Here is a 72,089-nt window from a genome sequence, read left to right as displayed (position 1 = left end):
AAGAGAGTGGCACTTGAGCAAGCCCAGAAGCGCCTCAACCTTCCAGTCCATGGACTCATCATTGAGTGTCAAACTAGATGGGGATCTAGGGTGCTCATGATTAACAGGATCCTGGAGCAGCAGAAAGCACTCCATGAGGTCCTCTCGGAGGACAGAAACACCCGGCACCTAATTCTTGGATATCAAGATCTGGATGTGCTGGAGTCAGTCAGCAAGGCACTGGGACCACTGCTGGAATTCACGGATGCTCTGTCAGGGGAGGATTACGTTAGTGTTTCACACATCAAACCAGTACTCAGCCTGTTTAACACAACCATCTTGGCACCAGAGGAGGGTGATACGGACATGACCAAGTCCTTAAAAAAGAAAATTTTGGAGTACTTGAACAGCAAGTATGAAGAGAGAGCTACACAAGAGCTCCTGGATGTGGCATCCTTCTTAGATCCAAGATACAAGACACAATACATCAGTGTCAACGACGTCCCCATCATCAAAGCCAGACTGGTGTCAGAGATGAAGATGATGGAACACAAGGTAAAAATAATGGTTAGAATGGAGTAAATGAGGAGTTCCTTCCATTTAAATGCATTATCTTACATTTTAGTAAATATTTAAGTTTAAATTTAGCTGAATTGTGTTGTTCATACAGTAATGATCATTCATATATAAAACCAATTAAATTCTCTTTTTTGTTTTTAATATTTTCTAGCATTCTGTTGCGTGCAGAGAGACCAGAGTGGAAGAAGTTTCACCCCCACCCACCAAAAAGGCTAAAAAGTCGTTGGGAAGTTTCTTCAAAAGATCCACCGCAGGTGCAACAGTACCAATCGATCCCACTGCTGCCATAGAAGCTGAGCTGAGTGCCTACATGCAGTCCCCCACAATTGACAACGACGAGGACCCCCTTCTGTGGTGGAGATTAACTCACAAAGTCAACTTTCCCCGGCTCAGCAACATGGCAAGAAAATACTTGTGCATGCAGGCCACCAGCTCTCCCTCAGAGAGAATTTTTAGTGCATCAGGCAACATTGTGAGTTGTCAGAGGTCCTGTCTGAAGCCAGACATGGTTAACAAGCTAGTGTTCCTGGCAAAAAATCTGTAGAAGTTGTGCTACCTGTAACTACCTCTGTTCTGTTAGTAGCAAATGCATTTTCTGCATACAGTTATGTGATCTTTTGAAGAATATAAATGTTGTTGCACTTCAATGCACTTTCAATGTTCCACCAGCTGCTGCATTTTTTATTTATTGTTAAAGCAGAGCTGCAGTAAAAGATTTGATTTGTAATTTATTTTTTGGTAATTTATGTTAATGTTGATGACTTGTTCTTAAAAATAAAACTATACTTTCCACAATTTTGCTGTTTGGAAATTACATTTTATGTGATTAAAGTTGACTTTGGCATGCTTAAATTACTTGATTTTGAGTCATTTTACTTGATTTAGAAGATTTAAAACCCTTTCAAACTTTCAAATGCAGAGTGACCACCCAATTCAAGACTACATTGCATATCAGCTGGTATGTGCAGGTGGGCAAGTGGTGGACAATATGGCATCAGGCTAATATGAGAAATTTAATATGATACGAGTTAAACAAAGAAGCAAATCAAATTACAAAAACAATAGTAGCCTAAATTAAAAAAAAAATCAGATACAGTAGGTTTATTTAATATGTATACATGTATTTAACACCTGTAGTTGTTTGATTAACATTAATGACAGACAGGTATTTAATTGGGCTGCTGAATAAATCGACGTAATATTCTGACACATATCCAGTTATTACCCACCTGTTTACGTACACTTAAGCCATAACCGACTGTGTTCGTGTGAGATACTCCACACGATGGATATTTTGACATCTGTGTGCACGTGTATTTGACTATTCAGGCGCAAGAGAACTGATCGCGCCTGCAACAGTGAGAGAGAGAGAGCGCACGCGAGAGCGCGCTTCTGTTGTGTGTCATTCAGCGCGATTCCGCCTATCCCGCCTTCACTAACTGCAAGTTAATCGATAAAGAATTGTAATTGAATTGTAATTTTGTGATACGACGTTATATACATATAATTATAAATTATTGTGATGCATGGCTACTGCAGAACACTGCTGAATGATGCGCATCAGAGGAGATTTAAAAGTGGGTGTACGCAATGCCGACTGATAAAGAAGTGGGTATACGCCGTATACCTGCGTATAGCCTGCACTACACCAGTGGTTATATCGTATTGTATCGATATCGAGATATCTGGCATGAAAATCGAGATATGAAATTTTGTCCATATCGTTCAGCCCTAAGCGCTATATAAATAAAGTTGACTTGACTTGACTTGACTATGATCACGACCGTCTGTGATCACGACCATCTGTGATCACGACCGTCTGTGATCACGACCGTCTGTGATCACGACCGTCTGTGATCACGACCGTCTGTGATCACGACCGTCTGTGATCACGACCGTCTGTGATCACGACCGTCTGTGATCACGACTGTCTGTGATCACGACGCAGCAGATGTCGGCGGGACGGGAGGACTGGGCGGGGGATTGTCGGTTCTGCAGCGGATTATCAGTGAATCCCAGTTGTCTCCTGTGAAAGTTTGTAAAACGATCCGGTGTATTGTCACTGCAGACTCAGAGGCAGGCGTCGGTGGTGATCCTCAGCTCTCCATCAAGATGGCTGTTCACAAAATTAATCCACCTCTTCTTGATCATCGTGTTTGTTTTGTAAGCTGTTTTGTAAATTGTAGACTATAGTAACCAACAGTACTGATAGCAGAGGTGGAAAGTAACGAATTACATTTACTCGCGTTACTGTAATTGAGTAGTTTTTCTGCGTACTTCTACTTTTTTAAGTAGTTTTAAAAATCTGTAATTTTACTTTTACTTAAGTAAGTTTTGTTTGAAGTATTGTACTTCGCTACGTTTTAAACCTCATCCGTTACTGAGTAAAAATAAATAATACAAGGGGGGGGGGCGCGACCCGGAAACGACTGCATTGAAATGAAGGCGGAAGAACGAACGCAAAAATCACAAAAAGATGGAGACAGACAGACTGACATACATCAGACCCAGCAGCTGAAAGCGAAACGCTGTCGTGAACCCCTGGATAGTGTGGAAAAACTTTGGATATAGACAAAAAATAGCCCGTGTTGTCCTGGAGGATATCAAATTAGCAAAAAAATGTTGATGCAAAGGAGGAAACACATAGAACATGTTCGGGAACACCATCCCTCTGTGCGGATAAAGGTACGTTTATAACTTCAGGCCGAATGATTTCTGTGATGAAGAGGGAATCCCGGAATTACAGTATAATGCAGATGTCACGTAAAACACGCAAACTGATGCATGAATGAATACATCGACAGTAGAGCTGTACAATAAATAAAATCGCGACATGGTCTGTGAATATTAAAGCTCAAAACACTGCTATATGAATAAATGATCTGCTTGTTCGGTCTCTGTGTGAATGAGCAGCGCCGTTTCGTCTACTAGCCTACATACATACTTAAGTAGCCTACGCGATGCTCGTGGTGTTTAACGTCTTAAAAAAACATATTTGGGCATGAACATACAGTATGAACATTTCCAGAGCTGAGGTGAACGTTAAGAAGTCCAAGATGGCTGCCATGCCTTTTCTCTGAGTTTTTGGCTGCTTACAATCTATTAAAAATCTACCTAATCGCATTAAGGACCATTACATCAAGTTTGAGATTTGCTTAATATATGCACTTTGATCATATACAGTGGATTTTGAGAACATCGAGTTGTAAAGAACTTTGTAATTTGCAACAGTTTGTACCACGCTTTGGAGGCTTGTTAGGCCTGAATAGCTATCCTCACATTAACATCTAACTTGGTACATTGTGGTAAGAGTGAGTAATCATGCCTCCTAAATCTAAAGCAATGCCTGATGATGATGCTGTTGTGACCATGAGTACACTGACCCAGTTACTGGACCAGCAGAAAGAATTCTACAAGGACATGCTACAACAGCAACAAGAAAACTTTAAGTGTTTTATTCAAATAATCATGGTTGGAAACACAAAAAGGTTGGATGGTGTTATCAGAGATGTCCAGGAGTTAAAAACAAGCCTACAATTCACTCAAGGCATCATGGAAGATATGAAAAAAGGATATATAGACATTGATGTAAAAATCAAATCATTTGAAAGCAGTATTGCAAAGTCAAAGCAGGAAATGGATGAGTTATTCAATAAGTTGGACTACATTGATAATCAGTCCAGGAGATCCAATCTTCTAATTGATGGGATTGCAGAGGAAAAAGGAGAAACTGCAAGTGGTCTAGAAATCAAGATTCAACAAGTGCTATCTGAGAATTTGGGTCTCGATAGTAACAAAAATTGAGATTGAGCGAGCACATCGGATGGGCCAGTTCCAGGAAGGAAGAAAGCAGAGGAAAATTGTTGTTAAGTTTCTGAGATTTAAAGATCGCCAGCGTATCCTATTTTCTGCGAAGAAATTAAGGGGCACAAATATTTACATCAACGAAGACTTTTCAGATGTGGTGCAGCAAAGGAGAAGGGAATTGCTGCCAAAACTGAAAGCAGCCAGAGAAAAAGGTGAAAGAGCCAGTCTAAGGTATGACAAACTTATTATTTGGCCTGCCATTGGACAAAGAGAATAACTGACTATGTTAACTATCCAACTAAAATTGTGTTTCATTGATGTTTTAATCTTTTGTAAATATGTCATCTTTATTTGTAAACTTGTCAAAGAAAGGATTACTTTTAGCTCATTTAAACATATGCAGTCTTCGAAATAAGATTCATGAAATCACAAGAATCTGTTCAACAGAAAATATTCATGTTTTAGCTTTATCTGAAACACATCTAGACGACAGTTTTGAGAACTCACAGCTTACTGTTGATAAGTACAAATTACATAGAAGAGACAGAAATCAAAATGGTGGGGGAGTTGCGTTTTATATAAAGGAGAATATTGTTGCGACAATTAAATCAGATTTAATGTGCAGCGATATTGAAATAATATGGTTACAGATTAATCTTCCATTCAATAAGCCATTTCTGGTTGGTTGCTGTTATAGACCTCCAAACTCAAATGTAGAGTATGTACAAAGAATATGTGAAAATATGGACATGGTTTCAGATCAAAATAAGGATATCTTTCTGCTTGGGGATTTTAATATTGATTGGTTTTCAAAAAATTGCTCATTGCATAAAAAGTTGATTACAATGGCTACTGTATGTAATCTCAAACAAGTGGTGACACAACCCACAAGAATTGCTATGGATAATACGTCTAAATCAACATGCATAGATCATATTTTCACTAATGTTCCTGATTTATGTTCACAAGCTGTTTCTGTGGGAGTAGGATGCAGTGATCATAGCCTGATAGCAATTTCAATAATGATGAAAATTCCTAAATCTGGTGGAAGGATCACGTATCGTAGATCGTATAAAAACTTTAATCCCAGATTGTTTGTTGATGAGGTCAATAACTCAAATTGGTCTGCAGTTTTTTAGGAGGAGGATGTAAATGCTTCTATTAACATTTTTATGGAGACTTTTAGTAAAATACTTCAACTTCTACTTCAACTTTATTTATTTATAAAGCACTTTCAACACCACAAGTGGAACCAAAGTGCTGTACAGGAGGTATAAAAGAAAAAGTAAAAAACACAAAAAACAATACAAACATATAACACACAATTTATGAAGCATTATCAAATGCTAAGGAAAACAAATAAGTTTTAAGCGCACTCTGAAAAACACCCAAAGAAGGACTGGTTTTTACAGACAGAGGAAGGTTTTTCCAAAGCCTAGGAGCTGCAACAGAGAAAGCCCGGTCACCTTTACATTTTAAACGTGTTCGTGGAACTGCAAGAAGCAACTGATCATTTGAGCGCATAGACCTGCTGGATTGACAGCGGCTGAGTAAATCAGTAACATACTCAGGGGCTAGATCATGCAGAGACTTAAAAACATACAACAGCGCTTTGTACTGAATTCTATATCGTATGGGTAACCAATGCAGTTTCATTAAAACTGGAGTAATATGTTCTCTCTTCTTACACTGCATGAAAACACTGAAATCCGGCACTATCCGGGCATGGTATACTCCTGTGTAATTTGATGTTTACCGGATGTATGTGGGAAAAAGCGGATCAGAGTAACACGGAACAGTATATTTCCAGAAAAACCCGGAAACCTCACGTATGCGGACGTATACAGGAATCTGTGAAATTTCACGGACATATACAGCTGAAACACTGCTGGGTGTGCTAGGACTGAAGACTGTTAGGTGTGAAGAAGACCTTTCATATGTTAATGACTGACACTTGTGCTGGCTGTTCTCAGAGGGAGGGGGGGCAGGGGAGGAATTCAGGATTGAGAATTATCTCTGGTCTACTGCAGGCTACAGCAAACAAGCTTTTTGCACAGAAAAAAGAATTCTTAAGGCCCTGAAACACTAAACTGAACTAGCAATGACTAAAGCCGACTGTGGGGTTGGTTCACGTTGCCTGGATCTGGGCCAAACCATCAGAATGGTGTGTCAGGGCCTTAAAACCACTGCATGAAAAGAGTCTCTTAATCAAATATTTTTTATAAAAACAGTACAAAATAAAAACCCTGTCTGAACATATACGTTCACAAAAAAATCTGAATATGTAATGAAATAAACAAAGAAATGTAATGGAATTAACAAAGGATAATTAACCAAACATTTTAGACTATCCCCAAACAATTTTTGCAAAGTTTTACAAATTGTAGGCAATAATAGAATTAAATAAAGAGGAGATGAAATGTGGAAAATGAAAAAGTTTGTTTTAAAAACACCAAAAACTGATATGCTCAAAATAAAAATATGGAATAAAAAAGAGCAGGGATTCACTTGCTCAAGAAACACAGAAACACAAGCAGATCTTTCAGCTCTGCAACTATTAACAAAAAGTGTCACTCCAAGATTCTTAACTTTAACACGCTGCAAAAGAGGGGCATTTTGAGGTTTGAAATCCACCACTCACAATAGATGTAGGTGCAACCTATAAGGTTACCAATAAAAATAAGGCAACCAATAAAAATAATCCTAATTTTACAGAAAAAAACTTCAGTTTATTTACAGTATTTTCTTGTCATTTTGAATTATGTTTAAAACGATGTAAAATTACAAACAATATCTAAATAAACAACTTGACTGTTATTTTAAGGATTATATCATTAATGACAAACTACAGTAATTCTCATTTTTTTATACAGGAACATAACTGTATTATTTTTCTGTTTTCATAAATAACAAATTCATGCAAAATTACAAACAATATCTGTAAATTAACAACTGTAATACAATATTTAGCTCATTATATTAAAGATTTATGTTTATGTCCATACTAACAATTTAACATTATTCTTTGTCATTTTGAAGTAAATCTTATTAGTTTTATATTTACACTGTAAAAATAAAAACCTAAAAAAACAGCAGCTACAGCTGCAAAACAAAAACCGTAAAATTAAAGTCAAATATCTTAAGTCAAATAAAGTTAAAAAACTTCACAGAAATTTACATTAAACGTTTTAGAGAAAACACTATTAGTTTACAGATTTTTCCTTATTTAAATTAAGATATTTTAATTTAATTTTCTGTTTTACAGGGAAGGTGTATTTTTACATTCAATTCTGGATACAAATATAACAAAATATATAGCAAACTAAATATCAAACAATAATTGTTTTTAAAGAGTACAAATCTGCACTGCTCTCCAGGTTGAAACTTCTGCCCACACCACAAAACACCATTTGACCAATTAATTAAATATAACAGCAAATAAAAATAAATATACACATTTTCTAACTGTTGTTTAAAACAAGTTTTTTCTATATTTGCAAGGCTATTTGCTGTCTTTCCGTGTTCTTTTGAGCGTGATTGGTCAATCTGAACGTCATCCAGAAATCTGGCCAATGACAGTGCGCGCCTTCAGTTTGAATTATACACCCGTTGTCGTTGGAGTTGCTCGTGGCTCGCGGGGACGCGACGCGATCGCGGCTTCTAATCTTCACGTCGGTCTATTAATGGCATTGCATGGACCATTTAAACCTGTTAAAATCTTATTTTGGACGAATTTTGATGGTGGGATGTCGACTGAGAACGAAAAAACATGAATACGAACAGACTAAGTTTCCAATGGCGGACAGCAGACGGCAGAAGGTAACGTAAATCCCTTTATATTGTTTCTACTGCTCATCAAGATATAACGTTAGTGCATTAAAGTCATATGCTAATCGTGATTAACTTACATATTCTGTTTCTGTGTTTTGTTGTGTTGTAATATTGTTAAGATAGGGCTGGGTGTTATGGCGATCTGATGATACTGACTATTGTTAGCGATTTTGCTGTAAACGTTAACATTACCTTTTTATATTGCGGAATGGGAATATAGCGTATATAACGCAGCACTGACTGTACTAAAACTTTTTGACATTTTGACAAGGAAACATGCATGAATGTAGAATAATGAACGGGACATGCATGTGTTAAAATAAGCCTCTCTCAGACAGCATGCGATCCCGAAATCAATTATCTTTCTGTAAAATGCACACAATTATCTCAGAAACCTTGTCATGTGAGGTATTCACTTGATTTAAACAGTCAGTTATGTCTTAAGTAAAGTCAAACAGTTCAAGTTAACGTGGGGAAACCCGGATGCGTGTCATTCTGTGCATCCGTTCTTAAAGGGGCTGCAGCTTTGTCATCATTTTAATAAAACAAAAGAATAGAGAAGACCTTCTGCTTCTTTAAGAATCAAGTGATATTAATTAATTGAATATCATACAGTGAAGACTTTTAAAGCAGTATTATTCTGTAGCATTTTAATAAAATATCCATCAAAATAAATATATTGTGATATCGTTATTGTAAAATAAAATTTCTCATGTATGTATAATTATATGGTTATAATGCTCATCCCTACTGTCAGCAAGTTTTAAGATCAAGCTTGTCATAAAATGTAACAGAGTTTTGGAATGATTAATCTGAGAACACTGTCATGTACACTTGTTCAACAGAGAGGACAGGAATCCACCATCCTTGGACTCTGAAAAATTATAGGCAAACCAGGATTTTGGATCTACTGTGAAGTTTTTGTATGGGCCTGGTGAGTATGTTTTGCAAGTCCTTGTCCGTAAGTTGATAATTAATATTAATGTTTTATCAAACAAATTAATATTCATTTGTGTGTGTGTGCATGTTTCTTCCCCCCTCATGATCCAGAAGTTTTGGATCCATGATCCTGAAGAACTTTTACAGATGTTGACCCTGAATGTGTAAAAGGTAATCTTAAAAATTATTTTAATGTTCTCTGTTTTTTTCTGTAATGTAGACGCATGCATTTTCTGTGAAGTTGCTTTGAAACAATATCAGGGTTTTTCCTACATTGAAATTTTTTTGCCGGCCGCCAAAACAAATTTTTGTCCCGCCAAAGCCTTATTTGATCAGTTATTGTGATTTATGATTGATGTAGTAGATGACTGCTGCACTTGAGTTAACTGAGTGACAGAGAGAACGACCAGTGAGCTCATCCCTCGCTCGCACGCTCTCTGTCTTCAAAATAAGCATTCTTAGCTTTCTAATGTTTCACATATTACGTTAATCAAAATCAAAAGGTCGGAAGACCGAATCCATGTTGCACGTGGCGCTATCAGACGATGTCTTCCTTTAATTACCGCTGGGTGTGAAATGCGCTCAAAAAACATTGACTGATGCTCTGACCAGCTGACACAAAGCATACTTTAAATAAACAGGAAACAAATCCTATCCGGTTATGTAGTGTTTTCTGCGTGTTGACAAATCTTTCGCGATGTTCTAAAGACGGGATTCACACACAACGCGTCTGCTAATGTCCGATTCGCCACATAATGACTCCTTTGAACTGAATCATTTTAACAACTGGTTAGAACAACTGATCTGTCCAACACTGAACTCACGAATTAGTTTAATCATTTACTCAGAACAACACCTGAAATGAGAACACAAGTGTGCTTACCCACTTTAGCAAGAGTGGATAGTAAGAATTAGTTTTAATTATCAACAGTCTTTCAGCTTATTTATGTTCATAATGTGTAGTAAAATAAATCGCCTAAAATCATTTAGTTTAGACTGGAGTGAGGTGAACCCAGAACAAAGTTGTTGTTAGCTAGCTGATTGTATATGGCAGAAAATTAGGCTATTTGTTCATTTTTTAAATATTGATATGATTACCAAAACAAACAATTATCAGTAAATAGTGTAAAAATGAGGAAAAAAAACAAACATCAAGGTATCAAAATAAGATAAGCAAAAGTTACAAACTTTCTTAGAATTTATTTCAAATTTATTGTCAGTTTTGTGCTTGCAGATCAAGTGGGTAGGGTATTTTGTGTGTGTGTGTGTGTGTGTGTGTGTGTGTGTGTGTGTGTGTGTGTGTGTGTGTGTGTGTGTGTGTGTGTGTGTGTGTGTGGATGACCATGTTTGTCAGCCACCACCGAAGACCATTTTTGACCCAGGAAAAACCCTGAATATGTATTGTGAAAAGCGCTATACAAATACATTTTGATTGAATTGTTTTACTTACTTTTATTGGCATTAACTATATATTATTAATGTATTATTTGGCAGTATTATAAATTATTATTTTATTTTGTGAGACTTTGCTGAGGAAGTATTCTTTGGCTCAGTCTGAAAAGGCCCAGAAAAGAAACACTATGAAGAACATCACACAGAACCGTCAGAGAAAGAGACGGGTAAGTTACGAAACCGGTTAAGCTTTTTCCCTCCAGAATGTTACTATACTCCTCTCTGAGTTTTAGTGGTTAATTCACTGTCATGTTTTGCAGTTGCTGGAGACCAGGTCCAGGGTTGCACAAACCAACACAGAACCTGTGGAAGACTGCAACTATAGACCTGATGAAGATGAAGATGATGATGCTGTTGTTGATGGAAGGCCAGTGTGGATGGTTTGGCTAGCTCAAACAACATTGTGTTAGAGTTGGTCACAATTATTTTATAATTATAATTTTAATATTCAATTGTTCCATTTTATATTTTCTTTATTCCTATGTTTATATACTTATACTTTTATTGGTTCTCATATATAGAACATTTACATATATTTTATATACACTTTTTAATTTATAGATTTCTTTGTCTCATTTTATAATGTATACTTTGTATGTTTGTTCCTTTTTAGATGTCCATGTTGCTTTTGATCTCCACGTTTTGTATTGTTGTTCCTCTTACGTCGCCTTCCTTTAGAAACATTTTGTTCACTTATCTTTTCCCCCATTCATTTGAATGTATGTTTATAATGCTCTTTGTTCTTTTTATTTGGTTATATTGTTTACTTGGAATATTTATGTGTATTTTATATACACTTTTTTTTGTCTTATAAATTTATTGTTCTCATTTTATATTGTTTAATTTGTATATTTATTCTTTTCCTTTTTATGTTCACTGTGTATTTTATTCCTTTACATCTGTCTTTTAAATGCATTTTGTAAATTTTTTTTCCCTTTTTGTTTCTTTACCAATTCAATTTAACGTATATTTATGTTCTTTGGACTGTTTATATTTTTACATTTGTTCCTTTACATTTTCATCCCTTTTAAATACATTTAGTTCACTTGTTTTTGTTTCACCATTGTTTTAATGTTCGTTTATAATGCTGTTAAGAATGTTTTTTTTTTATATACCTTTTTAATAAATATTTCAGACTTTCTCAAATAGTTTTGTGTGTATTTTTCTTTTGGGAGGGAGAGGGGATTATTTTTATATATATATATTATATATTAATTAGCAAAATCTGCATAGCTGGCCTATAACCAATCAAGTCCCTATGCTACAAAACCTAGCCCACCCTTAGCCTTAGAAGTAACCAATAAAGTCACTTGACTGGGTTTTCAATGCGCCCTGTCCTCCAATAGCAGTCTGGGTTTTGGGAGTGGTTTTAAAAAAAACAACCAATCCAGTTTGAGATGAAGGACCAATAGGGGATGGAAGGCAAAGCTGTTTAGAGGTGTGAAAATGTCTCCTGGGAAAAACTTGATGGGATTATTTGCCATGGCAACAAATGGCTGTAGCATGGGAGTATACGGCCACAACATACATCCGATTTGGTACCATTTCGGATGAATACGGACATATACGGATCCATGGAATTTGACCTATCCGGCCAGTATACTTCTGGATTCTTCCGAATTTCAGCAGTGTATACAGGAGTATCCTGGTCCGGATACACCTTTTTTCATGCAGTGTTAGTGCCAGTTAAAAGTCTGGCAGCTGAATTCTGAACAAGCTGCAAACGGGAGAGGGAAGCCTGACTCACACCCAGATACAACACATTACAATAATCCAAACGCGATGACACAAAGGCATGAACAACCTTCTCCATATCATTAACAGTAAGGATAGATTTCAATTTAGATATTAATCTAAGATAAAAGAAGCTATTCTTAACGACAGCGTTGGTTTGCTGCTCAAATTTCAGCTCAGAGTCAAAAATGACACCAAGGTTTCTTACGCTAGACAGTTTTTTCCCAGGAAACAACCCCAGGCAATCATCATCCACACACCCCTTATTTCCAAATAAAATAATCTCAGTCTTATCCTCATTTAATTGGAGAAAGTTTTTCGCAAGCCAGGACTTAACTTCTGCCAAACATGCATGAAGAGACTGAATGGCACATTCATGCCCATGTTTCAATGGTAGATAAATTTGAGAATCATCCGCATAAAGATGATATTGAATCCCAAATTTCTCAAAGATAGAACCTAGAGGGAGCATATAAAGGGAAAATAAAATTGGTCCCAGTATTGAGCCCTGTGGAACCCCACACACAAGGGGGGCAACGGAAGAAAAATAATCCCCTACGCAAACTGAAAAAGTCCTATCTTTCAAATAGGAAGAGAACCATTTCAGGGCTAAGCCCTGAATACCAATCTGATCCCTAAGACGATCAATGAGAATACTATGATCAACTGTATCAAATGCAGCTGCAAGATCTAACATCAGCAAGACAACACGGTTCCCAGAGTCAACAGCTCGAAGGATATCATTAGACACTCTCAAAAGAGCAGATTCTGTACTATGACCAACTCTAAAACCTGATTGGAATCTATCATAAATATTATTCCTAATTAAAAAGTCATTAAGCTGTACGTTCACAATTTTTTCTAGTATCTTAGAAATAAATGGCAATTTTGAGATCGGACGAAAACTACTCATGTCAAATGGGTCTAAGGTGCGTTTTTTTTAAAAGGGGCTGAATAACCGCGTACTTAAAACTAGCTGGAACAACACCAGATGACAAACTAATATTCATAATTGACAGAATACTTGGGCCAATTGAATCAAGTACCTGCTTAAACAGGGAAGATGGGAGCACATCACCAGGAGACCTAGTGGGCTTCATATGAGCAGTTATGTCCTTAAGCTGCTGCAAAGAAACGGGCATGAAACTGGTCAATTGGTTCTGAGGGGCAACAGAAACAATAAAATCATTGCCAACAGATGAAATTTGGGATCTAATTCCATCAACCTTACCAATAAATTTTTTTAAAAACTCTTCACACATGTCAGCAGAAGGACTGAGTGCAGGAGTAGCAGTAGGATGAAGAACAGCATTTACGGTAGAAAAAAGTACTCTAGAATTATTACAATTTCTGGAGACGATGTCAGAGAAATAATTTGATCTAGCCAATTTAACAGCTCTTTGATACTCGTTCAAACGGGTCTTCAAGATGTCATAAGAGACTTGTAATTTATCTTTAACCCATTTGCGTTCAGCCTTCCTACACTCCTGCCTAAGAGCACGGGTAGAACTGTTCAACCAGGGCTGCGATTTGACTTTTCTCCCCCTGACTTTGACAGGAGCCACAGCATCTAAAATCTCTAGGCAAGAAGAGTTAAACTGATCAACCAACTCTTCTAAACCCATACAAGGAGAGTATGACTCGGTCAATGAAAATAGAGGAGAAACATTAAAAACAGCTGAAAAACTACTAGCTGTTGATGGATTGAGTATGCGAGCCGAAGTTGGGGCTGAAACAGTATTACCCAATGTAACACAAGGAAAGTTAGTATTTAAAATAACAGTCTTATGGTCAGAGAAAACAGTATCAACAGTCTTCACGCTATCAATAGAGAATCCCAAAGATAATACAAGGTCAAGTGTATGACCACGTTCATGAGTTGGACCCGAAACGCATTGCAAAAAATCAAACGACTCTAATAAATTAAAGAATTATTTAACCAGGGGCTTTGAAGGGCAGCACACATGTATATTAAAATCCCCCAAAATTAAAATATTGTCAAAGGAAGAGACAATACCAGATAAAAATTCAGAAAACTCCTGTATAAAATCCCCATGAGAGTTTGGGGGTCTATAAATCAAAACACATAGCACAGATTTAAAAGAATTCAGCGTAATTAACTGAGATTCAAAAGTGCTAAAAGGCGCAGAAGGTGAAAATCTACACTTAAACTTGTCCTTAAAAACAACTGCAAGGCCCCCGCCACGGCCAACAGACCTAGGGGTACTAAAAAAACTGCAGCCAGGAGGAGAAAGTTCCGAAAGAGAGGTCATTTCACCAGCATTTAGCCAAGTCTCAGTTACAAATAAAAAATCTATTTCATGAGACAGAAAAAGATCGTTCAAGATAAAGGTCTTATTTGCCAGAGATCTCGCGTTTATCAACGCCATTGTCACTGGAGTGAGAGTAGTATTTGAAGAGGAGGATCGCAGAGAGGAATCATAAAAAGTTACCGGACTCCCGTCACGTAAATAGCGAAGATTCCGATGATTAACTCCTCGATCTGCAGACAGTCGCCTCACGTACGCCCTCCGCGAAGACTGAAACATCAGCGCCGAAGACGGACAGACAGGCACAATGTATGAACGTCTCAAGTTCACAACCACGGCCTCCGCCATCGAAGAAGCTGGTCCGGTGACTGGAAACTTCCCGGTCCTCTTCGATCTCACAAGGACTCCAGCACGCTTCCCACGCTTCCTTCGCCGTTTGCTCCACAAGCACAGACATCCCGGCAGGTAACACATTTTCCTCAATGCGACTGGCACAAAATGCGGGTGCAGATGCCAATCATCTCTGGGATCGCTAAATAAACAATCAGGCATAGCTGATCGAATATTTAGTAGCGTCATGCGATCAAATACCAGAGGGGAGCAAACAGAGCGCGTGATAAAACAAACAAGAAACATTACAAATAAAAGAGACAGGGACAGGCTGTGGCAAGCCGGCAAACATCCTGGCGCCATCATTCCTTCCTCCCGTCAGGAGGGAGTTAAAATAGTTGATAAACATGCACCTCTCCGGAAAAGATCTATTAAAATCAACAGTGCTCCATGGTTAGATGAAGAGCTAATGTCCCTCATGAGGCAAAGGGACAATGTCAAAGATATGGCCTTCAAATCAAAATGTGATGTAGACAGAGCACATTATCGCAAGTTGAGAAACAAAGCTACAAAATTAAATAACATAAAAAAGAAAGCATATTATGGACAAAAAAATCTCCAATTCTAGGAATGATAGCAAACAATTGTGGAAAGTATTACAGGAATTGATGTGTAAAAAGTCAAATAATTTGAATATGTACATGGAGAGTAGTGATGGTAACATTATTAGTACACCATGTGATATTGCCAATCATTTGAATGATTTTTTTATATGCAAAGTAGAACAATTAAGATCTTGTATGACAATGCAAGATATTGAATCTCCTTGTGACAATGTTAGATTTATTATGAGAGGGAAAACTTGCTCCCTGTCATTTAATACTTTTAGTGAGGACAACGTTAAGAAGTTGCTTCTCTCCTTATCTGAGGAGAAAACGCCTGGTACTGATCATCTTGATGGCAAAATGTTTTAATATTGTTGCAAATATTTTGTGCAAACCAATATGTCACATCTTTAATAGTTCAGTTCTCAGCGGAGCGTTTCCTAAGCTATGGAAACAGTCTAAATTGTGCCTTTACTTAAAGATGATAAGGCAGGGTTTACTCCTTCTAATTGCAGACCAATTCATATTCTTCCTGTATTTAGCATTTGATTAAAAAGTAACCTTTCAAATATTTTGCTTGAGTACTTTACATTAAATGAATTGCTAACTAGTTCACAGCATGCCTATAGACCAAGCCATTCAATTAACACTGCATTAGTGCATATGGTTGATCAGTGGCTTACACATATGGAGGATAAAAGACTTGTTGGTGCAGTACTTTTAGATTTTACAGCTGCATTTGATGTAATTGACCATGATATTCTGTTGTCAAAGCTCAAGTATTATGGATTCTCACAATTGTCTGTTTCACTGATAAGGAGTTATCTCTATGGCAGAACTCAGCAAGTATTTTTTAATGGTAGTTTTTCTGATAGTAAATGTATATCATGCGGTATTCCACAGGGCAGCTGTCTGGGTCCACTCTTATTTTCAATTTTTGTGAATGATTTAACCCATGTTGTTAGAAATGCAGAAGTTGTACTGTATGCAGATGATGCAAGTTTATTTTGTGCATCTCATTCAATAACCAATCTAAGTATGAACCTTCAAAACCAATTAAATTTTATTATCAACTGGGTTAATTTGAACAAATTAGTTCTAAATATTTCCAAAACCAAATGTATTGTTTTTGGTACTAAACATTTGTTAAAGAAACCTTGTAACCTAAATTTGACTATTGATACAACTTTGGTTGAGCAGGTTACTAAAACTAAACTCTTGGGTGTCAAGCTGGATAATCAGCTCTCATGGACCGATCAGATAAATCATATTGTTTCTAGGATGGGCAGAGGCATTGCTTTAGCTAGGAAGTGTGTGCCGTTTTGTCCACCCTCAGTCATGAGAACAGTAGTCCAGTCTTTGGTCTTGTCACACCTGGAGTAATGCCCAGTTATTTGGTCCAGTGCTACAGGAGCACTTGAGAAAACTTCAACTTGCACAGAATAGAGCTGCCAGAGTTGCTCTTGGCTGTTCGTACAGGACCAGTGTGAATGAGATGCACACTATATTAGTATGGTTGAAGGTACAGGATAAATTAAATATAGTAAAAATAATAAAGTCTTCTGTGTTACATGCATAATGCCATCTATAAAAACAACCCCAGATTTTTTGTGGATAAATTGGTGTACAGTGGGTATTGTCACTGTAGCGTCTTAGGGTTACATATATATTTAAATTAAAAATTAGCTCAATAGGGAATTATGGGTATTAATATTTAGGGATTTATGATTAATCATAATGGGTTATAATCTAATCACAAATCTCCAAAATCACCCAAAAGGGGAATACCTAACCTCGGTATTTTATGCAATATATAATATATATATGGTTAATAACAATTTATTGCAATTAACTACAGATATATCTATATTAAATAATCACAGAATAACCTAGGGAGCTGATTCAAAATTCCTCTCCGTTCCGTTTAAAGAACGAGCTGTAATTCTTTATCCACTCACCAGGTCTATTCTTTCTACCCAATTTTCGGGAAGTTTATCCCTCTGGCCACAAAGGACAAACTTTCCGAGTTATGGTATTAATTAAAGCATTCAACGATGCTTATAAGAGCTCGTAGCTTAGATCTGACATTAAAGGGACTCGTGTTCCGTGAGCAAAACAATGACAATCAAAAAGTGAATATCATGGTTTTAATAAAGATTAATACTACGATTACAGATGACTACATAAAGAATACATGTATTTACAGAATAGTGGAAAGTAAAGAGGAGGATGAGGGGAAGGGAAAGGAAGAAGGGTAAGATCGTGTCCGATCCGACACCTTCCCGAACATAACCACTAGAGCCAGCAAGAACCATATCACCTTAAACAGGGGTACAATCTTAAAACGCATCTAAATTTCGGTAGAATTGATACTTGCATGGTTTCTTGGTGTTGTGTAAAGCAAGATGCGTGCGTTGGCGTTTCTCAGAGTGTTTGTGCGCTGAAGCGCTCTCTCTCCATTTGGTTCTTCCGGAGCTTCGTTGGTCCGCGGGACTTTTAAAGGTGTTTGGGAAGGGAGCGTCTTGGAAGGGAAAGTTCATCTCGTCCAGCTAAGTTCCTCGGTCTGATGGAGCGCGCCGCTGACTGCGTCGCGGAGCGCGTCGATCTTCAAAGGAAACATCAGCTTGGCTGGACCGCGCCGGCTCGCAGGTCGAAGCCCGCGAGCCGCGCTGATGAGATGGGAGGAAAAGGAAATTTGTCTCGTCGGGGTCCTTGCAAGTTGACTGAGCAACAAATGTGTTAGTGTTACTGTCTTTTGAAGTCCATTAAACTACGCCCACTTTCCCTGCGGCGACCAATCGTTGGTGTGAATTTCAGGCGGGAGAGAGTTTCTTTGTTCGGACTTTATTACTCAATGGAATGTTGTTGCTGGAAGCCAGAACTAGTAAAGTTTCACTCCAAAAGGACTAAACATACTAGCGGTACATCTCATAATCATATACTTTGTACCATTGACTAAGACACAGGAAAAGGAACTTTTACACATCAAACATGCCTTTGTTTACAGACCTGAAGGCAGAGCAATTTTGAGCGATTAAGATAGTTCTTACATCACGCAAGCATAAGAAATATAGGGAGCATGCATACACTTAAGAAATCATCATATATGTAATTTCTGGGATAGTTTAATTAAAGGCTAAATAGAGGGGAATGCTTGTGTGTGTGTGTGTGTGTGTGTGTGTGTGTTAGAGTCACCCCCCCGGCCGTTCCAGACTGAAGGGTGAGGGAACTGTCCTGGCTGATAAGAATCTGATTGAAGCTCAGAAAGGGCCATCGCTAGTACTTCTGATCATTCTCTAGCTGGTCATTAAACAGTCGGAGGCGCAATTTGACCCAGACTCGTTGGAGCCAGTGGGGCAGGAATTTAATTTATATGCAGAGCTGTTTGGAGGAAAGCATCTCTGATCACTTTGATCCCATGAGAGAGAGACACTCCAGACGCTACATCACCAATATATTACTCGGCAGGTCAGCTCTTGTGATTTAGTTGTTCCTTTTGCACAGTCAAATTGTATGAGGAGAACTGTACTATTTAGATCCTCAGTAGCTTGGAATCAACTGTCAATGTGTATAAGACAAATAAGCAACAGATCTTATTTTAAAAAGAGGGTAAAAATGTATAATCTGTAATGAAAATTAAGTGTAATGACTCAAATTGAATTGTATTTATTATTTTGATAACATATTGTAAAAAGTGTAATGTGATTGTGTATAATATGTTTTGATATTGTAAAATGGACCCCAGGAAGATTAGCGACCACTCGTGGAAGCTAATGGGGCTCCAAATAAATAAATAAATAAATAAATAAATCTGAGACCCCCTAATGCACATTTTCATCATTTTATTTGATTAAAAGCCATTATCAAATCCATGGGCGTAGATTACGCATATCCCCCGCACTTTTAATAAACCGTACATTCGTCCCCCGCACTTTTACCGGGTCGCACCGGTCCTAGTCGACCCGCTCCATGCGGGATTGGAACCGGCGTTTAGTCGCACCGCTCTTACTGGCCTACGTCTGTTACACAAGCAAGTTCGTTTACGTAGAAGCTAACGTAAATAAATCTAGATTTAAATTCAAAGACACAAAATAATCTATACATGACCTGTTATTTTATTCGTATCCAAAAATGAGGCGATCTGAACCCTATGGAGTGCTAACACTCTCGTGCAACACTCCAATTCATACTCGAAGCCATAGGGCGCTCTCAAAGAAAAGACAAAACTGATTTGTAGAAGTAAAAGCCTGGCATGTTCCAAAGGCATTCAGCGCTGTAGCAGCAGCTGCATAAAAATAATCGTTATGACTGATGAAACGTGACAACAAACACGATAGCGACATTATATGGTTTGTGTTTTTCCAGCCATCTCAAGGTTATTGACAATAAAGAATATGAATAATGCAGTGCTAACTGACAGCCTGTTTAGTATCTTCTGCTTGCCAAGGCTGCATTTATTTAATGAAAAATACAGCTCAAGGAACTACAACTCAAGGAAGTGTTGTGACGCATGACAAAAAATAAAAGACTGACAGCAGAGGTGTTACACAAAACTGACGGTTCGGTACGTACCTCAGTTTTGAAATCATGGAGTTCGGTACAGCAGTTTTACAAAATTGCTTTTTAGATTTAACAGTCGTTTACTGAAGAAGAAAAAAAGTGTCTGTCCTTGAATTAATTAAATTATATCTAAAAGTGTATTGAAGATATTGCTGTAAACTATATAGGGAGCCCTTACTTGCACATTAATATTAAAGGTTAACAAAATAGAGCCCAAACTATTCAGTTGCTATTTATTTTTAGGTATAATAATCAACACTCAAATAACACATTGTATGCAAACATGTAAACTTCACATAAGGCAGTTTTTGCATTAACTTCTAAATCTAATTATAAAATAGTTTTCTTCTCCAATTTGTTGTTAAAATATAATAATTTATACACAGTGTCTGTCATTTTCATGACAGGTTTATTTAACATGCATGAAATAATCAAGACATCACTAACAGGTTAAGTAAAATGTAATGAATATATAGGCTAATATAGAGCTTGTATTTAGTGAAAGAGTTGATTTCTCTAGTGTATAAAATTCTGTGCACACTGAATGACTGCCTGAGGTAATTATGTGATGCTAACGTTATGGTTTAGTTTACAAGCAGTTATATTGACGTCATTGAAACACTGATTTAGCGATTACACCACATATACATGACAGTAAGTTGTAATGTATCCTCAGCATACCTTCATTCATGTTTATTCTTTAGTAAGAGATGATCGATCGCCTTCACAGATGATCGCGTTCACGCGCGGCCGCTTTAACTGTGATCATGAAGTGACCAGTCACGCCACATAGAGCGTCAAAACGGCATTTATCGTTTGAATCTCGTGATAAAATGGACTGAATACTTAATATGTTCGTGTGGGAACTTGGATTGAAGTGTGTTCCGCGCTTCAAACAAGCCGACTGTGAACTGTTAAAGATTCGGTACCAGACCGTTTGGTAACGTGATACGCGTGCACTGAACCCCCCCCCCCCCCCCCCCCCCCCCCCCCAATACAAAAACTCTCCGGTTCTACGCGATTCACGTAAATGACCCAATTGACCAAGAAAACGGCGATTGTCGCCGAAAAGCGACAAGTTTGCAGGTGTGAGCACTGCTGTAGTAGTGGAGAAAATTAGCCGGAGAAACTGAGCTCCTGTGAGAGCAGAAGGGACAGCACTGCTGTAGTAGTGGAGTAAATTAGCCAGAGAAACTGAGCTCCTGTGAGAGCAGAGGGAACAGCACTGCTGTAGTAGTGGAGAAAATTAGCCGGAGAAACTGAGCTCCTGTGAGAGCAGAGGGAACAGCACTGCTGTAGTAGGTCAGGTCAGGAAGCAGACAAACTGGCTAAACCGACCGTCTGCTAGCTGTCTCACGTTACCGGAGTCAGATAAATCCCAGCACATAGAGACTCTTTCACCTAGATATTATCATATAGAGACTGTGTCTGTTCCCCGAATTAGTAAATACAAAAAAACATCAAAACCATTCAACAGTAAAAATTTAATTGACGTCCAACAAATAAACAAAATATATAATACAGATGAACAATTGATAAAGCTTGGGTTGCTGAATATTAGATCCCTTTCCCCAAAAGCGCTTATTGTTAATGATATTATTACAGATAATAATCTAGATGTGCTCTGTTTGACAGAAACCTGGCTAAAACCTGACGACTACATTACCTTAAATGAGTCCACCCCCCAAGATTATTGTTATAAACACGAGCCGCGTCTGAAAGGTAAAGGGGGAGGGGTTGCTGTAATTTATAATAATATCTTCAGTATTACTCAGAAGTCTAGTTTCAAATATAATTCCTTCGAAGTTTTGGTGCTTTATGTAACGCTATATAGTGTACATGATAAAACCCGTTCAACATTTGTGTTAGCTACTGTATACAGGCCACCTGGGCATAATACAGACTTTATCAAAGGGAATTTGCTGATTTTCTATCAGAGTTAGTACTGGCCGTAGATAAAGTACTAATTGTTGGTGATTTTAATATCCATGTAGACAACGGAAAAGACGTATTGGGATTAGCATTTAAAGACACACTAAACTCTATTGGAGTTAGGCAACACGTGTCAGGAGCCACTCATCGCCATAATCATACTTTAGACCTAATATTGTCACATGGAACAAATGTTGATACCGTTGAAATTCTGCAGCAGAGCGATGACATCTCAGATCATTACTTAGTATCATGTATACTTAATTTAGCTAAGGTTGCAAAGCCGCCCCCTCGCTTTAAAAATGGCAGGACAATCACTGCCGCTACTAAAGATTGCTTTTTAAATAATCTCCCTCATCAGTATCATCTGCTCAGCATCCCAGATAGCTTAGAAGAACTCGATGCTGCAACAGAAACTATTGACTCTCTCTTTTGCAGTACTTTAGACACAGTTGCTCCTCTGCGCTTAAAGAAGATTAAAGAAAATAGTCCAACGCCGTGGTACAACGAGCACACCCGGGCCCTTAAAACAGCAGCCAGAAAAATGGAGCGCAGCTGGAAGAAAACAAAATTAGAGGTATTTCGTAATTCGTGGAAAGAGCACATGATCACATACAGAAAGGCTGTAAAAACTGCTAGATCTGCTTATTTCTCAACTCTCTTGGAAGAAAACAAACACAACCCAAGGTATTTATTCGATACAGTGGCTAAATTAACCACAAATAAAGCTTCAACTTCTGATGATTGTAAACAGCACAGCAGTAATGACTTTATGAACTTCTTCACATGTAAGATTGATAATATTAGGAAATTTTTTTTAACCATGCAGCCGTCTACTACAGTATCACATCAGACAGAGCATTGTAGTGTCACTGAGGAAAAATTACACTCATTCACTGCTATAGGAGAAGAAGAATTGGCTAAACTCGTTAAATCATCAAAATCGACAACATGTATGCTCGACCCTCTACCAACTAGGCTATTAAAAGAGATGCTACCAGAGGTCATAGATCCTCTTCTGAATATCATTAATTCATCTTTGTCATTAGGATATGTACCGAAAACTTTTAAGTTGGCTATCATTAAACCACTTATTAAAAAAACGCAACTTGATCCTACAGATTTAGTCAATTATAGACCAATCTCAAATCTACCCTTTCTGTCAAAAATACTTGAAAAGGCAGTGTCTTCACAATTATGTTCCTTTTTTAGAAAGAAATGGTATCTGTGAGGATTTCCAGTCAGGATTTAGACCGTATCATAGCACTGAGACTGCTCTCGTCAGAGTTACAAATGATTTGCTCTTATCATCCGATCGTGGCTGTATCTCTCTATTAGTGTTACTCGATCTTAGCGCTGCATTTGATACTATCGACCACAACATTCTTTTGAATAGACTCGAAAATTATGTAGGTATTAGTGGAATTGCATTATCATGGTTTAAATCATACCTGTGCGATCGTTATCAGTTTGTAGTAGTAAATGAAGAGATGTCACACCGATCGCAAGTTCAGTATGGAGTACCACAAGGCTCAGTGCTAGGACCGCTACTCTTCACCCTGTACATGCTACCACTGGGAGATATCATTAGGAAGCATGGCGTTAGTTTTCATTGTTATGCTGACGATACTCAGCTCTATATTTCTTCACGCCCTAAAGAAACTTACCAATTCACAAGATTAACGGAATGCATAGCTGATATAAAACATTGGATGACTGGTAATTTCCTGCAACTCAATTCAGAAAAAACTGAATTTTTAATTATTGGACAAAAAAGCTCCACAAGTAGTAACCTAGAATACTGTCTAACACTTGATGGCTGTTCTGTCAAGTCCTCGTCGTCAGTGAGGAACCTGGGTGTGCTCTTTGATACCAATCTTTCGTTTGAAAGCCACGTTTCTAGCATCTGTAAAACTGCTTTCTACCATCTTAAAAATATATCTAAATTACGGCACATGCTCTCAATGCAAAATGCTGAACAGTTAGTTCATGCGTTCATGACCTCAAGGTTAGATTATTGTAATGCTCTACTGGGTGGTTGCCCTGCTCGCTTAATAAATAAACTCCAGCTGGTCCAAAACGCAGCAGCTCCAGTTCTTACTAGAACCAGGAAGTATGACCATATTAGCCCAGTTCTGTCAACACTGCACTGGCTGCCTATTAAACATCGCATACATTTTAAAATCTTACTTATTACTTACAAAGCACTAAATGGTTTAGCTCCCCAATACTTGAGCGAGCTCTTAACATATTATACTCCATCACGTCTACTGCGGTCTCAAAATTCTGGCCAGTTGATCATACCGAGAATATCCAAATCAACTGCAGGCGGTCGATCGTTTTCCTATTTAGCTCCTAAACTCTGGAACAGTCTTCCTAACATTGTTCGGGAAGCAGACACACTCTGTCAGTTTAAATCTAGACTAAAAACACATCTCTTTACTGTGGCATACACATAAAACACTTTTTCAATGAAATGATTGTTAGGCTGCATTAACTAGGTCAGCCGGAACCGGGAACACTTCCCATAACACCTGATGTACTCGTGACATCATCAGAAGAATGGCATCTACGCTAATGATAGTCTCTCTGTTTTATCCCGAGGTTTACTGCAGTCAGCCGGATCCGGGCCGTATCCAGTTCAGATGGTGGACCTGCGCCCAGAGAAGACCAACACATGACCCCGAAGTGTCTGGGAGACCGTGATTAGACTCCCCCTGCAACTGCCTCATCGACACGGCATCTCAATAAACCCGTCTCTGGCGTGTTGCCTCCGATCATTCGAATGTTGCACTTTGATAATTGTTTGGTCAACATCGTCCTCGGTGGACCCGTCTCCGGCGTGTTGCCCCCGGTCCCTCGAGTATTCTGATCTATTATGGCCTCCGAGCTGTAAAGCTGCCAGAATAATAATAATAATACGCTGTTTGTTAATTGGCCAGAGGAGAACTGGCACCCCGACTGAGCCTGGTTTCTCCCAAGGTTTATTTTTCTCCATTAGGTCACCTAATGGGGTTTTGGTTTCCTTGCCACTGTTGCCTCTGGCTTGGCGTGCTCAGTTGGGGACACTAAATTTTTCAACTAAACATCGAAATACATCTAAATAATAAACTAAATTAACCATTTAAACTAAGTTACTGATCAAATTATTGATCTAAAGCCCACACTGTCACTGTATGATACTTGAAATTTTTCCAGAATGGCTATACAGCTGAATAAAATTATGCTGCATTATTTTCCTGTTTAACACTGTAAAGCTGCTTTGAAACAATCTACATTGTTAAAAGCGCTATATAAATAAAGTTGACTTGACTTGACTGTAGTAGTGGAGAAAATTACCCAGAGAAACTGAGCTCCTGTGAGAGCAGAGGGAACAGCACTGCTGTAGTAGGAGAAAATTAGCTAGAGAAACAAGGCTCCTGTGGGAGAAAAAGTTAGACGGACAAATGGAGAAACACATTGTGTAACCGAATGGACTCTTATTTTGAAATGCTTATGTCTTATTATTGCAGGATGCTCATTCAAATTCATATGAAAGAGATAAAACAACAACAACAACCTTTATTTCTATAGCACGTTAAAAAACAACATAAGTTGACCAAAGTGCTTTACTCTCTCAACAGTACTAATAAAACATTGACAAAACACCCCGATATAAACACACAAAACACAAACACACATCTCAAACTCCCAGTCCTTATGGGCAGTTGTAAGCAAGAGAGAAGAGATGTGTTTTCGACACAGATTTAAAACATCCTAAGGATTCACAAGATCTGATATGCAGAGGGAGGCTATTCCGGAGGCGTGGCGCATACACCGTATAAACTGTATACACCGTTTTCTTTACTGTGATTTATATCATAATATGTTGTCATTGTTGATACGAATTCGCTTTGCATAAATGTATGCTATTCATTGATTGTGAAATGCTCTGAACTGAAGCATTGTTCAAGCCAGTAGAATGCACAACGATGCCACATTCAGAAACGTAATCGCTCACATTAATTCAATGAAATCATAGCCTTTGAATTTTTTCTGTTTCATAATATATATATATATATATATAAGATGGTATAACAATCATTGATACGCTTGTTATACAATAGCCTGCCCTACTATAAGGTATTGATGTTACAGAAAGCGTGTGCTCCCAAATACATTGTTCAGTTCGCACACGTCTATTTATAGTCACAAATGCTAGTATGGTCGCACTGTGTTGAGCCCTGTGAGCTTATGTGAGCGTCAAGTTGAGAAGTATTGAATCAAGGCGGTGATTATCAGCTGATTCCAACTGGTAGCTGATTGTTTGGCATAATATGCACTGTTGCATTGACAGCATTTTAGTGATTTAGCCTCACAATACGTTCGCTCGCTTTACCAGCAGCAAGTAAATTGATCGTTCATCACCACGGCGACCGCATGCGCGTACATGATGAACACATTTCTCCTGTGTGAAAAGTATCTGCCTGTACTGTAGTACACAGAGGCGGAAAGATCGCAAGAAAAGAAAAGTAAAAGAGTTGTAAAACATTATCTTAAGACAGGAACTGTTGTAGGTCTCCCTATTGCAAGTCTGTGCTGTGTGCACTCCTTTACACTGTCCGAGCACTGCTCTCGCGGTTGGCTCGTGAATGCTGATGGAAGCGGCCGAAAGGGGTTTTTAGATAGCTTATAAATTTGTAAGGAAAAGATTTTAGTATTGTAGAGTTGCTTCGAGCCGTGCAGACAGCGTGGGCGGGCGGGGTGAACTGCCGGAAATGCCATCCGTGCTGGAAAACTGTCAATGAATGGAGGTAAGACTGCTGCGTGTATATATACCTCTATTGTTGATTAGCTGAGTGCTCTCCACCTGTGTCAATTATCTGAACGTGCTCCTCCCGAACTTTGTTCATAAAACATCATATATTCACACAGCTGCTTTACATTTGGATAATATTTCACTGTATTACTTTTTTACTGTATTTTTTATTAAATAAATGCAGCCTTGGTGAGCAGAAGACTTCTTTCAAAAACATTTAACATTTGTAATGTTTCCAAACTTTTGATAGGTAATGTATATTTTCTGCCTTATTCAGTGATATTTTTTTTTACAAAGCATAAAATCCATGGGGACTTAATGCACAAGTGTTTGTAGTACATAAACCAATCATAAAATTGGCATAACATACAGGGAAAACATTATAGATATTAGTGGTTATTGTTCAGCAGTGTATTTGATATCTTACTGAATTAAAAGAAAGAGATGAGATCAATTAAATCTGTCAATTAGACAAAGGTCAGAAAAAAAACTGGTATTACACCTGACATTTCTGTCCCCCTCACTTCTGAAAAGATGGCTACGCCCCTGACCACACTGATCACAGTTAAATGGCTTTTTCTCTAGAATGAATGAGCAGATGCTTTTTTAAACCTTTTAGACCTCTGAAACTCTTCTCACACTGAGTGCAGTGGTACGGCTTCTCTCCTGTGTGAACTCGCTCATGTGCTTTCAGGGCTCCAGAATGGGTGAAATTCTTGTCACAATATGAGCACTTGAAAGGTTTCTCTCCAGTATGAACTCGCTCATGTGTTTTCAGGGCTCCAGAATGAGTGAAATTCGTGTCACAGTATGAGCACTTGAAAGGTTTCTCTCCAGTGTGAACTCGCTCATGTGCTTTCAGGGTTCCAGAATGAGTGAAATTCTTGTCACAATATGAACACTTGTAAGGTTTCTCTCCAGTGTGAATTCTTTGGTGCCGTTTCAGCTGACTAGATGTAGTAAAGCTCTTCCCACAGTCACAACACACATGATCTCTCACTTCATCATGTGTTTTCTGGTGCAGTTTAAAACTGCTCAGCCATGAAAAACTCTTTCCACAGAGAGAACACACATGATCTCTCACTCCTGTGTGTGTTTTCTGGTGCAGTTTAAAACAGTTCAGTCGTGAAAAACTCTTTCCACAGAGAGAACACACATGAGGTCTCTCACCTGAATGAACCATCAGGTGTTTTTTTAGTTCTGATGATGAAATAAAATCTTTCTCACACTGATCACAGTTAAATGTTTTTTTCCCAGAGTGACGGAGCAGATGAAGACTGAGACTTGATGCTTGGGAAAAACTCTTTCCACACTGAGTGCATGTATACGGCTTCTCTCCAGTGTGAATTCTTTGGTGCTCTTTCAGCTGATTAGATGTAGTAAAGCTCTTCCCACAGTCACAACACACATGATCTCTCACTTCATCATGTGTTTTCTGGTGCAGTTTAAAACTGTCCAGCCATGAAAAACTCTTTCCACAGAGAGAACACACATGAGGTCTCTCATCTGAATGAACTGTCAGGTGTTTTTTTAGATCTGATGATAAAAAAAATCCTTTTCCACACTGATCACACTTGAATGGTTTTTCTCCAGAGTGAATGTGCAAATGTCTACTGAGACCTGATGAATGAGAAAAACTCTTTCCACACTGAGAGCAGGTGTGCCGCTTTTTGGCTTCTGTTTCTTGAGTTTTGAAGTCACAGAGTTTCTTAATGTCATTTAGTTTGTGTTTCTGCTCCGTCACCTCCGTCTGGTCTAAAATAAACATATAAAGTAGTCAGAATCAGTTCAATGAGATTAAATGTGAAAATTAAAAACACTGAGCAGAAAACAAGACACAGTCTGTGTGAGTATAAAGCAGTGGCGTGCACAAGGGGGGGGGGGGCGGGGGGGCTCAAGCCCCTGCCCCTTTTGTCTCAAAATGTAATGTGCCCCTCCCTGGTAATAGTAAATAATATTTATTACTATTATAATAAATATTTTAATAAATAACAATGCGCTTCTATACCATTTTACCACTAACAATATTACAAAAAGTATTTTTTTATTACATTTTTTTGGCGGAGGTGGATCGGTAGGCGGAGTTACCTTTTCAGCTCTATGCGCGCAGCCTGCGCACAGCACAGCAATTAGCCGCGCGAGTTTTCAAACTATCCGATCAGCAGGTAAGCTAATACATACAGAAAATGTATATTTATCCTACCACCACGCTACTGTAAAGTTTGCGGGAGCGTGCAAGTTATGCTTAATTATAATAAAAGCATAACTCGAGTCTTGAGTTCAGCAGCAGCATTCTGAGTCTGACAATGCAATTCAATTTGTTTTTATCCAAGACCATGGCACGTGCTCGTGTTATTAGCTCGGGGAAATAAATCTAATGAAATTAAATGAAAAAGTTCATGTCAAACTCTAAATTTATATATTTGATATCATGGTAACACTTGCATGAAGGTCTCATTTGTAAAGTTAATGTATTAACCAATATTAACTAACCATGAGCAATACATTTGTTATTGCATATTAATATTTTAATCTTAATGTTAATGTTAGATAATAAAAATACAGCTTTTCATTGTTTGTTCATGTTACTTGACACAGTGCATTAACTAATATAGCATACAACTTTTGATTTTAATAATGTATTAGTAAATGTTGAAATTAATATAAACTAAATTAATATAAGATTAATAAATGCTGTAGAAGGGCAGTTTATTATTAGTTCATGTTAACAAATGTAGTTAACTAATGAAATTGTATTGTAAAATGTTACCTATTTCATGATAGCTAATACTTTCATACTTATAATACGGGCTTACAACATCAACAAAACTGAACATGAATTCCTCATAATTACCTGCTTGATTCTCACTGTTTAGTTTAGCAAAGTAAATAATATATAATATATATATATATATATATATAGTAATATTATCATAATTTCCCTGTTTTTGTTAGATGTGTTATGCATTGTATTTGTATCAATGTCTTTTCATAGAATGCCAAGGAAATATGGAATAATTTTAAGAATGGTTTTAACCATATATTGAAAGCCAGTGGGGAACAAAATTTACCCCCCCCCCTTTTTTTTTTGTTAAAATATTTAAAAACACAACAGACAGATGCGTACTGCTTTAAATACAGGTGATTTATTTCATAAATAAATGAATTTAAATTATGTAAAAAATACATTCGATTCTTGTTATTTTTTAGTGCCCTTTTTGGTCCTTCTGCCCCTGCCCCTGAAGAGGTCTGTGCACGCCACTGGTATAAAGTATCGGTAACACAATAAGGTTTCATTAGTTAACATGAACTAATAATGAACTGCACTTCTACAGAATTTATTAATATTAGTTCATGTTAATTTCAACATTTACAAAAGTTGTATTTGTTAACATTTGTTAAGTAACGTGAACCAACAATGAACAGCTGGATTTTTATTAACTAACATTAACAAAGATTAATAAATATTGTAACAAATGTATTGTTGATTGTTAGTTAATACATTAACTAATGTTAACAAATGAGACCTTATTGTAAAGTGTTAAAGTATCTTTAATGTGCAAAGGTCAGTTCTGTCATTCACTACGATTAAAACTGATTGAATATGATCATTTAGATGCATTTCTCTATCATTTATCATCCATATACTGCTTATTATTTCACAGCAACTAAAGCAGTCAATAATGAAGAATCAAGAATGGACACGAACCTATTTGTTCCTCAGTCTCTTCATGTTTTATTCTGGATGGTTCTGGATAACTCATGTCTTCAATCTCCTCTTTAATAAACTCCATCTTTAACAGTCACACAGATTTCAGCTGCTACACCTGGAGTTTGTCCTTCTCTTGTAGGATGATGTGAATATTCCCAGTATTTATTGGTGAATTGTTGTGGGAGGGGCTTCACTGGTGGGAGGGGCTTCACTGCAGGTGTGAACTGTGATCACTGAGATACTGACGCCCACAGGACCAGATCTGGACAAATCAAAGACAAGTTACTGAATTTATTCTGAATTATCAGAGTTGACCAGACCTGGCTAAAATAATATTTTTTTCTCAAGAAAAACAAACATAAATATTAATGAAAGCCAAAATATTAAATGTCATGGATGTATATTTACTGAGTAATCCACAATTCTTTAGAGGGGGTCAATATGACAATTTTCACCTGAGATTCGGAGTCAAATTACAGGAGGGTAAAAACGACTTTAAAAAAGATGGCAGCTTTATTTTACTTTTAAACAGAGATTGGTAGGACTATTAGTAAAATCTGTCGACTTTAGCCATCTTTGTTCACATTTTCAGTGGTCAAAAACCAAACGTGGGTCACTTTACACACAGCTGATACTTTTGTCTTTTACAGAGGAATGTCTGAACAACAAATAATGTTGAAACTAGAAATGGATCTCGTTTTTTTCTATAAACATAATTGCATGGAATATACTGGAGTGCCATAAAATTTCTGTCAGAAATATGGAGTATTTTGGAGTATATACAAGTTAGATATTAATTGCATTAAAACAAGGTTTGTTGAACTCCTGTCCAAAGTCTGAGAGAAACAACAGGACCATCATGTTTATCTGAGCTGCTGAAAAGCCTCTTTGTCTCCTAAAGTTCCCTGTTTTCCCCTCATTCATTATGCTGATGTCTGAGATCTTCTGTAAAGTGGCACATTAACAGGCCCAGATTAACACAATGTAGTGCCCTAGAGTGACCACATTTGAAGTGGACCCTAGGGTGACGCATCTGAAGGCATGCAAATTCATAACCCATTAGAAAACTGCTGTTAAATAAATGAGCAAGAAATAGTAACAATATAGTCAAGCCGTACCTTAAAGCTACACTGTGTAACTTTTTTAGTCTATTCTTAGCTAAAAACACTTAGTTCTTTCAAAAATATATGTGCTCATTAATGTATATTTACTTCTTTCAAGTAATAAAGTATTCTCGTAAGTTTATAATATGCCATTGAAAATACATAAGGTAATGGGATCTAACGGTGGTCGCCATGTTGCCCCTCCATCTTGAAAGTACATTAGCCAAAGAGGGACATACCCGTAAATTCAAGCTTCGCCTTTCGCGTTTTAACCGGTTTTAACACTGTGCGCGTCAACTTGTTCAGACTTGTCTGGTGCATGCGCAGAGAGTTTTCATCTCAGCAGCTCCAGTAACAGAGTTATACAGAGTTTTCCTGGCTTGTTTATTCCTCAAAAGTCTGTTTTTCCTTGTGTGGTATTTCTGTGCGTTAATAACTCCGTAAGTAATAATAGTTATTGTCATTGTGGATGTGTTTCAGAGTGTGTCATCGCGTAATTCAGTTGATGTCACCTCAGAAGTATTTTTGTGTCAACATACATTAGCGTAATGCTCACCTATTTGAATAGTCATTCAGTTATTAACAATGTTTATTCGTTTATAGAAAATATTTGCTTGTAATGTATGTTGATGGAAATATGTATCAGGTCTGATCGGCATATTTGTTATACAGAGCTAAACCTGCGCACGCAGCTCCGCTCCTTTTAATGCAGCTGCATTTAGCGCCTATATATGGTACAATAAGCTCTGGTTTACGGTTACATTATACAAATGTAACTTATAAGTATAGTTATACAGTTCTTAACCTTTGTATATTCTGTCATGTCATTATCATGTATATTTACCATCCTAATTTGTTCTCTCACAGAAACCACATTTATGTACATATCCATGCAAACCTGTTTATGCCTTGCAATTGGATGACTGAATAAACATTACTATCATCAAAGTTCACTCTGGATTAGCTGCAGTTCTTTCTAGCCGAATAATTAGGCCAGTTGAGTTCCAACCATCCCACTGCGCACAGAATATCCCACAGGCACCGTGTCGAATGTGGACGAGGTCGAACTGGAAGCCATATTAATCTTGGACTAAATCGGCCACCGTAGGAGTTAAAACGAAATCGGAATTGAACAGAACAGAAACTAAAATTCACTGGATGGTCATATACAAGTCCACCACTAGATGGGGGAAAATATCACAGTGTAGCTTTAAATAAAGTTTTGTAATTTGAAAAGCAATCAATTAATCCGAAGGGAAGCTGCGGTGTTACACAGCAGCATTACGTTGCGCAAAGGAAAACTGGGAGCGAGGACTCAATTGCAGAGAAAGGTGGATTTATTGACAAAATAATAAACACAAACACAAAACAAAAACACACGAGGGGGAAAATCAAACTTGAAATACCAAACCAACTGGAACAGAACATGAAGCACAACGGGGAAACCAGGAGCCTGTACCATGATGGTAGTTTAACAAACTCAGGGTTACAGGATTAGTTTCAAATTGACAAAACCAAACCAATCTATTCAGGCTTTGTTGGTCCCATGATGCTGATCATCAGCTTTCTCTGTTAACTCAGGCTTTGATCCTGAGTTTAGGAGTTTAGCTGTGACATCAGCAGTGAACAGCCAATCACACGCTGTGGATCAGTGACACTAAGATTCACTTCTCGCGAGAGAAGCAGCGAGATTCATTTCTCTCTTCTGCAGAATATTACATGATTGAAAATATTAAGAATTTAAACAAATTTACACAGCAAGAAGAAAAGATCTGTCTATAAAAGAGGACAACTTAAAGAAAATATTCACTACGTCAATGCAAGTAAGTTATGAAGTTAGTTTAGTTGATATATAGAGAATTGAGTAATGTAGTAATTTTTATAGCTTTATTATTTGTATGACCTTTGTATAGGCTATTTATATTAGTTTCAACTAAGTGCCTATTAATGATTGATTAACTAAAATGATACATGTGTAATTGAATACGGGTATAATAATTACATATTATATTATACAAAATTATAAAATTATTATTATATTAAATAAGCATTGTTAAAAGCCAGACGCTTTAGTCTTTAAAAAACATTTGCTATGTAGTGACCTTTAATTTGGAGTAGAAACAGGGACTTTATTGCATCAGAGGTGTGTCACTTTGCTCACAGCTGATTGGTCCAATTTCAGTTTGATCTCTTATCCAGAACATAACCTCCCATGGAGCATTAGCGTTACTGGAAATGAACACTGCTAAAAGCCAAATCACTTTAATGGTACCTAAAACCCAGGATTAGCACAAACTAAGCTTAAACATATCTGGCTAGCCAGCTAAACCGGCTTCATGGTATAGGCCCCAGGAGACAAACGACCAACGATCTGACACAAGACTGCAAACACGAGGAGACTATAAAGGGCACAAATCAGGAGGGAAACAGGTGGGGCCAATTAAACAATAATCAGTTAATAAGAAGGGTGGGGTCCGGACGGAAGACAAGGACACATGGCAAACATGAGGGCTTAGATACACATGAACTGATGACAAGACAAGGGACACCTGTGAACGATGATCAGACAATGAACCAGTAGGTGTGTTCGACATCGGCTGCGGCTGGATGCAACTGATCGGCGAGAGTAGCCACGTGCAGGCGGGGAGGAGCTGCAAACACAGACGTGAAGTCGGACACTTTCTGCTTCCCGCGGTGACGCTCGCGCTGTGTTTGCACACTTTATCAGCTGAAGTGAAATACATGCAATATTTGGCAATACACAGATGTTTCAGAGACATTATTGTCATGTAATACTTTATGCACAGCCTGTGTTTGTACAAGAATAAAGTTCAACATATAAGCCTACACTATCAATGAAGTGGGGTCTATGTTTTTAATCAGTTCTATTTTGATAAACATGACAATATAACATCGCGACTACATGAAAGGAGGTTTTACTGTTATAAAAAACAGATTTGTGCGCATTAGTGGAGCTGAAGGTTTTAGAATAAACACGAAACACACGTGATCGCTGTCATGCGGTGAATCTGGCCAATCGTGGAACGGCTGTGTCGTCATCAGAGCCCCTGCAGCCTCGAGCAGCTGCTCTGGAGAAACTGCACCGGCTGTATTCGCCGGCTGCTCTCGAATCGCTCTCGCGGCACTTTGTTGACATATGTCACTGTCACGTGGCGTCGGCGCTGCCTCAAGTCGGACAAAATTTCTAACCGGCATGCACTGCTTCAAGTCAGCCGCCGAACGGTCTGCGCATCGCTGGGTGAAGTCGAACAAGCCTAATGACATGACACAAGATCACATGAGGGCATGGGAGTCACATGACAAACCAGGAAGCAAGACAGTGAACATGACAAACTAAAAACATGAACATGAACCAACACCAAAACACCCTGTGACATCAATACACTGTTAATTATAACAACTAGCTGGAAAAAAAATATTGCTAAAAATAGAATAAAGACTTGACTTGAGACTTGATTTGACTTGACTTGGACCTCACAGACTTGAAACTTGACTTGGACCTGAAAAACTTTAGACTTGACTTGACTCGACTTGACTTGTACCTCACAGACTTGAAACTTGACTTGGACTTGGACCTGAAAAACTTGAGACTTGACTTGACTCGACCTCACAGACTTGAAACTTGACTTGGACCTCAGAGACTTGAAACTTGACTTGGACCTGAAAGACTTGAGACTTGACTTGGACCTCAGGGACTTGTGAATATTTCTGCAAGCAACCATATCAACAGCTGAATTCAGCACCACAGAGATGCACAGCAGCAAACACATGCCAAACTTCACAAGCATCTCTAAAAACCTTCAAATTCAACAACAGTCACATATTTGCCCACAAATAATTATAAATGCCTTACCTTTAGCAGAGCATCTTTTTTCTAGACTTTGAGCAAGCAAAATTAAATCCCCAAAGTCCGTTCCCTTGACTAGTTTCAGATTCAACAGCCAGCAGGGAGAGTGTAGACGGCCGCTTCTGTCTCATGGTTGTCCTGAGTTTATTCTTCACTCTTTTAAGTTGAGAGAAGGATCTCGCAGTTGGTAACAGGCAGGGTTAAGAACAGCCTGAGTGTGACGAATACACTTGGGAAGGTAGTCTATACTTAATGTAAATGGCATCTACTCCAGTAAAAATTTTCTGGGAGAGGACCCACTCACATTTATTTATTCTGACGCCCATGTGTGCGACTATAAAGTATCGGTAACACTTTACAATAAGGTTTCATTAGTTAACATGAACTGATAATGAACTGCACTTCTACAGCATTTATTAATCTTAGTAAGGATGCACCGATAAGATTTTTTGGGGCAGATACCGATTTTAACAGACAATTATTGGCCGATACTGATATTTGTCTTTGCCCTCTTATTCAAAATTTTGTCATTAAAATAAAGTGTTTTAAATCAGCAGAGTTAAAAAGAAAAACATACATTAACTTCTAGCCTACTAGCTACTTTATTGCTGCATTATAAAAAATCATTTCTAGTGATCCATTTAACATTCAGCAGGCCAACATAAATACAACAGAACAAAGATACATATGAAATAAACAGTGCTTTTTAGGTAGGTTTAACAGTTTCCAGGTACAGAAATAAAGTAAACAAATGTTAAATAACACTGCATATCCTTCACTGTATAAATTAAATTCATATATTATTATTACATTGAGTCGTAGCTAAATTCTACTGTACAATAGTAATGGGCAATATAAACGATATGCAATATAAACGATACAAAATTGGCCTACAATAGAGATTTTAAGTCTATTGCACTATCGCGATAATGCACATTCATGACAGAATCTACCCGCAAAATTTAGAGCCACGAGCTGCAACTGCAGCAATTCATCATCGTATTGGTCATCTTGAGTAAACATCGCTGAAAGCGAAACGGAGGAGCTGGTAAAAAAGACCGGTGCAACATCCATTGTTTGGACTTGGTTCGGCCGTCCGACGCACAGATGAGCGCGCACACACACACACACACACACACACACACACACACACACACACACACACACACACACACACACACACACACACACACACACACACACACACACACACACACACGCTCACTGTCTTTGTACTCTCTGCAGTGTTTCCCAACCGGGACCATTTTTTTTTTTCTTTCAAATTTTTCAAATAATTCTCTCTTTGTAAACTTTGTTCAATGCATGCGAGTGCTGCCGTATGTTGGAATATGACCAGTCGTTTTCTCCGTCATCACCCGGGTGTAGAGCCAGAAGACGCCAATGAGAAGTCGTGCGCGCTGGGAGAAAATGTGTCTCTGTGCACTCATCCGAGAGCGCGCAAATATTGAGTTCTCTTTCAAATCTCGCTCTTGAACGGACAAACTCACACAAAAAGTATGTCAACATGTCCATCTTGGTGAGTATTCTAGCAGACATAGTCTGAATATGCCTTAAGTGAACTTTATACAGTCGAGAAAGACGACGCATCTCCATGCGTTAGGTCTTAAAGGGGCAGTAGCATTAGGTCTTAAAGGGGCAGGAGCATTAGGTCTTAAAGGGGCAGGAGCATTAGGTCTTAAAAGGGGCAGGAGCATTAGGTATTAAAGGGGCAGGAGCATTAGGTCTTAAAGGGGCAGTAGCATTAGGTATTAAAGGGGCAGGAGCATTAGGTATTAAAGGGGCAGTAGCATTAGGTATTAAAGGGGCAGGAGCATTAGGTATTAAAGGGGCAGGAGCATTAGGTCTTAAAGGGGCAGTAGCATTAGGTATTAAAGGGGCAGGAGCATTAGGTATTAAAGGGGCAGGAGCATTAGGTATTAAAGGGGCAGGAGCATTAGGTCTTAAAGGGGCAGTAGCATTAGGTATTAAAGGGGCAGGAGCATTAGGTATTAAAGGGGCAGGAGCATTAGGTCTTAAAGGGGCAGGAGCATTAGGTCTTAAAGGGGCAGTAGCATTAGGTATTAAAGGGGCAGGAGCATTAGGTATTAAAGGGGCAGTAGCATTAGGTATTAAAGGGGCAGTAGCATTAGGTATTAAAGGGGCAGGAGCATTAGGTATTAAAGGGGCAGGAGCATTAGGTATTAAAGGGGCAGGAGCATTAGGTATTAAAGGGGCAGTAGCATTAGGTCTTAAAGGGGCAGGAGCATTAGGTATTAAAGGGGCAGGAGCATTAGGTATTAAAGGGGCAGGAGCATTAGGTCTTAAAGGGGCAGGAGCATTAGGTCTTAAAAGGGGCAGTAGCATTAGGTATTAAAGGGGCAGGAGCATTAGGTCTTAAAGGGGCAGGAGCATTAGGTATTAAAAGGGGCAGTAGCATTAGGTCTTAAAGGGGCAGTAGCATTAGGTATTAAAGGGGCAGGAGCATTAGGTATTAAAGGGGCAGTAGCATTAGGTATTAAAGGGGCAGGAGCATTAGGTCTTAAAGGGGCAGGAGCATTAGGTATTAAAAGGGGCAGTAGCATTAGGTCTTAAAGGGGCAGTAGCATTAGGTATTAAAGGGGCAGGAGCATTAGGTATTAAAGGGGCAGGAGCATTAGGTCTTAAAGGGACAGTAGCATTAGGTCTCAAAGGGGCAGTAGCCTTTACTGCTGTCTACTCACTGCTCTTGATTTAAATGCTTTTGTAAGTTTAATAGGATTAATCTTTAATTTATACAGTCAAATATGCAATGTTATTTTACATTTGATCATTTTCTGTAGGCCTACTGTACCTGAAAACTAATGTTAGACGTAGGCTACCTGAAAAACCTGAAAAGCATAGTTTATTTTATTAGTATCTTTGCTCAAAAGTATTTATTTGTGCTGCTGCTTGTATTTAAATTATTTGTTCTTATTTTCTTTATTTTTATTTGACAGTAGTCCTTTTTTTCCTGAACATAGAAAATACTATTATTATTTACTTATAACGATTATCATCATAAATAATAAACTTATTGAATTGCATAAAAAATTTTTAAATACTTAAATAAATAAAAATTGTGGTACCGAAATTGGTACAGATCTGGCACGCATCTCCTTGTAGCATTGCGTGATACTTTTGTATAATTTTTGTAAAGTTTTAGCCTGGTTGATATTCACTGCGTTATATGGATAAGCGCGTACAGGACGCTTTTAAAACGTTCTGCTTTTTGTTTTGTTTAAGTCTCTGCAGCTAGTGTACTTGAATTTTATTTATCTGCAACAATATGTTATAATTACAGTTTTGCACAATAAATGTTCTCAAAACTACATACGTTTCTTTCTTTAAAAAAAAAAAAATACATTTAGCAGTGTGGCTTTCCTTAGGGTCTAACCCTTTCTGAAATGGTTCTATTATAATATTTATAATCGCAATATATATCGTTATCGCAAGAGGCTGCAATGTATATCGCAATATGGATTTTAGGCCATATCGCCCATCCCTACTGTACAACATTTATATAATTCAGTCACAATTACTTTGTTAAACTGAACTTTTAATTTGACGGGTTGCCCTGAAGACCTTTGAGTTTGTTTGTGTGCGTGTGTGAAGTAAATTAATTCATGTTATGCGTTATGCAGTAAATTCCATTTTTATGACTAGATTCCGTCTGCCAACCGGAATAGTCCCGTATTCAAGGCATCAATAGCCGCGTTTCCATTACCCTTCAAATTGCGCAAATTGAAATTGCGAATTGAAAATACGCCCAATGGAAACGCGTCAATTTCGCAAAAACTCCCATATATCGCAAAAAAGTTTTTACGCTCGCATGAGGTGGTTTTTCAGGCAATTCGAAAAACCAAATTTTCGCAAAACTGCAATGGAAACAGTTTTTCCGCATTTACAGGTCACCTGGTACGGTCACGCATTGCTCTCACATAGGGCCTACATATAATTTTTTTTCCACTCAAGTATGTACGAGATCTTATGTTGTTAAAACGACATATATTTTCTCCTAATAAGGAAAGTGGCGTAACTTTATAATGACGGACCCCGGTGCAGCCACAAATATCATAACTATCTATAGGCCTACTGTAATTATGACATATATTCAAGAAATGTATTAAAACAGAAAGACGCTATAGTTTCAGCCTTGCTCAAAGACTAGGTCTATCCATTCCCGACGATCTTGGTTTGCTTCTTATTTATTAAATATAGCCTACAGCCAAATAGTTGATTAAACATTGATAAAAATTAAAATACAATTTATACAAAACGAAATTAATTTTAAAGAAAGACTTTGTAGAAAACAATTCAATTGTGCTCAAAATCCATGTCTCCAGACATATGCGCATCTGATTATGTGCTTTACTCATGCTGCTCACTTTTCATAATCAACATATGAAATTAAAAGATTATAATATTTAGACATAGCCTAACTATATGAAACTAAATAGGCTACGTTTTCTTTAACCCTCTTTCCGACGAAGTCGTTGTCGCCTTTTGATGAATTTTTTCCTTAGGCTATTCCAGCGGAAACTTAAAATACTCCGTCATTTTTAGCCATACAGATAAGTGCAAGACATAATTATAAACTAAAAACTGTCTACTTTTATTTACATTTACATTTACATTTAGTCATTTAGCAGACGCTTTTATCCACCCTTTATTACTCACTAACTTATTACTCCCTTTTATTACTCACGATAACAGCAAAGGCCGTGGACTCAGGGAACAGATTATTTTGCACTCCACTCCAAACGCGGTCTTCATTTCAAAAATATATTTTGTTTATTAAACGCAAAGTTTTTCATTTCAAAAGCATTTCTAAATTCAGTTTATATTTCCAAAAAACGAAATTCCGAGCCAAAATAACGAAGTGGTAAAAAAAACGTTGAGTTACCACCATGCAAATTCAAACTTTTCGTTCGTCTCTGTATGTGGCACTGCGTCACAATAACCTGACTTATGTAAAAGTCGATCATTCTTTACAGATGATGGTATGTTTGGACAGAAGACGAGTTCTTTATTAAACTCATAAAAAAACAATAGAATATAAAATGCCACAATTTATCATAACACCTCATATGTGCCGCTCAAGTATAAGGTGCTTTCCTTGCCATCAGTGCTATAACACGCACGTCTCTTTCCATTAAAAATAATGGCGTGCGGTGGCTGGGATATACATAAACCTAACAACATACATAAATCATTCCAAAAATCATGCTATCACGAGAGGAAAAATAATGTTTTAGTCGTATAACATCAGTTAGTGGAAACGCTGTCATTTCGCAATATTTTTTTGTCGACTTTTAGAAAATAATCGCAAAAGTTTTGCGCAAATCTGTAATGGAAACGCGGCTAGTGACGCATTCCATATGAAAGCCATACGAAACGAAGTTTGTCCCGTATATTCAGGCATACGATCTAAACTGAGAAATAATCATTCCTTTGAGAAAAATCACTGTTTGATTTGCGAACATAGCCGTTCGCGGAAGGCTTTAAGACCCAGCAGAATCCTATGCCGGTGCTGGCTGGTTGCTCCCGCTTCACAGCAAGTGGCTCACGCTAACGGCAAATCTCCTTCACTGTTCGCATTTTGATTTCAGCAAATCAGTCTGGCCGGATTTATACAGTGCAAGTCCAACATTCTTGCAATCGTAATGCTATGGACTACTATGGCCTACATTAAACCTTTAAATAAAAGGGTTATTTAGCTGTTTACACTGCCATATAACCTACAGTAAAAGAGCCTGCACAGCGACAGGAAATAGAAAAATTAAAAATGAATGCATAAAACCTGCCTAACTAACCAGAACATGTGAGGGAAGAGGAGCTCCACTCATGAATCGCTCACCGGTAAAACCATGTGCGCTCCGACATTACATTTCTCTGTACTGTAGCCTACTATATTTGTTGTAGCCATTAAACACATATTTCGTTTCATATGTTTAAATATTAAAATGTAATTTTTTTAATTTAATTTACGTTGATTAAGAAAAGTGAACAGGACAAAGATGCGCAATATGTCAGAATATGTCATGGGGGTTAGAAATAATTTTGACTGCTTCATTAAGTTGTTGTGTTGAAAGCCTTTCTTTAAAGTGAATTTCGTTTTATATAAATTGTATCTTATATTTTAATCAATGTTTTATCAACCAATTACCTGGATTTAATAAATAATAAGCAAATATAGCAGACAATGACATGGAGGCGCCAGGGCAGCGTGAACAACGGCTACACTAGAAAAAACACTTTAGTTGGGGCGGCCCTACTTATTTCAGATGGGCCTATATTCGACCCAGCATGTCCCAAAGGGCGTTCTGTTGAGTGAGCGGCGCTCATGAACAGAAACTCGTTAGAAAGGCGCCCTCCACTCCTCTCCTGCCTATTACCGCTCTACTATTCTATATACACAGTACACACACACCACAGCGCTCACAGTATGACCTTGTGTATATTTTAACAACATAATTCAACATATAATACTTTTTATTGGCCACTTAAAGTGTTTATTACAAATAAATTACTAAATGCAAAAAATTAAGAAATGAACAAAAATTTGAATTGCATTTGCAATCCTGTGACACTAGGGGGTTCTTTGGCTTGCTGTCTACTGATGAGGGGCTCGATGAAGCAGTTTCAACTCCAGCTCTGATATTCCCCCATAGTGACTAAATGATTATGTAGGGCAAGGTACCTCAGATAAAGGTGGAGTTTGGGGAGGAGGTGGGATGCTGGAACATCGGAGACTGAGCAGCTGTTTATATACTCTGGCTGTTGGCTGTTGATTGGAAGATTAGATGGGCTCGCTCCTCCCTAAATTACGTTTGGAACTTCACTAATACTGCACTCACTGCAAACTGTGCTGAAGATATATGTCAAAGTCAGGCAACACAGACATGTTTCATGACTAGAAACAATATCATCTATTAGAACATGCAGAAACTAAGACATCCATTTTTTCTATTAAGAAATGTATTTTGTTAACGAAAAATGACTGGAAAAGTGTAAGGAAAAACGTGAAGTGTTTGTCATATTCTGACAATTAAAAGTAGTTTAAAACCACAATTAACAGTCTGGTTTCTACAACTTTCACTTAGGAGCAAAAATCTGTCTTTAAATTTGAAAGAAATAAATATTTGACATTTATCGTGATAATAATCGATATCGACTGATATAAAAAATTTTTTAATCGAGATCACTTTTTGGCCATATCGCCCAGCCCTAATTGGAATGTTATTTTTTATTACTTGGCTCACCTGATCAGTGAGTATAACCGCGAACCGCACGCACACACACACGTGCACATGCGCAAGAAAGGAATGTTATTTCACTATTTAAGATAGCCCGTCTCCAGGCCGGTGATCCGCTTTGGTAGCCCGTCTGAAAAACACATAGCCCTGGGACGTTGGCCTTTGCGAGCCCTGGCCCATAACTTTATAAGTCCGAGTCTGATCACGAATGAACCAATAACACCTCCAATAAAGGATTCTCCAGCCTGTGACTGTGCGCTAAGGTATGTAATCAAAAGATATCAATGGATCGGTAACAATTCAATACTAACACATAAAAAACATGTTTTACTCACATAAGTGTGTTGCACCATTCCTGTCGTATCCAATATAGAAGCACAGCATTGTGTTTTAATCTCAATATGTCTGCAAATCCAGTCTCGACCTGTATCTTGTTTACAAACTATTCCGTGGTGAAATGAAGCCAAACAAACTTAATATCTTACGCACATGAGCTGGAACCGGCATGTTTATTGATCTGTAGCGTGACCCGTTTAGCTCCACGAGTCGGTGGGCGGGGCTTGAGGCGGCGCTTCTGAATTCTATGACTTCAGTGGTCCACATATTCTGAGATCTCTCGTTTTCTGGGCCTGCTGTCAATAAAAGCTTTTCTTTGACTAACAAGGAAGTTTTCAGCCATGAAACTCTGATATTCTTATATCACGATGAACTTTTATATATCAAAGGCTCAAGGGAAAGTTAATTTCTCAATTCATCAACCCTTTAAAAAAAATGTATTGGCTGATATTTCGTGGCTGACGTTTCATTGGCGTTCAGTTATTATGCTTTCAAATTTTATGCCATCTATGTATCTTACTGACGAAAAAAAACTTTTACGTTTATAATTCTGAATAGGGGTTGATGATATTTAATATTCCTTGGTAAATAAATATTCAATAATTTGAGCATGGAGCCATAGTATATCGTCTCCTGTTACGTATATAACCTAGGTTCCCTGAGAACAGGGAACGAGACGCTGCGTCAGCTGACACTACGGGGAACGCCTCCAGCGTGTCCGGTGCCTGAAATCACAATACGTCAATCCTATTGACCGGCGACAGTCTATGATGTCATCAACATCATAGGTGCGACCAGGAAGTATATAAGGGCGCCATGTCAACATGACAGCATCTAATCGTCTGAAGGGACTGTTTGGCAGGCAAGCCCTGAGGCATGGCGATGAGACGCAGCATCTCGTTCCCTGTTCTCAGGGAACAGAGGTTACATACGTAACCGGAGACGTTCCCTTTCGAAAGAGAACTCGCGCTGCGTCAGCTGATGCTACAGGGAACGATATACCAACGCCGCCATACCGAGGGGAGTGCATGCCCACTGGCAGTGACAACTGTTGGGACAAGCAAATTCAACTGAAATGCCTGAACCACCCCCCCTCTGGTCACATTAGGCGGTCAGTGCCAGCGCTCCCTACAGTCAAAGCCCAAGCCATAAACCTGAGAAGGAACCTTCGCACCATATGAAGTCCTACCCTGGCCGCTGGAAGGCCTGGAACCAGCCCATTCAACAGAAGGGGTTCCTTTAAGGGAACGTGGCTAGGGGACCCGAGGGAATCCGTGCCAGTCACTATTCGGGAGGAATTCACTGAATGCCACCAGAGAAGCCTGACCTAGCGACCTCAATGTGGGACACATAGGTTCAGTCAACCCTGTCTGTCAAGTACAGAGCCTCTGGTACTCGACTCCGAAGAGACATCCCGCTTGGGTACTGCAAAAAGGCAGTGTCCTCCACCAGCCGGACCTCAGAGATGGGTTATCCTGGGGAGCAGCACTCAGTGAAGTGCTTTCTAAACCTTGCTAGCGAGGGGAGTTTAGCCGCTCGATCCAAGGATCTACCAAGCACTTATTTTAAATCGTGCTCAGGAGGCCGAACAGGCCTACAGGCTGATCCTTGCTGGGAGGCCTTGAGGGGCCTACAACCGACAGATCAGTGCCAAGCAGCCATAAGCTTACAAAAGACTCTCACTTGAGGGGAGCTCATAAGCCTGCCTGGTAGGTGCGCTAACTATAGCTCTTTACAGTGACTGGACCCGTCCAGTGACTGTGAACAGGAACATGCCCTCAGGGGAGGCCAGGTGAGGCCTACTACCCAATGGTGAATCCCCCAGGGAAGCCCCGTGCAGCTAGCTACCTGTTAGCAACCCCAGCTACCATGAGAACTGGGGACCGGGGAACGATCTCAGGGAGGCCCGGCGCCTACGACCTGATAGCAGAATGTGCTAGCCTCCAGGGAGGCCTAACGAGGCCTACTACCTGCTAGCACTCCACGCTCACTGCCACAGAGACTGGGAACCGGGAACTCGCCCTAGGGAGGCCGGGCGAAGCCTACTACCTTACTAGCAACTCACGCTAGCCATCCTGTGACTGAAGCTCGGCAACGCCTCCTCAGAGGAGGCCGGATGAGCCTGCTACCCCACAGCAGGCCCTCAGGGAGGCCTAGCCTACCACCAACAAGCAGCTTGTCCCAGCCGTCGAGGGACTGACGCCTCAAGGATGCCCCCTCAGGGGAGTTTGGGCGTGGCCTGCTACTCACAGCAGGATCTAATCGTGCGTTCACACCGGGCGCGAGTGATTTACATGTTAAGTCAATGCAGAGACGCGAAATGGCATTCTGTGGCGAGATTTGCGCGATTGAGGCCACGCGAAGGACGCGAATTGAACGTTTTGAACGCGCGAATTGCTCAAGTTTAAAAATCTGAACTTTGGCGGATATTTCGCGCCGCGTTAACCAATCAGGAGCTTGCTCTAGTAGTGACAACAATGAGGAGAAAATCTGTATATTAATATCTGGTTCAGACAATATGATTATCACTGTGATAACATTAAATGACATGAAACACAACACAGTCTCTTTTTGTTAAATGCAAGTTTATGTATGATCAATAATACAAAGGTAAGTAAAAGGTATAATAAGCTATACATGAAATAAAGCAAACAATTCAGTCAAACATTCAAAGGCAGTGCTAGTAGGCTACAGTTACAACTGCAACGTACAGTTATAGCCTAAAAATATAAAGTAATGAAACTTCTCTTTGCCTTCAGTCTAAACGATTTGCCAGGGAACAAATTATAGATCCATGAGACCAAAGATTGGCCGTTACAAGACGAATTATAGCTCGAGACACCACAGAGACATCAGAGCCAGCGGCAGACGGCAGAAAGACTGGCCGAGGAAATGTTGCCCTCACCGGCTTTGACAAGCGCTGAGCGCTGCTGTCCGCTGGAGCTCACAACTCCGAAAACGCCAGATAAAATGTTCAAATAGGCACTCTTTATATAAATAGACCACATATTTGAGCTTTAAACAACTACATTATTGACTAAAAAAGTCTTAAAACTACGTTTTGTCACACATTAACAGTAGATTTTAACAAAAAAAAAAGACAGCCCATGTCAGCCATTTCTCAATGAGACGAGCAGCTGGCAGAAGCCCCGCCCATGACGCGAATTTGCGTCTGTTGTGCAGTGAATTTCAGGCGCGATTGAAGCGAGTAAACTCAAAATGTTAACGCGGCCACCTTCGCGCGATTAGCGCGAATCGCGTCCGGTGTGAACACCACATTAGGGAGGCCTGATGGAGGCTACCAACTGAGCCAAGGTAACCCAGAAAACGGGAGAGCCTACCTACAAATAGGAGGCCTGCAGGTTCTACGGACCCTGCCGACAGGCTGGCTGCTGCATCCCGGGCCGACGGTAGCTGTCTGCTTGCTGACGAAGAACTGGACATCCAGTTATCACCTGGGGACTCATCCCCAAGGAGGCCAAAGAGGGCCTTCTAGTTGACGAGGTTTCTGCTGAAGTCGACGTCGATGGAGAAAATCCTCCGGGGCACACTCACGGGCCGCGACATCGAGACTCTCTTGCAAGTAGGCCTGTTGATGCCTACCACCTGTCCTGGAGTCTGCTGCCCAGACTGCCCAAGCTGGCTACTCATAACCAGCTGGCCTTCATACGCCCCCACCTGGGGCTGGCTCCATCCCAGAAGCTAAAGGGCCTCCGCGACAGCGCAGTCTCACAGGCAGTGCACTCAGCGATCAAATGCTTAGAAACCCCCTAAAGCAAGGGGGGTACAACTTACGTCACCTGCTTCAGGGCAGCCGCCTTACTTTTTCATACAGCGGCCTGCCGTTCATGCGAGGGCGTCAGCCATTGGCAATGCTCGGGCCTCAGGGGACCATCCGACCAAACTGCCATGCAGAAAATTATTGTTAGAATAATTAAACAACTTAATTATTTCCTGGATTTTGTATCACCATAGTTCCTAACTGTAAATGGAGGAAATGGGATTCAAATCGAAAACATTTTTCCCCATTTTGTGCCCCCCCCACTTCTCAAACCAAAGTTACACCCTTGCATACACAACATAAAATTCCCAAAACCATAACTCCCAACCATAACTCCGTCCAGGACAGCCAGGAACCTTGGGGTTGTGATTGATGATCAGCTAAAATTCACTGAACACATCACTGCAACAACCCGGTCCTGCAGATTTGCACTATTCAACATTAGGAAGATTAGACCCTTCCTATCAGAGCAGGCCACACAACTACTGGTCCAAGCTCTTGTTCTCTCCAGACTGGACTACTGTAATGCTCTTCTAGCGGGCCTTCCGGCATGCACTATCAAACCCTTGCAACTGATCCAGAATACAGCGGCGAGGTTGGTCTTTAATGAGCCGAAGAGAGCACACGTCACGCCTCTCTTCATCAGTCTGCACTGGCTGCCAATAGCTGCTCGCATCAAATTCAAGGCACTGGTGCTCGCCTTCAAAGCAACCACTGGCTCTGCACCAATATACCTAAACTCACTTGTTCAGACTTACACACCCTCCAGGACCTTACGTTCTGCCAGTGAACGACGCCTCGTGGTGCCATACCAGAGAGGCATGAAATCGCTGTCACGGACCTTTTCCTGGACTGCCCCCACCTTGTGGAAGGACCTGCCAATCTCAATTCGTGCAGCCGAGTCTGTAGCCATTTTCAAAAACTATCTAAAGACACATCTCTTCCAGCAGCACCTGACCAATCAAGAATAGCACTTATCATTCTATTCATTTTCTGTCTGTCTAATTTATTAAAAAAAAAAAAAAAAATGTCCTGTGTGTTCTGTGCTAGATTAACTGAGACTTGTTACAGCACTTGCATATTGTTGCCCTTGACTGTTCTAGTTGTTTCTATTGCTCTCATTTGTAAGTCGCTTTGGATAAAAGCATCTGCTAAATGACTAAATGTAAAATGTTGAAAAAAGATCGTTCTTAGCTTACTCACAGGGAGCTGCAGGCCCTACAAAGTCCAGCGATGTTCCATAGTCCCCCAAACCCTCTCAGGAGAGCGAAGGAGGGTCCTGAAAAACATAGTAAGAAATGTTTCGCCCTTCTCGAGGGGGACTCACCACTCGCTCCTCGGGCGCTTCAAACTTTGAAAAACCAGCCATCAAGCTAGTAAATGACCACCATCCTGAGGGGGGCGCTTTCACCAAACAAACCAGGCGGGCCGTCAGAATCTTACATTTTCTGCTCATCATAGGCCCACCGGCCTGATGTAAAGTGCCCAGGGGGAGACACGGGAGGAGGGGAAAAAGGCAGCGCTCATCTGTGCACCCTAGGAGGCGGAGTCCCTATGTTGGTTCCGGTTCCCAGCACCGGCTTCCTTCCTCTTCCTGTTGCGGGTGTCCTCTGCGCACCAGTCCTCCACGGAGGGGGCGCTCGAGAGGCGACGCTGGTTCTCTGGTCCCGCCTCCAGTCCTCAGACCGGGACGGGCCAGGGAAACCCGACTGCCTGGGCGCGGTCCCGGACCTCAGCGGAATGCACGTTCTAAACGCCTTCGCCTCTCTGTACTTTCCCACCACTGCCTCCACGGAGGCGGAAGTTCAGAGGGCGAAACCGGGGCATCAAGGAGAAAGGACTTCTCTTTCTCCCCGATGTCCACCAGGTTCAACCACAGATGCCTCTCCTTGGCTACCATCGCCGCCATCGAACGCTGTTTGCTTGGCAGCCCGGAGAGCGAGATCCGTGGTCCGGCACAACTCCGTCACCGCATCAGGGGTTAGTCCCTCCCCCTGATCGAGGTCCCTCAGCAGGTCCGCCTGGTAGGCCTGCAACACCGCCATGGTGTGCAGAAACGCCCCAGCGTGACCCGCTGACATGTACGCCCTGCCCTTCAGACATGAAGTCGTTCTGAGAGGTTTTGTCGGCAGGGTGGAAGCCCTCAGTGTTGACGGCCGCCCAGAAGCGAGATCTCGTCCACGGGCGGCACCAACACATACCCAGCCTTGAGCGAAGTTAGCTTGCTAATAGGGGTGTGCCAAAAAATTGATTCACAGAAGAATCTAGATTCTCATTTGCAACGATTCAGAATCGATCTGAAATGTCCAAGAATCGATTTAATAAATTAATAAAATCAGCTGGCTGTTCGCCTCCATTTTGTAACTAGCCTATACGCGACGTCTGGACGTCACCACGCAGCCAGTTTTTGAACGCGAGCGGCAAATCACTAAAACAGAGAGGAAGCAAATATGGATGAGAGGGAGATCCAACCAGCCCCGTCTTCACTTAAAGCTAAAGTTTGGCGTCATTTCAGTTTTTACCAAATGCCTGGAAGCACTGCGCTGGACATGACACGCAGTGTGCAAGCTTTGCAAAATGAAGACCAAGTACTTCGGCAGCACAACAAATGCGCGGGCTCATATTACTAGGCATCACCCGGAGCTCAGCCGCCAGCTGCAGACCAACGCACACTGCAGTGTTTCACGAAAATCCCAGCACTTTATTTTCATAACTTGTTATTCTTTAAGTTACTTTTTTTTGTCTTCACCGTTTGTTCTACATGATATTTGTGGTAAACTGCAACTTTCCTGGGAAATGCATCTATTTTCAACCATTTTGTATTTGGAAGAAGCACTTTATTTTTGTTCCAACTTATTTTATAGCTAGCAACTAATGAGTAGCAATTGAGAACCAGACAATGTTTTTGATAAAAGGCACTTTCCTGAGAATTGAACTTAATAAATGTGAAAAAGACACTTTAATGTCTTCGTTTGTCATTCTGTATAGCAAAGCAGATGAGAGTAGATCATAATCAGAAACCGGATTAGAAATCGTTATGGATAAAATCGAATCGTTTTGAATCGAAAATCGATTATGAATCGAATCGTGGCCTCAAGAATCGGAATCGAATTGAACCGTGAGATGGTAAAAGATTCCGACCCATACTCGCTAATGTCAATAGATGCGGGCTGAGTAAGGCTTCTTCCATCCCTTCGAGATCTGCTGATGGAGATCCGGAAGAAATGGAAGACTCCTGGGAACTGGGCGGTCATGAGCGGAGAGAAACCAGTCGTCCAAACGATTTGAGAGAGAACTATGGGACTGAACCATATAGGGCCTTTATAATTAAGGTTGAAAAGAAAAGTTTATTAAGAATGAGAATATAGAAGGATATTGTGATATATTTAATACTTTTAGAGTTACAGCCACATAATAGGAAAAAAATATTGATGGCACTCAGACAGGAATGTTCAGCTGTGTTGATAGAAAAAGAGATACATTTCAGTTTCAACATTATCTGTTGTTCAGAAAATGTGCAACCATTGAAAATGTGTACCAATGTCCTCATGGAGCCACACTGAGATCCTGCAGCTCTGGACATGTTTGGCCTTAGAAATAGAAAAAAACTAAAGTAAAAAGTTTAAAAATTTGAATCTAAAAGGATATTATTGAAGGTATCTTCTAAATGAGTTACAGGCATGTAAACTTTGATTTTAAAAAAACACACAAGAAGTGCTTTTTCCCATTTTTTAACTGTCACCTTTGGCATATAATGCAACAAAGATTGATGAAGTCAACAGATTTACCCAACAGACCTGCCAATCTCTGTAAAAATACAATGATGCTGCCATCTTTCTAAAGCCACTTTTACACCCCTGTGAAAATTATCATTCTGACCCACACTACAAAATATTGAATTACTCAGTAAATATACATCCATCAAAATATTTTGTCTTTTTTAGTCATCCATGTTTGCCTTTCTTCGGAAACAAAATTAACAAAATCAAAAATTTGAGCCAGGAAAGTTTCTGAAATTTGGTTGATTTTGACCCAGAATGACCCAAATGTGTTTGTCTGAGAACCTTTTATACACACACTTAACTGCAGATACTGAAATGACATGCACTGTGTGGTACAGTACAAATATTTTGAGTGTCCCTTATTCTGTCCCTTATTTTCCTATAAAGAACCACGATTGTCCCTTATTTTCTTTTCCAGAAGTTGTCAACCCTAGTTTTCTGCATCGAGGAAATTACTCTTATGAAAGTTATTTAGTCAAGAGTAGTGAGCGATTTTTTTTGTTGGTCTTTTGTTGTTTGATTAACATTAAAACGCAGACAGCAGCGCAGCAGGAATATTACATTATGATCTTGGATTATGCAGCAGACATTATACAGCTCAGTGCCTTCACACAGTTCATTAATAAACCATTCATCCTATAGCCAATATGCAGATGGTTGGAAATCGATCAAAAATCATACATCGGTGCATCTCTAAATCTTACTTATTGCTCATTTCAACATTTACAAAAGTTGTATTTGTTAACATTTGTTACAAGTAACGTGAACCAACAATGAACAGCTGGATTTATATTAACTAACATTAACAAAGATTAATAAATATTGTAACAAATGCATTGTTGATTGTTAGTTAATACATTAACTAATGTTAACAAATGAGACCTTATTGTAAAGTGTTAAAGTATCTTTAATGTGCAAAGGTCAGTTCTGTCATTCACTACGATTAAAACTGATTGAATATGATCATTTAGATGCATTTCTCTATCATTTATCATCTATATACTGCTTATTATTTCACAGCTACTAAAGCAGACAATAATGAAGAATGAAGATACTGACGCCCACAGGACCAGATCTGGAGAAATCAAAGACAAGTTACTGAATTTATTCTGAGTTGACCAGACCTGGCTTAATTTTTATTTTTGTTAATATTTTTTATGAAGAAAGAAAAACATAAATATTAATGAAAGCCAAAATATTAAATGTCATGGATGTATATTTACTGAGAAATCTACAATTCTTTAGAGGGGGGTCAATTTTCACCTGAGACAATTTTCACCTGAGATTCGGAGCCAAATTACATGAGGGTAAAAACGACTTTAAAAAAGATGGCAGCTTTATTTTACTTTTAAACAGAGATTGGTAGGACTATTAGTAAAATCTGTCGACTTTAGCCATCTTTGTTGCATTATATGCCAACAGTGACTGTTCAAAAAAATGTGTTTTTTGCCCCAAGTTTGCATGCCTGTAACTCAAGAAGTATTAATGATATCCTAAAATCCTCTTATATTCTGGTTCTTATCAAGCATTTCTTTTGGTTTCTTCATTTTAAAGTCAAAGATATGGAGATCTTAATGTGGTTTCATGAGTAAATTGGTCAATCGTTCACATTTTCAGTGGCCAAAAACCAAACGTGGGTCACTTTACACACAGCTGATACTTTTGTCTTTTACAGAGGAATATCTGAACAACAAATAATGTTGAAACTAGAAATGGATCTCGTTTTTTTTTCTATAAACACAATTGCATAGAATATACTGGAGTGCCATAAAATTTGTTAAAGTTTGTGTGCCTGTTATTCTAACATTATTAAAGATAACTTGATATCCTTCTATTCTTAATTATTTTCAATGGGTAAAATGGTTGATTTGACATTGAATGACCCATTAATTACATTTCAATGTTTTCTGTCAGGAATATGGAGTATTTTGGTACAAGTTAGATATTAATTGCATTAAAACAAGGTTTGTTGAACTCCTGTCCAAAGTCTGAGAGAAACAACAGGACCATCATGTTTATCTGAGCTGCTGAAAAGCCTCTTTGTCTCCTAAAGTTCCCTGTTTTCCCCTCATTCATTATGCTGATGTCTGAGATCTTCTGTAAAGTGGCACATTAAGCACATTTTATTGGTGTAATAGAGTCAGAGTCTGTGAAAAACTCTCTGCCAACATATTATTACACTCATAATAAACCACATTTCATGACATTGGTCCTTAAACATGTAAACTCTGGAGCTGATTAATGTTAAACTCTGTAATCTGAGAAACATCTCTCACCTGCAGACTGGAAATATAAGGCATCCGGAGAAAATATTACACTTTTGTCCTTCATTCACGATCGTTAACAGCGTCGCTTTCAGCTTCAACTGATCTCAGCTCGTCTCTCGTGCTTCTCTCTTCTGCTCATGCTCAGTGCGCGTCATTTTTCTTAAAGGGGCCGCATATTCCTAAACAGGCCCGGTTCCAGAATCAAATCACGGGCTGCCTCTCCATATTAAACAGGCTAAATGTAAATTAATTTAATTTTAGATATGTTTAAGGTCTACATTATCTGTCTTACTAAGAACTCCTATTTTGATGGGTATTATAGTCTACGGGTAGTGAAAGGGAGAGCTAGCAGTTTATTGGAGTTGTTTTGCAGATACAAAGTTTACCAGTTATTAACTGCACCCCCAAAAAGTCATAAGCTCTGTACAGAGTCGGTGCCAGAGCAGATCTACTGGAGGGGCATTGGGTCATCGGCGGGGGGGCACGGCCGTTTGAGAAATATTTTGACGTAGTGGTGACATCATAGTCCAACACAGCAGAAATGCAATAAAAAAGCGAAACACATTTTATTATTATTATTATTATTAATCAGGCACGGCGCCAGGATTCCAGTTTTGGATGCCAGACCAATTGTGGGTGGGCCTTAAATTAAAAACGTTATCAAATCACTGTTTAACCTATAATTAAAATGGCTGAAAAATATAGTTATATTGTCTGTGCTTACATAATAGAGATTTTAATAGCTTGATGCTCTTGAAATATTTTGTTGCATTGTAAAAAGTTTCGGTGGATAGGACGGACCTGTCCGCAATCTCTCTCCGTGGTTCTGACCAAAGAAGAGCGCTTTGGAATCTCCATTACGCCCATTATTGTGTTAAGGAAAGGGTTATGGAAGGGTTAGGGTTAGGGTTAGGGTTAGGGAAAATGTAGGGTTACGGTTAGGGAAAACGTTACGCACGTCAAATTCAATCCATTCCCGACGATCTTGGTTTGCTTCTTATACAGTTAAATAAACAGACAATTAGTTAATTAAAAATAATGTTACAGGCTAATATTTAAACATAGCCTAACTATGAAACTAAATAGGCTACGTATTCTTTAACCCTTTCCCTTTATGACAGTGGAAACCACTCGCAATACTCCAGCCATACAGATGTACGTACAAGACATAATTATACACTATAAACTGTCTACTTTTATTTGTGTACACTCACAGTAACAAACAAAGGCCACGCTGTCTTCATTTCAAAAATGTATTTTGTTTATTAAAAGCAAAGCTTTTCATTTCAAAAGCATTTCTAAATTAAGTTAATATTTCCAACAAACAAATTTCCGAGCCAAAATAACGAAGTGGTAAAATGGTAAAAAAAAACTGGTTATAAACATTAGACAACACCAGCCTCCAACTTCATCAAAAACACCTCTGGACAACATAACAGGACAGGACCTCTGACATACTGAGACACACATTAGTGCAGCAAGTAGCCTATTGGACAAGCCACGCACCAGGCAGAAATTACATAAGCCCATATATCTTACAGGCAGCCAAGTATAAAACACAAATGCACATAGGCCCAGCAAACATTCATCAACAATGCACCTGCTTAGTAGGCCTTATTGTGAAAGCCAGGGCTGGTTCAAGGGAAATGAACAAACGATTTACGCTCAGAAGAGTTGCAGGCGACGAGTGTTGCTGCTGAATCGTCTAAGTACTGTGTCCTTCCATTCGCTTGTGCATTTGGGTGTCAAGTCTTTCTCGAATGCAAGCTGCACCAACCTGGCCTTTCTCTCGTGTAGCATTGTGCGTCTGTGTTCCGAAAAAACATTTCTCAGAGTGGAGAATGAATTCTCACACATTTCTGTGGATGCGCCAAATGTTAATGCATGTTTGAAAGCAGTCAGCACACTGGGCATGGCAATCAGATAGTTGTGGTACGTTGAGATGATGTGCTGTATGGTCCAGTCTCTCTGCATTTGCTTTTGTGACATTAAAAACTCTTTAGCAACTTCAAACTCCGCGTCAATCATAATCGATTGTGACAGGTCGAGAATATGCTTCACAGATTTCACATCAAGGAAGTTATCGGCCTCTGGAATTAGTGCTGCAAGTGCACTTGCCAGTTCTGAGTTGCGCTCGCTGAATCTACGCTCCAGTTCCCCAACCACCGAATCAATAGTGTAGTAGTACAATCTCCGAAGCTCCGTTTCCAAGTCATCATCACCTCTGTGTCCTCCTGTAGGCCCTGTAATGATGTAACCATCCATCCTTGTGCTCTCCATGCGTCTCCGTTTGGGCCCGGGTCTCAGTGACTCGCCGGAGGGTGTGGCAGTATCAGTGCAGTGGCAGTGCTTACACTCTTCATCACAACGGATTTTTTTAACACAACACTTAAACCTGTCAACAAGTCAGTCCCCTCTCTCTGGAGAAGCTTGTTCGGTGGGTCCAATAGAGAAAGGACTCTGTGGGTTAAGTTGGCTAGGAACATGAAACTTGGCTCTGATACCTCGCGCAGTAGGCCTGTAGCTTCTAGGGCTGTCAAAATGTCTGAAAAGCCAAATTCGAAATTCTTTCATAAACATTAGCAAAATTCGAATTATATTCGAATTCTAAAGGCAATATTTAATGTTAGATGGAAAATGTCATGAATGCACCGTCTCTCTTGCTCTATGTGTGTGTGTGGTTGTGTTGGGGGCGTGGTATCTGATTACCTAGCACTCTGATCACGGCCACCTGCTGCACTCATCACCTGGGCTATTTATACGTGTGTCTCACAATGCCTTGTTGTCAGATTGTTGCAGTTTGTCCGGTGGTTCCTGTCTTGTTGCAGTTTGTCCGGTGGTTCCTGTCTGTCCATGTGTTCCTGGTGTTGGTGTTCTCCGCTTCCGGATTCCTGGATTCAGCCGGTTTCAGTCTGCCCATTGCATCCCTGCGTCGCCATCTGACTGTCTTCCTGGGTTCTGTCGCCCTGGTCTGCTTCCAGCTCGAGTCTGAGTCTCTGTTCCTGATCCACCGAACTTTCTGTGCTGTTGTGAATCTGAGTATAATAAATTATCTTGTTCAACTCGCTATTGGATCTTCTGTCTCTCCTTATCATCTGACGTTGCAGTTTACTCAGCGACCAATAAGCATTGACCAATGATGACACGCCTACATGTCATCAACATTAACATATCATTAACAACAAAAATTATGCGTTTTCCTCGTTCATTTAATTTTACATTTACATTTACATTTAGTAATTTAGCAGACGCTTTTATCCAAAGCGACTTACAAATGAGAGCTATAGAAGCAACTAGAACAGTCAAGGGCAACAGTATGCAAGTGCTGTAACAAGTCTCAGTTAATTTAATTTAATTTAAGTTACAGTTTTTACATTTAATATTAAAATAATAACTAAAAGGGATTTTTTTTGGGCCTCGCCGTGGCCTGTGGTAGGAGGGGCATCAATGACCGCTAGGGGGGGCATGCCCCTGGAATGCCTCGCCACAGCGCCGACACTGGCTCTGTACATGTTTGTTAACTGTTAGTTGTAGGAGTGTTTTGTGTAATTTGCGGTGTATGTTAATGGTAATGCAACGGAGAGAGATAGTTTGTGAATGAGACGTTTGTTTGTTCAGCTCTTACGATGATTTTTTGGAGTGAAAAAGGACATAAACTTGATAAACCATCAGTAAAGTTTGGCTATCATTAGGACGGGGTTTACACTGCAGTCTGTGTCCAAAAACATCTTGGGATAAGGTTTTCACACTGACAGCTTTCATTGTAAGATATAGCAACTCCGTTAGTTTGTCCGAGTTAGCAACAGTAACCAAGGGGGGCGGGGCTTACCGATAGGTCAATTGTTAATGTTCCAAGCAGCAACCCTGTCTATATATTCGGTTTGTTTGCTGCTTTCTTTTTGTATTGTATTGCATTTAAAAATGAAATAAAATTAAAAAGATAGATAGATAGATAGATAGATAGATAGATAGATAGATAGATAGATAGATAGATAGATAGATAGATAGATAGATAGATAGATAGATAGATAGATAGATAACAAGCATGGGGGTGGCATAGCATTATATATTAGAGATAACTTCCAGGTAACACTGTGTTCTGAGTTTATCTCAGATGGTTTAGAATCTTTATGGGTCAAAGTGCATCTTCCTCACCTTAAGCCAGTGCTGATCGGCTGCTGCTATAGACCTCCCGGGACTGATGTGCAATATCTGAATGATTTATGTGGGTTAAAGCTACACTATGTAACTTTTCCGTCCACTAGAGGTCGCCTGTTCAAAACAAAGGCGTAGTTTGATGACGCCACGTTTGAGCGCAGAATCTCGGGACATGTGGTCTTCACCTCATAGCCGGTGGAAAACAGTCAGGAAAGGACTCGGGCAGAAATCATGTTTTTGGATGCGATTATTAACATTACTGTAGTGAAGCAGAGCAGGAGCGAGTGTTGTGGAGCTGAGCAAGGCCGCAGGAGCGATTGAAGAGCGGGACTGTTATTATGGCATAGTCGCTGGCGGGACTTTTATTATGACACGGTTGCCGGCGGCACTTCCTCTTCTCCAGTGCTGAGTGTGAGGTAACGCAACTCTGTTTATCGTCTTAGATATATCTGAGTGTGTTGAAAAGGAAGTTATGACGTTCACTCGGCGGCTGCTATGACACTTGTTCACACTGCAGTGAGAGTAAAGTGTTTCACTGAATAAAACCGGAGACCGAGGGTGACGCAGATATGACGCAATCGACAGGCGACTCCCTCACACGCATAGCTCACACGTCCCGGCTCCTTGGTTAAAATAGCAATTTTCTCACGATTTACAAATAGTTGAAAACATTTGGGATATTCTTAGTACTCAACTGAACAAAATATATAACACTGGCCTAGTGGTTTCTGGATGTTTTACTGCAAAAATCCTACATAGTTCACCTTTAATTGACAGAGTTACAGATGTGAATGGTGATATTTTTTTACTTGGGGATATGAACATAGACTGGTTTGCGAATCAGTGTCCAATGAAACAAAAGATAGTTTCATTGCTTGATGCTTGTAATCTATCTCAGATGATTTCGCAACCAACCAGAGTCTTTACTAACGGTGCTGACCACACTACTGCCACTTGCATAGATCATATTTATACAAATATTCCTAAACGCTGCACTAAACCAGTTTCTCGATCTGTGGGTTTTAGTGACCATAACAAAGAGATGAAGCCAGATCTATAGTAGTTAAGACTAGATTAGTGGAGGACAGATTCAAATAGTTTCAACTGAGAAATCAGGTTACAAAAATGAATAGATCAATGAAAAAAGAATATTACATGCAGAGAGTAAATGCTGTAAAGCATGATGGTAAAGAACTCTGGAAAACCCTTAATGAAATAATGGGGAGACAGACAAATGGAGGGGCTTCCTTTGTGGAATCAGAAGGCAAGTTTCTGACCAAACCATCTGATATAGCAAATTATTTTAATGATTTCTTCATAAATAAGATCCATTATTCTGCTAAGGCAGAATATGGACAATACTGATTCTAGTTACCTGAAGCAAAATAATGTGATGTTAAATAAGAGTTGTACTTTCCAGTTTAATAGTGTGGAGGAGTGGGAAGTAAGGAAGTTGTTGAAGTCTCTGCCCGAACACAGTTCAGTGGGTACTGACATGCTGGACAGTAAAGTACTTGGCCTGGCAGCGGACTATGTTTGTGGTCCCTTATGTCAAATATTAAATACATGCTTAATGAAAGGTGTTTTCCCAATATCTGGAAAGAAGGTAAAATAATTCCCTTACCTAAAGATGGCAGACTAGCACTCACTGGGAAGAACAGTATACCTATCACAATTCTACCAGTTCTTAGTAAGCTGATGGAGAGAATAGTTTACTCACAAATACAGGAATACTTTGAATGCAATGGCTTGAACACAGATTTCCAACATGCTTATAGACATAACCATTCAACTTGTTCCGCCCTTACAGCAATGACAGATGACTGGCTCAAGGAAATGGATAAGTTACAGATGACTGGGTCCGTATTACTTGATTTTAGTGCGGCATTTGATGTCATAGATCACAATCTACTCGTTGGTAAACTAAAATGCTATGGATCTAATCCAACTGCCATCCAATTTATGGAGAGTTATCTCATAAGTAGGACACAAGTAGGCAGCTGGTCTCACTCTAAGGTCTTGGACTGCGGGGTCCCACAAGGGAGCTGCCTGGGACCCCTTTTATACGCCATCTTCACAAATGATTTACCATTGTTTTGTGTAAAGCAACCGTAGAGATGTATGCTGATGATTCCACATTGTATTATGCTGCTAAAACTGTCATTGAACTGGACAATGTTTTACCAGCTGAGTTAAATATGGTTTTTGATTGGATAAAACTAAATAAGTTGGTGCTGAACATCTCAAAAACCAAATAAATTATCTTGGGATCAAGTCATAAACTGTCATCTGCACCAAAGATGAGTTTGATCTTGTCTGGGGAACCTATAGAACAGGTAGATAAAGTAAAATTACTGGGCACAATAATAGATAGTCAGCTGTCATGGGCAGAACATATTGATAGCATAATCAAGTCAAGTCAAGTCAACTTTATTTATATAGCGCTTTTAACAATGCAGATTGTTTCAAAGCAGATTTACAGTGTTAAACAGGAAAATAATGCAGCATAATTTTATTCAGCCGTCTAGAAAAAACGCTGATGTCATCAGTTCATTTCAATTATCATACAGTGACAGTGTTGGCTTTAGATCAGTAATTAGATCAGTAATTTAGTTTATATGGTTAATTTAGTTTAATAATTAGATTTATTTCGATATTTAGTTGAAAAATGTAAGCCTGTTAATGGACTTGTGTTTGTGGATTAGCCTTTCAATAAAGAACACTGGACCCTTATTCTTCACGTCCCTGTGCAGTTTCAATGAATACCCAATACTTTTGGCACTATAGTATATATATATAGGAATAAAAAAAAAAAAAAGCAGAAGCAGGGTAGAAGCTGTAGATTGTCTATTAAATGTTTTGTAGCAATTGTTGCACTGTATGTAACATGTAAGCAGCTATTCAACATTCTGTCAGTTAAGTGTTACCAATGTGTTATCCTTTTAGGTTACACTGTAAAATAAATTCCGTTGTTTTCACAACAACAACAAAAAATTACAGGGATTTACTGCAAGAAATACAGACATTTTAAGTGTTTTTAAAATTGCCATCACTACTGTTCCGTGGATTACCCTTTTGCCTGTCTCTCCTGCCTTGTTTGCCTGTTTGGACTGCTTGCCTGTGTATTACCTTTTGGGTAGATTACCCGAAATAGATTACCCTTTTCAAAAAAGCTGCATTTGGATCCTCAACCTTTGTCTCGGAGCAGTTCCGTTACAGCCACATTAGGCCCATCAAAATTAATTGAAAATCTATGAAATGCTGTTGAATGACTCTTACAGGCTACTAGTCAGTAGATTTTCAACAGACAGTCAATACATACTATAGATATTACAGACACCGACAACTATATGGTTTAGGATTACGAAAATAGCAGTACATATCTGCCAAATGGGAAATAAATACCAGAGTCATTAGTTTGTCCAGCCAACTGCTTTTAATGAACTACTGTATACTAAAAAAACTAAACTGCTGCGGACAACATGAAATGAACAGGTCTCCTTTTTTACATTGATGTATGTGTGCATCTGTGAGAAAGTACAAAGGTATGAAAAAAAATAACATTTTGAATGACCAAGGTAACAAAACTTGTTAGGGTCATAAACAAATGGTAAAACTAAAAATTTCCACACTTCCCTTCTGAAGTTTGTCAGTGCCATTCAATGTTTTGTGTATGTACCCGTTGATGGATTAACACAATGAATGCTATGGTTCACTGTGTGGTGTTGGTATCCTCTCTCTAAAGTGCAGAGTACACACGCCACTCATCACTATGAATGATTCTGCCTCTTTTCACATGTTTCTCTATGATTGGTAAAAGGGTCCAACGCAATACTGGTTTCGAGAAGGCAAAATCTCAACCATCCCGAATACCCAGCTTTCCCTTCACCTTCAAAATGCCCTCTGGCATACTGAAAAAGAATGAAAGACACTTATGTCGACACTCCTGTTTTCTAAAAGTCAAAAGCACTAGCCTCAAAATAACTATTTTTTGGTCAACTGATAGGCCTACTACTAATCCAAATGTTATTAGTCTAACAAAAAAAGATTTACAAGATCTTAAGTTTCTTTTAGTAGAACAATGTAATAATATTGTGTCTTATCTACACTGTAATTGCAATTATTAACCTAGAATATATTGTCATTTCACACTAAATTTCTAACAATGTACACATCCACATGTAACGGGTAGATATTATCTGAAAAAAAAGATTATTTTCGGAGACTTTTATTTTGACGGGTGAACTGGTTTTCGGCGTTCGGGGTGCGCTGGGAGAGAAGAAGAAGCAGAGCGCGGTGTATGAGAGTGACGCACAAAGAGATTGAGTGATGTGTCGTGTTCGAGGAGCTCGTCCGATAAAGTTACTTCACGGAAGTTAATCGGGGCTTTAGTCGAATAAAGGACGACAGCATCAAGTAATTTTGTGAACTGTATCCCGCGTTTCGTCGTGAAAGAGTTTTTGTGTCGTTTTGCTCCAGGGATTGCATTGCATTGGACTGCTGGAATGACGCAGTAATGCTTCGTGAAGCATCCGTAAGTGCATATAAAGTACAGATTTTTCTTGATTGATGACGATTGAAGAGATTTGGTATATTTTTGCTGCATTTTGTACTTTTCCGTTTTGATTGAGAAGCATCCTTACGAACTAATGATTCAACCGAACTGGTCACGCGTCTTTTGAGTGTTCTGCACGTGAAACTGCCTGTGAGATGAGAAATGCTATGCTTTGTAGTTGGTGCAGACTGTAGTTTTTGAGAAGACTCGCGTTTCAGACTGTGTTGTGTTACCCTGCCATCCAAACGACATTTCAGTTTGATACATCTCAGTTTTATTCATTTGGGAGTTTGATTCATGTTGATCATCTTTTAATTTTTTTTTGGGACATTTCATTGAGTTTGAGTGATTCAACTACTATCTCAAGTGAATTTCAACGCACGCTACGTCGAGACAACGCACTCAAATCTTTTCTATTGACTGTTTTTTTTTCCAAGTTGTTCCCTTTTTGGTATTTGGATTCACTGGACAGTGAACTGTGAGAGTTCATTTGAACTGTAGCACCTAAAGTGAACTGTGAGTGAGCACTTAAAGGGACGTTTCACGTAAGTGGTTTTTTTACGGTGAAATTTCATTGTGTATGCCCTTGTAGTGTTTAACCGTGATAATTCGAGCAGTGAAAACTCACTGTAAGAGGGTTTTACGAAAAAGCACAAGTGTTTTCCAGTTTGAGGTACAATTAGGGTTGATTATTGTACAAGTGAAAAGTTTATAACCTTTGCATTGAAGGGGTTTGTGTCCAAGTGAGTTTGAAAGAAGACTCAAAGATTGTTTATTTTATTTTATTTTATTTATTTAGTGATTATTTAAACTGATTATTTAAACTGAAGTAACACCTCCTTATAAGGAAGACACATATACACAGAAAATAAATACTGTTTAATTTTTGAATTTACCTTTTTGTACTTACTTTCAGTGTATCCTTTTTGGTTGAGAGCTGTCAGGGAGTAGGGGCGTCTTACCTACTTTATTAGACCAGGGAAGGGAGGAGTATATTCAACTCGCATATATTTTTACTTCAGAAAGCCACCTTGTGACATTACTTTAACTGAAGCCTACCCTTGTCGGTCTATAGAGTGCGTCTCAATAAAGTAGTACAAAACATATATACATTAGTATATAACGAGACTAAAAGCACTGAAAGCGGGGACTAAGATCCTTTCGTTATTCAGTCTTCCAGGGCAGCGCTAACAAATTTCCCCTACAAGACGGGCTAAATACCCCGTTACAAAAGTGGCGTCACGAACAGGATTCAAACTAGGCACATTGAATTAGTCACACGTCTCCAGGCCCACAAGTTGTTGGTCAAGGAAGAAGATGTCTGAGCTTGAGGAACTAAGACGAGACATGGCAGAGATGCAAAGGCGGTTTGCAGAGCAGGCAGGGGCACTCGATCAAGCCAGAGCAGAGCAACGAGAAGCCCTATCCTTAGCAAAGGTGGTAATTGAGAGTCAAGCCACCGCACAACCGACCCCAGCTGCCATTTATATCCCACGGGACAGGAAGCTCCCTGAATTCAGTGGTTACGTGACAAAGCCAGGAGAGCTGAGCATTGAAGAATGGGTGGCATCGATGAAGTCTGCAATTCAGGTCATGAGGGTTCCCGCTGAGGACCGGATTGAGCTGGTGAAATAGAACCTAAAAGACGAGGCCAAAGCCACAGTTAAGTTCATGATGGATGGAAAGGAAGAGACGGTTGACAACATCTTCACTGTTCTCCTAGATACCTATGGAGATAAAGTGCCCATTGGTACGAGGCTTAAAGATTTCTATGATCGTGCTCAGAAAGCAGGAGAAACAATACGCTCCTATGCGTACGACCTTCGGGAAAGGCTTAATCGTGTGCAGCACCGAGAGCCAAACAGAGTGGCGGATGCTGAAAATGTTTTGAAGGAGCAGTTGGTGTTAGGCTTACAAGACGACTTTTTGCGACGAGAGATGAAGCGCAGAGTTAAAGCTGAGCCAGATTTGAGTTTTGTTCAGTTGATGCAAGCGGCAATTACCTGGTCAGAAGAGGAGAAAACGCAGGCTCCTAGTAATGTGAGGTCCAGTACCCGTGCCAGAGGGGTAGTGAATGCTGCTGCAGCACAGGATGCTTCCTCTGCTCTGTCGCTGGAGAAACTGCATGAGGCGATTCAGAAAATAGCAGCTCGTCAAGAGGAACTATATCAAGCTGTCCATGAGAAAGAGAGAAATAGGCCACAGCAGATCCGTCCAAAGAAACAACCTTTAAAAGACAGTGAAGGCCGTTATATTTGTTACTCATGTGGTGAACCCGGACACACCAATCGCTATTGTCCGCAAGGTAGCAAGTTGAGGAGGCCTCCAGCTGCATCACAGCATACAGTGGAGTTAGCTGAAATGACAGAGAATGACTCTGGGGGAGCGGTGCAGAAAAGCCCAGGGCCCTCATTGATTAGATGTCACACAGCGGAATGGATGGCTGATGAGACTGCTGAAAAACAGAAGGACAGTGCTTTTGGAGATTGCCTGGCCATTGAGGTGAAGATAGCTGGTGTCAAGACCAAGTGCCTCTTATACCCCTTTTCCACCAAGGCAGTGCTAGAGCTAATTCAGAGCCAGAGCTAGTCCCAGTTCATAGTTGGTTCGACTGTGGAGCTTTCTAAGAACCGTTTGCTTTTCCACGGGCTGAGAGCCACAACAGAGCCAGGTCTTACGTCACTGTATCCGCCTCATCTCTCTCAGCAGCGCTAGCGAGGCAGCGGCAATGTTGCCAAGTCCGTGGTTTTGCCGCGGGCTGTTTTTTCATGTCCACGGGATGAAGCGACCCCAATTATGTGATATTTAGCCCCATATTGCGAATTTTAGTAGGCAACCATGCCAAAAAACACATATTTTACCCCCAAATGTGATTTTTACTGGGGAATCCCCCCTGGAACGCGATTGGGCTTGTTTTGAGCTTGTTTTGAGTAGCAATTGGGCGGGTTTGTTGTGAAAACCTAGCAACCCTGCCGGGAAACACACACACACACACACACACACCAGGCTTGTTCGAGACGCATCAGCGCTTGCCAGACCGATCCACATATGATATAAAAACGCATGAGTGAATCAAAAGCATAAGGAGTCATGTGCTCTCGCTGGACTCGTTATCATACGGCGATCGGTCTCTGCACAGCACCGCTGCGAACAAGCCTTCCATCAACAATGCACACGTTGCGTTACTATTGATTCACATGGCTTTACGATCCTACATCGGCATCAAAACACAACGCAAACACAGCGAATCCAACGCATTCATGCAGTTCGCCGTAATTTGTATAGACGGAGATTACAAACGAACAGTAGCTGTTAGCTCCATTAGCTGCTATTTCACAATGGCGGATCTCAAGTTTGTGTTCATCTTGTTGACCCCGCCCCCAGCGCCTGACGTAATCGGTTCTTACTTCTAGCCCTGTTCTAGCCCAGCAATGTTTTGGTGCTACTTAAGAACCACTTTTCCTGGCTCGGAGCTAGGGCTTAGGGTGTGGAAACACAAAGAACCGATTAGAAACTAGGCTCTGGCTCCGATCTAGCTCTGGCTCTGCTTTGGTGGAAAAGGGGTATCTGATACAGGGTCAGAAGTGTCCACCATATCTGAGTCACACTTCAGGCAGCACTTTGAGGAGCAAAAGCTGAAGTTATCCTCTGCGTGCTGGGTTAAGCTGACCGCCGCCAATGGACTGGACATTCCTGTCTTGGGATGTTTGCAGGCAGATGTTGAATGTTTAGGAACAGTTCTACCTGGGAAGTGTATATTCGTTCTGACGGACACAAGCCCTGATGTGAAGGAAATGAAAGGGGTCTCTGGGATCATCAGGATGAATGTACTCAATGAAGTTCAGTCCTTGTTCATCTCAGCGGAGGGGATGGAGAGGATAGACAAGTATAATCGACAAGATGAAGCCCAGGTCCGGAGGATTCTTGCTAGAGTTGAAAAAGAAGCAGGACATCTAGGGCCTGATGGAAGGATTGGGTATGTCAAGATTGCTGGGAGACAGGCTGTCACCATTCCTCCCCGCTGTGAAAAGGTGCTGGAAGGTCGCTGTGGATTGTCACCTAGGGTAACAAGTCATGTGCTAGTGGAGCCAGTAGCTGGAACAAGTTTGCCAAAAGGACTCCTAGTGGCTCATGTTCTTGCTAAAACAGAGGGTGGAAAGGTTCCTGTGCGTATGGTGAACTTGAGTGGAAAGGCTGTTAGACTTGCTCCCCGATCCAGAGTTGCTTCTGTGTATAAGCCTAAGAAGGTGATCACAAAGGATGTGCTCGATTTTGAAGAAGATGACGGTGTACTTCATGTCAAGGAGTTGGTGCAAAACAAGGTTCAAGCTGATAAGAACTCACTTGTGCAGTTACCAGTTCCTGTTGAAGTGAACTATGAAGGACTCACACCAGAACAATGTGAAAGGCTCACAGAGTTGTTATCAAAGCACAGAGATGTTTTCTCCAAGGATGACCAAGATTATGGCTACACCACGGCTGTGGTCCACCACATTCCTACAGGTGAAGCACCACCAATAAAACAGCGACATCGTAGAGTACCACCACAGATATTCCAAGAGGTCAAAAGGCATGTCCAAGATCTGGTGTCCCAGGGAATTCTCAAAGAGAGCAGTAGCCCTTGGGCATCACCTGCTGTTATCGTAATGAAGAAAGATGGCAGTGTGCGTTTCTGCTGTGATTACCGAAAGCTGAACCAAGTAACATGTAAGGATGCATATCCGCTTCCGCGTGTGGATGAGTCATTGGACGCTTTGGGTAATACTAAACTGTTCTCTACACTAGACCTGACGGCTGGGTACTTTCAGGTAGCTGTGAGTGAGAGGGATCGAGAGAAGACAGCTGTCACCACCCCATTTGGCCTGTTTGAGTGGACCAGGATGCCATTTGGGTTGTGCAACGCCCCGGCCACCTTTCAGCGCCTTATGGGAGTGGTGCTTGGTGACTTGGCCTTTGATGTTCTTCTGGTTTATCTGGATGATGTTATAATCTTCTCCAAAGACTTTGAGAGCCACTGTGAGAGGTTGGAACTTGTCTTTAACCATCTGAAACAGCATGGTCTAAAGCTAAAGCCAAGCAAATGCTTTCTCCTAAGATCAGAAGTGAAGTTTTTGGGGCACCAGATTTCCGCAGAAGGTGTAAAAGTGGATAACGAGAAAGTTAAAGCTCTGGACACATGGCCAGTTCCCAAGAGTGTAAGAGAGGTCAGGCAAGTTCTTGGGTTAATGAGCTACTACAGAAAATTCGTCCCAAGGTTCGCCCAGATTGCCAAGCCACTACATGCGTTGGTAGGTGGAGGAAAGAGAAGCAGAACCTTTGCAACTTTCACCTGGAGTCAGGAATGCCAGGCCGCCTTTGATGAGTTGAAGAAGTGCTTGATGTCACCCCCCATCCTTGCATACCCCGACTTCAGTATGTCCTTTACACTTGCCACAGATGGGAGTCATCATGGATTAGGGGCCGTACTCAGCCAGAAGCAAGGAGGGACTGAACGTGTCGTGGCATATGCAAGCAGAGGTCTGAGGAGATCAGAGAAAAATGACAAAAACTATAGTGCATTCAAGCTGGAACTCCTCGCATTGAAGTGGGCAATCACAGAAAAATTCAAAGAGTACCTTATGTATTCAAAATTTACTGTGATTACTGACCACAACCCGTTACGTTACCTCGATTCAGCTAACCTCGGAGCGGTTGAGCAACGCTGGGTAGCACAGCTGGCGGAGTACAACTTTGAAGTATGCTACAAACCTGGTCGACTCAACACTAATGCCGATGCCTTATCGAGAATACCTGCCAGGGAGGAATCGGAGGAGGACGATGATGGCAAGGATTTCATCCGGCTAGGAGCTGAAGAAGTGAGGGCATGTTTGTGGCCGGGCAAAATGGTTCGCCAGGAGGAACCTGAAGGCAAATCTGCGGTGCAAGCATCGGTAAGAGGGGAAATAAGTGGTTATAGCTGGAGTGAAATCGGGAAACAGCAAAGGAATGACCCTGTGATCTGTCCCATTTATAAAGCAGTGTCCGAGAACAAGAGACCAAGCAGAGTGGATCAGAGTTCTATGGAACCAAAACTCAAGAAGCTTGTCAAGGAGTTTGATCGTCTTAAGCTGCGGCAGGGAGTGCTGTTCAGGCGCATCTTCTACCCTAGGGATGGGGAGGAGATCTGGCAGGTGGTTGTTCCTGAACCTTTACAGCGTGAAGTGTATGAGGGCCAACATGAACACGGAGGTCATTTTGGGGAAAGAAGTACACTGGCTCGAATGAGAAGAAGTTACTACTGGCCTACCATGTCTGTGGATGTTCCATGCTGGATAAGGCAGTGCAAAAGATGTATCCTGGCCAAGGATGTTTTTCCCAGACTTCGAGCTCCTATGACGTGTAGTAATGTCTCAGCCCCATTAGAGGTCCTCGCCATGGATTATACACTGCTTGAACAGTCTGCTGGTGGGTATGAAAACGTGCTTGCACTTACCGATATGTTCACCAGAGTCACGGTTGCTGTTCCTACCAAGAATCAGACAGCAAACACAACGGCAAAAGCTCTGGTTAAGCATTGGTTCGCTTATTACGGTTGTCCGGCTCGCTTGCATTCAGACCAAGGCAGGTGTTTGGAGGCCAATGTGATCAAGGAGCTTTGCAAAATCTATGGTATAGGAAAGAGCCGTACAAGCCCATACCATCCACAGGGGAACGCTCAATGTGAAAGATTCAACCGTACCATGCATGATTTGTTAAGAAACTTGCCACCAGAGAAAAAGAGAGATTGGAAGACTCACCTTCCTGAGCTGGTGATGGCTTACAACAGTCATGTCCATTCATCCACTGGTTATTCCCCATTCTATCTGATGTTCGGAAGGGATGCACGTTTACCGATGGATGTGCTTGGGGAAAAGGATCTAGAAGAGGATGAGGTTGATAACCTGGATGATTGGGTGAAAGGTCATCATGAAAGATTGAAGACGGCTGTGGAGGTTGCAAATGCAGTGTCTCAAGAGGCTTCCAGAAGAAGAAAGAGGTTATACGACCGCAAGTCGTTTGGAGCTCTTGTGAGGCCTGGAGATCGGGTGCTACTGCGTAATCACAAACACAGAGGTAGAAACAAAATTCAGGATAAATGGGAAGACATGCCATACATAGTTTTAAAGCAGAATCACTCAGACATACCTGTGTTTACGATTAAACCGGAAAAGGGGGGTGCCGCAAAGGTAGTACACAGAGATCAGCTTAGGCACTGTTCATTCACGTCACCCACCACACCGTGTGTACACCGGCGCAGAATAAGAGACAAGCCAGAGTCAGACAGACACAGACATGTCAGACATTGTCTGCTTTCCAGAAATTGCACAACACTCCACTTACCATGCACACACAAGGGTGGATCAAGGGGAGTCAGGGGAAGTAGAACAGCATGACAGCGGTGGGGGTCAGGATCTAATATCAGAATCAGAGTTGCGGGTACAAGATGACTCAGATGATGCTGATGTTTCAGAGGTTGAAAGAGAAAGTGTTCCTGAGATCAGACGTTCTCAGAGGCAAAACAAGGGTAACTTACCTGTGAAATACAGAGAAGACTACATTCTAAAATAAGAGTCCAGAGTGTTCTGTAACTTTTAAGATATGGGATATGGAGTTATACATTCATAATGAGATACCTTCCTAATATGTTGTTTGTGTTTCAGAGATGGACCTGCTGGAAATGTCAATGGAATGGCAGGGTTTAGCAAGGGGGAAATGTAACGGGTAGATATTATCTGAAAAAAAAGATTATTTTCGGAGACTTTTATTTTGACGGGTGAACTGGTTTTCGGCGTTCGGGGTGCGCTGGGAGAGAAGAAGAAGCAGAGCGCGGTGTATGAGAGTGACGCACAAAGAGATTGAGTGATGTGTCGTGTTCGAGGAGCTCGTCCGATAAAGTTACTTCACGGAAGTTAATCGGGGCTTTAGTCGAATAAAGGACGACAGCATCAAGTAATTTTGTGAACTGTATCCCGCGTTTCGTCGTGAAAGAGTTTTTGTGTCGTTTTGCTCCAGGGATTGCATTGCATTGGACTGCTGGAATGACGCAGTAATGCTTCGTGAAGCATCCGTAAGTGCATATAAAGTACAGATTTTTCTTGATTGATGACGATTGAAGAGATTTGGTATATTTTTGCTGCATTTTGTACTTTTCCGTTTTGATTGAGAAGCATCCTTACGAACTAATGATTCAACCGAACTGGTCACGCGTCATTTGAGTGTTCTGCACGTGAAACTGCCTGTGAGATGAGAAATGCTATGCTTTGTAGTTGGTGCAGACTGTAGTTTTTGAGAAGACTCGCGTTTCAGACTGTGTTGTGTTACCCTGCCATCCAAACGACATTTCAGTTTGATACATCTCAGTTTGATTCATTTGGGAGTTTGATTCATGTTGATCATCTTTTAATTTTTTTTTGGGACATTTCATTGAGTTTGAGTGATTCAACTACTATCTCAAGTGAATTTCAACGCACGCTACGTCGAGACAACGCACTCAAATCTTTTCTATTGACTGTTTTTTTTTCCAAGTTGTTCCCTTTTTGGTATTTGGATTCACTGGACAGTGAACTGTGAGAGTTCATTTGAACTGCAGCACCTAAAGTGAACTGTGAGTGAGCACTTAAAGGGACGTTTCACGTAAGTGTTTTTTTTACGGTGAAATTTCATTGTGTATGCCCTTGTAGTGTTTAACCGTGATAATTCGAGCAGTGAAAACTCACTGTAAGAGGGTTTTACGAAAAAAGCACAAGTGTTTTCCAGTTTGAGGTACAATTAGGGTTGATTATTGTACAAGTGAAAAGTTTATAACCTTTGCATTGAAGGGGTTTGTGTCCAAGTGAGTTTGAAAGAAGACTCAAAGATTGTTTATTTTATTTTATTTATTTAGTGATTATTTAAACTGATTATTTAAACTGAAGTAACACCTCCTTATAAGGAAGACACATATACACAGAAAATAAATACTGTTTAATTTTTGAATTTACCTTTTTGTACTTACTTTCAGTGTATCCTTTTTGGTTGAGAGCTGTCAGGGAGTAGGGGCGTCTTACCTACTTTATTAGACCAGGGAAGGGAGGAGTATATTCAACTCGCATATATTTTTACTTCAGAAAGCCACCTTGTGACATTACTTTAACTGAAGCCTACCCTTGTCGGTCTATAGAGTGCGTCTCAATAAAGTAGTACAAAACATATATACATTAGTATATAACGAGACTAAAAGCACTGAAAGCGGGGACTAAGATCCTTTTGTTATTCAGTCTTCCAGGGCAGCGCTAACAAATTTCCCCTACAAGACGGGCTAAATACCCCGTTACACACATTTGAAGAAAATAGATATGTTTTCTGAGGTCAAGGCTTACTGTTTGTCCGTGGTGAAACGTGCTTTCATCAGTGTGTTCACATATACTGAGCCCACCAACCTTTTGACCTCTTTTTTTCTTGAGCCTCTACACACTTCTCACACATACAGATGTGGCCATTAAGAATGCACGTTTTTTTCCAAAGGCATGCTCAATTCGATATGATCTGACTTACCATGGGACTTAGTAGACAATTAATTGTTGACTAAAACTAAAATCATAAAAAGACTTTTAATTAAAAATAAAATAAACATGATCTAAAAAACGAAACATTTTATTTTAGCTTGTTTAAAACAACGACAACTAAAAATATAATTAATTACAAATTACTTATATTTTAAAATTAAAGTGTAAAGAGAAAATATAGAGACCTCTGCTGAGAGAGGCAGTTAATGACGTATTACAGAGACATTGCTATACTGTGAGTGAAGCTGCTCTTGAAGAAATTGTTAGTGTTGTAATGGACTGTAATGTTTTTGTCAGTGCAACTGCTAAAGGAGCAGAATTATCCTCAAATAAGCGACGAAAAACCTTAACTGAGAGAAACTACCCAATGGTTTCAGTATGTTGTAGCACCTGGGCGCACAGGCGTTTATGTCCCTATACTGCCTATGATTCAGTTGTTGAATAAACATACTGATGTACTGAACAGAATTCAAGAAATACATTCTTCACAATCCAGTCAGTACACAAGTCATCGAGATGGTTTGTCCTTTCAAGAAAATAAACTGTTGACAGCATCAGAGGAATTTAAATTACCGCTGTTGATTTACATCGATGAGATAGAAGTTGCAAATCCATTAGGTACTTAAGGAAAATACACAAACTCTGTTCAGTGTACTGGGTACTTGCCGATCTACCTAGCAAATCCCTATCAGCTTTGCATGTGATACAGTTGGCAGTGCTGTGTAGAGTTCTTGATGTCCAGAAATGTGGCTATGAAACTGTGCTTGGCCCTTTGATGTAAGACATATGTACATTAGAACAAGATGTTGTGTCTCTTGCTCAATCTGTTAAAGGCAGCAGATAATCTTGCAGCTCATGGATTGGCAGGCTTTGT

The 72,089-nt window shown here is 39.9% G+C and overlaps 1 protein-coding gene across 2 annotated transcripts; it reads right to left on the bottom strand.

The window, feature by feature from the left end:
• Positions 1 to 26,945: 26,945 nt before the first annotated feature.
• LOC307137031 (uncharacterized protein) lies at positions 26,946 to 53,078 on the bottom strand. 2 transcript variants are annotated; one of them, XR_013817863.1, is made up of 3 exons: positions 52,949 to 53,078; positions 30,526 to 30,790; positions 26,946 to 28,571 (listed from the first exon to the last, which is right to left on the bottom strand). XR_013817863.1 is itself a non-coding variant. In XM_079834512.1 (3 exons), exons 2-3 carry the CDS (start codon positions 30,608 to 30,610, stop codon positions 27,382 to 27,384), a joined length of 1,275 nt encoding a protein of 424 aa, XP_079690638.1. In that variant the 5' UTR covers positions 30,611 to 30,790; positions 34,181 to 35,476; the 3' UTR covers positions 26,974 to 27,381. The 2 variants fall into 2 exon arrangements, 1 of the variants encoding a protein (XP_079690638.1); XM_079834512.1 differs by lacking the exon at positions 52,949 to 53,078 and adding an exon at positions 34,181 to 35,476 and having other exon boundaries at positions 26,974 to 28,571.
• Between the last annotated feature and the right edge of the window lie 19,011 nt (positions 53,079 to 72,089).

The sequence above is a fragment of the Gobio gobio genome (assembly GCF_949357685.1).
Source record: "Gobio gobio genome assembly, chromosome: 14".
In the NCBI taxonomy this organism is placed as follows: domain Eukaryota; kingdom Metazoa; phylum Chordata; class Actinopteri; order Cypriniformes; family Gobionidae; genus Gobio; species Gobio gobio.
This window is presented reverse-complemented; position numbering and strand designations above follow the sequence as displayed.

Coding starts and splice junctions, on each gene's coding strand:
- LOC307137031 (XM_079834512.1), bottom strand. CDS start 30,610: ATGGAGTTTATTAAAGAGGAGATTGAAGACATGAGTTATCCAGAACCA. Junction 28,572..30,525: donor AGAGACTGAGGAACAAATAG/GTTCGTGTCCAT, acceptor TGTTTATTTTAG/ACCAGACGGAGGTGACGGAG.